We start from the raw sequence: 72,089 nt of genomic DNA on the forward strand, positions 1-72,089 counted from the left end.
ATTTGCACTTTTTTACGCTGACAATGCATGAAGTGGTAATGAAGACTGTGTTGTGATGACTTTAGTAATAAAATGTTTTACACTTTTTCTTATAATCAAATTTGTTGATGAAAGCTGCTTGTGAAGATGGAAAATTTTGCTGTTTTGGTGTATAATCCAAAATTTATGTGAAAGATGTAAGTCTCACGTCTAATCATGAGTCATTTAGCTACAAGTGTTGTTGCTGAGTACTGCAAGGTGTGGTGTATGCATTTTACATACAAATGTATAGATATGAAAAATTTGCTACTCGGTGATTAACGGGTAAATGAAATGTTTTGGTGTGTTGATTTTGAGTTCTTTTTTTTTCATATCAAAAATTTGTTAAAACAATTTTGCATCATTTACTTTTTTTTCATTCTTGCATTTATATCAGTTTTATTTTTTTGTTTGCTTTAGTAAATGCGTCCACAAGTATCCATGTGCATACTTCTACAAAAAAAACAAAAAATATGAGTAAAAAATTTATTTTAGCCAATTTTGTCTTCTACTATGAAATTTGTCTGTGTCCTATGTGTGCATTACACATTTTATAAAAAAATGTTGTTGTACACATTCTAAGCATTCTTGCGTCTTATATACACCATAGTTGTGGTGTATGCAATGAAGAATGTAGAATACTTATGAAAGAGATATAAATCCATGATGATAACATTTGCGCTTTATTTACAAGTGCTAGTGAATTTGTCTTTGTATGTAGGTATGTGCATTCTTTTTTTTTTTACAAAGGTGCGTTCAAGCGTTTTTAAGTGCAAAAATGATATGAATTTTGTGTAGTGCATTTATGTTCATATATATACATATATGTTTGTATGTATTCAAAAACATGATCAAGCCATATACCACAGTTGATCCACCACTCACCAATGCGTCAAGTATGCAAGAAGTACAAAAAGAAGAAGAAGAAGTAGAAGAGGTTGCTTAAAATGCGCAGGCATTACGATATTTACAGGCTGCCTTTTAAAAATGATCCTTGTTTACTGCTTCTGTTTAATAAACCAAAACACCGAAAGTTTTCTCACAACACCCAGTCAAAACCAACGCTCCCCTTTCACCAGCATAGCGCGTTCATAACAGCACCGGCGGCGCTTAAATGCAATTTCGTGCCATTAGCAACTTTTAGCCTTTTGTTATTTTATTTAAAATTTCTTTTTTATTTGTTGTACGATCAAGCCAAATTATTGTTGTTTTGAAGTGTGCAGTGTATATATAGATATTTGCATGTATGATATTGTGGTGCTAAAAGTGCGTGCAATTATGTGCGTGCAACAATTTGTGCTTTCATTTTTATATCTTCATTTTTTGATTGATTTATGTATATAATATTTCTTGTCGTTTATTTATATATGTAGGCATATTTTTTTGTTTTTAATATTTTAAATTAAGTGCATGAGAAGGAGAAGTGCTTAAATTTGAGCTGGCATTTTTACTGCTTATCGCCATACACATTGACTACATCTATAAATAGAATAAATAAATAAAATATATAATTGTAGTATGTATGTAGGCATGTTTAGATCTAATAACAACATATAAATATATGAATAATCTAATAATAATAATATACCACAAAAGAGATTTAGGAAGGTGTTTTCCTTCGACGTAAGTTGGTGCGAAAAAGAGTTGCTCATACGCACGGGTGCTCTAAACTAAGCGAGCAAAATCGAGAGCTCTGATAACACTGGATCACAAATTCCAACTTTTTTGCTGCACCAGAGACGCCATTATGAAATTTCTATGTAAAATCACCCCCTGATTCCGAAAATCAAGGTTATTTTTAAATCTATGGAAATGTTTTTGAGTTATTTACGCATTACCGGTTTTCAAAAAAAAAATAAAAATTGGGTCCTCTTAATCATATATATCTCAAGAACACATTGAGCAATTCTGAAACGGTTTGAAGCTTTTAAAAGGTAATACAATTTGCTATAAACTGTGCATACTATGCTTTTTGCTAGACGATGCAGATTCAAATATAACGAACAATCATTACGGATTTTTTCAATTTTTTTTGTAATAATATAAAAAAATTTGTACTTTGCGAGGAAGGTCCCCGAAAACTTTTTATTTTTTTTTGCAGATTTTTTTTCTCTCTAAGCTCTGTTTTATTGCAAAAAAATAAGCTTTCATTCAACAAAATCGATGTACTAATACAATAGTTATAAGCATTCAAGTAAATATATCCATTTCATACTTAAGTACCCTGCTGGTACTTATGTGTTAGTATTTGTATATCAGTTAGTTAGCGAATACTAACACATATGTACCAGTAGGGTACTTAAGTATTAAATGGATATATTTACTTGAATGCTTATAACTTTTGTATTAGTCCATCGATTTTGTTGAACGAAAGCTTATTTTTTTGTAATAAAACAGAGCTTAGAAAGAAAATTTGGTAGGGGCATAGATTTTATGACGTTAACTATTTTCTGTGAAAATGGGCGAAATCGGTTGAAGCCACGCCCAGTATTTATACACAGTCGTCCGTCTGTCCTTCCGCATGGCCGTTAACATGATAACTTGAGCAAAAATCGACATGTCTTTACTGAACTTAGTTCACGAACTTATCTGAATGCCCTTTATCTTGGCATAAAAAATTACCGAAATCCGACTATGACCACGCCCACTTTTTCGATATCGAAAATTACGAAAAATGAAGAAAAAGCCATAATTCTATACCAAATATGAAAAAAGGGATGAAATATGGTAATTGGATTGGTTTATTGACGCGAAATATAACTTTGGAAAAAACTTTGTAAAATGGTTGTGACACCTACCATATTAAGTAGAAGAAAATGAAAAACTTCTGCAGGGCGAAATAAAAAACCCTTGAAATCTTGGCAGGTATTACATATATAAATAATATAGCGGTATCCAACAGATGATGTTCTGGGTCGCCCTGGTCCACATTTTGGTCGATATCTGGAAAACACCTTCACATATATAACTACCACCACTCCCTTTTAAAACCCTCATTAATACCTTTAATTTGATACCCATATCGTACAAACAAATTCTAGGGTCACTCCTGGTCCACCTTTATGGCGATATCTCGAAACGGCGTCCACCTATGGTACTAAGGATCACTCCCTTTTAAACAACACATTGACAACATTTTCTTACTACACACAAAAGCTGCTAAATTTAATTTTTTCATTCCATTCCATTCGTCTAACACCAACACGCTAATTTTGACAATCTGAACAAACGTATGTTGTTGGTTTAGGGATGAGCCAACCATATAGTTGAGCCATGAGTGCTACCAACTCAAAAGTGGTTAGCTGTCAAAAAATCTACTACAGAAAACGAAACGAACAGAACGGCTATACGGATCAGATATTGAACCAGATAATTATGAGGAGCACAACGTTGTTGTTGCATTTGCAAGTTAAATTTCTATCCATATCTGGTTCACGCGTCATTGGAACGTAACTATCGTTTTCCATTAAAATACGTGCAATTTACTCTTCATGCATAAGATTACGTGAAACGCATTTGTATGAATACCTGCTTATGTGATGGGGTTTTTAAGCACCTAACTTAAAGTGACTAATATAATCCTGCGAACATGGGGATTTTTTAATAATTTTTTCGTTTTAACTCAATGCAATTTTAGCATGATTGCTTGGTTTAAGCGGATATTTAAGTAACACAGTACTCACTATTTCAGGGTTATCGCTAAAATAAATTACTTCACACACACGATTTTTCTTGGAAAAATTCGCACTTATCTGTCAGTTTATTTACAAATTGATTTTTCGAATTTCGAAGCGTATTTTTTTTTTTCTATTTTGCCGAAAATTATACAAGTTTTGAAAAGGCACTAAACACACGCTGAATGGCAATATGAATTTGTAACTTTTGCTCTATACTTAAATGGCATTTTTAAAGTGAGCTTTGAACTAAACAGCGTTGTGAAAGAAGCTCTAATATTATATTAGCGGAAGTAACTCACTTATGACTCACTTTTGTTAGTACCTATATACATACATATATGTATGTAAATACATTTACTTGATGTTTTTTGTGTTTGTTATGCATATAACTCTTTACACTGTATTCTATTTATGTACTCACCTGTGTTGACGCAGATTGTCGCGTTGCTTGAAATATTTTCCGCAAACCTCGCAGGAATACGTTATCTCGGGTGATTTGTGGGTGCGTTCGTGTATCATCAAATTGTAGGGTTTTGTAAAACGCCGCTGGCAATATTTGCAAATAAACTCACACTTTGGACGCATCTTGCGGCGGAAATCCGACCGACAGTCATCGTTGTCGATTCTCATTACAGCGAACATTTTGTCGTTGCTTTCGGACTTACTGCTGCTGCTGCTGCTCTTTCTCAAAATTGTATATATGTAGTAGTGTTTGTATGACTTATATGTCAGTATATGTGTATTGATATTTGTTGTAGAAGGCGAGTCACACAATTCACTGCTTTAAACGTTTTATACAAAGTTTGTTTGTATGCCGCGTCGCAATTAAATTATTTTATACTTTTCGGCGTACGGGGGGGATGTAACAATCTCACTCGCAAATGTTTAAAACTCACTGGTGAACTCAACAATGCGCGCGATGTATGACGCTCGTTTTTGCAACAAAAAAAAATCAACTGATAGCGTTCGCCACGTATTTGAACTTGTTGAGTTATTATCGCGCACTCGCTTATTTACTGCTCTTGGCGTTGTAGCGTGCACAATACTAAAGCAAGCTCCAAATGTGCTCCTTTACAGCTGGAGCAATGGCGTTGATAGTAATTCTTTGTGTGTATTAGTGCTTGCTATGTGGCGTTGTTGTATTGGTGCAATAACGCGCGCTGCGATAACAGTGAATTGCTCTGTCAGTATGGTGAGCGTTTACTACTACCACCAAACGCAATACGCTATTTGAGGGTGGTGGCGGCGTTAGCTTTTGGTTGGATATCTAATCAACTTGTGTTTTTGTTTGTAAGTGTTGGTAGCAGCAAAATGATATCTAAATCGTTTCGCTTTGACACTTTTTTTTTTTTTTTTAATTTGATTACTATTAGGCCACAATGTATGCGTACTCAGTTTTTGATTGTTATTGTTGTTATATACTTAATTATTATCAACTTTTAGAGCAGATGTTAACAATATTTTTTCTTGCTACTTTGTTTATGATGAACACTGTCGTTAATATTTGTTGTTGCCTTGTTATTTGAGTTACACATATACTCACATATCTATGTACATGTGTATGTTTGTGTGTTTTTATATGATTTCTGTATCGCTGTTTAACAATTTGTCGATTTTCTTGATATTATCACGACACAGTGTGTGTAGGCGTTTTACTCGTTGTTGGTGGGTTGACTTTTTATGACAGAAATCTAAAAAGAAAGTAAGAAGAAAAAAAAACAATAAAATAAACGAACGTAATATTAAATTTAGAAAAGGTGGATATTAAACTGTGCTATAACATGAAAATGAAATAACAATGAAATTAGCAACGCCTTCTAGACGACTATAAAAGAGAAAAGCAGATATTTGATAGCCATGAGCAAATCAAAATGGGGAATGTGTCCAGCAATCACAGTAATAAATTTGGGTGTGTTCACAGTAGATTTGTACTGAGCTGCTACAAAGAAGAGGTCACTAATTCTAAGCTTAGTGAAAGTAGTAACAAACGGATTTCATATTTTAGCGCAGTTCCTAGTACTGGAGAACTGGTATCCAAAATAAATATGTCAATAAATAATTATTTTTCACTTAGAAAACTTAAGATTCCACTTTAGGTTAGGTTAGGTTAAGTTGAACTGACCGGTCCATGAGGATCTCACATAGACTGAATGCGAGTCCGTAGTGTTACCAGAAGTTTATTTTAACGAGCATACTGAAAACCCCTATCAAAACCCAGGACCTATGTTATAAAATAACTCCGTCCTCTTGGCAAATACTAGAAGCTTTCTAGGTCTTAAGCCACTCGCTGCTTCTAGATCTGCCAGCTGTATCACTCCTAATAGCTGGAGTGTCAGCCTGGCAAGCGCAGGACACGAGCACAAAACGTGCTCGATCGTTTTCTCCTCCAACCCGCACTTCCTATATCTGCTATAACTTGCTATCACTGATCAAGCCAAATTTAGAGACATGTGATGCCATAAGGCAGTGTCCAGTAGGGTGGTCACAAGAAATCAATTTTAGATTTTCCGCTGGGGCACCCCCCTAAAATATGACAATAGATTAGAAAATTATACATACAAAGTTTCAGGCCAATCCGATAATGTTAGCACGTACCTCATTGAGGTCAAAGTTAGGAAAAACAGCGATTTTTCAGAAAAAATTTTTTGTGTTGCGTCAGTACAAGTGAAGCCATTATGCCAGGAACTTGACTCGTACACCATTCGATAGCTACTTTTATTTGTATTGATTTTGATCTTAATAATATTTTTATTAAACGGTTATTTTTAGCAGTATTTAGCATTTATCAGATGAGTTCATTCTGGATATCCCTAATTTTTAATTTCCATGCAAACGTCTATGGACATTACAATATTCAATGGTATGCGAGTCAAGTTCCTGGCATAATGGTTTCACTTTTACTGACGAAACACTAAAAATTTTTATGAAAAAGCGCTGTTTTCCCTAACTTTGACCTCAATGAGGCACTTTTTAACATTATCGGATTGGCCTGAAACCTTGCAATAATCATAATCTGATATATTAGCATATTTTAGGAGGGTGCCACGATAGAGAGAAAAAAATTAAAATTCAACATATACCTTTTACCACCCTAGTGTCCAGTCAGAATACCCGTAATGAGTCCACTTTAAGTATTATAAAATACTTATTTTTATAAATTTATTTTTTTAATTTATTAGGACGTTGTGACAGCGCACTGCCCTCAAGTGCTTCAATGAAACCAGGTTAATCCTGTTCAAGTCGAGTCGCAGAGGAAGCCTGATTAGCTAAGGAAAATAAGTGTTATATTATAGTATACATTAAAATAAAGGGGTAATAAGAAAGATAGATAAAATAAGTAAAAATTTAATTGAATATGATAATGAATACAATTAGTGGCTATTAAGAGAAGAAATAACAGATTTTTTTAATGCTAAAAAGCGAGTCCGAAATTGTTTTGACAAAAACAGCGGAAGGGCTCATTTAACTCAAAATTTGTTCGGCAATGTTTAAGGCATGGCGGAACCATACAAGGTGGCAGCATTGTAGCATACCTACAAACATAAATAAAAGTCCCATATACTTTGTTTTTGTAAATTCGACGGACTAATGTCAAAATCGTACTGCGCCGGAAGTTGATGTATCAAATCATATTAAAAACAAGTAAGGAAGGTTAAGTTCGGGTGTAACCGAAAATTACATACTCAGTTGAGGGCTATGGTGACAACATAAGGGAAAATAACCATGTAGGAAAATGAACCGAGGGAAACCCTGGAATGTGTTTGTATGGCATGGGTATCAAATGAAATGCATTAAAGAGTATTTTATGAGGGAGTGGGCCATAGTTCTATAGGTGGACGCCATTTAGGGATATAGCCATAAAGGTGGATCAGGGTTGACCCTAGAATTTGTTTGTACAATATGGGTATCAAAAGAAAGGTGTTAATGAGTATTTTAAAAGGGAGTAATCCTTAGTTCCATAGGTGGGCGCCGTTTCGAGATATCGCCATAAAGGTGGACCAGGGGTGACCCTAGAATTTGTTTGTACAATATGGGTATCAAATGAATGGTGTTAATGGGTATTTTAAAAGGGAGTGGGCCTTAGTTCTATAGGTGGATGCCGTTTCGAAATATCGTCATAAAAGTGGACCAGGGGTGACTCTAAAATGTGTTTGTACGATATGGGTATCAAATTAAAGGTATTAATGATGGTTTTAAAAGGGAGTGGTGGTTGTTGTATAGGTGGTCGCCTTTTCGAGATATCGCCATAAAAGTGGACCAGCGGTGACTCTAGAATGTGTTTGTACGATATGGGTATCAAATTAAAGGTATTAATGACGGTTTTAAAAGAGAGTGGTGGTAGTTGTATATGTGAAGGCGTTTTCCAGATATCGACCAAAATGTGGACCAGGGTGACCCAGAACATTATCTGTGGGATACCGCTAATTTATTTATATATCTAATACCTACTAAGATTTTAAGGGTTTTTTATTTCGCCCTGCAGAATTTTTCATTTTCTTCTACATAATATGATAGGTGTCACAACCATTTTACAAAGTTTTTTCTAAAGTTATATTTCACGTCAATAAAACAATCCAATTACCTTACCATGTTTCATCCCTTTTTTCGTATTTGGTATAGAATTATGGCATTTTTTTCATTTTTCGTAATTTTCGATATCGAAAAAGTGGGCGTGGTCATAGTCGGATTTCGTTCATTTTTCATACCAAGATAAAGTGAGTTCAAGTAAGTACGTGAACTAAGTTCATTAAAGATATGTCGATTTTTGCTCAAGTTATCGTGTTAACGGCCATGCGCAAGGACAGACGAACGACTGTGTATAAAAACTGGGCGTGGCATCAACCGATTTCGTCCATTTTCACAGAAAACAGTTAGCGTCATAAAATCTATGCCGCCATCAAAAGGATTGGTTAATTTTTGTTCGACTTATGGCGTTAAAAGTATCCTAGACAAATTAAATGAAAAAGGGCGGAGCCACGCCCATTTTGAAATTTTCTTTTATTTTTCTATTTTGTTGCACCACATCATTACTGAAGTTGAATGTTGACATAATTTACTTATATACTGTAAAGATATTAAATTTTTTGTTAAAATTTTACTTTAAAAAAATTTTTTTTTAAAGTGGGCGTGGTCCTTCTCCGATTTTGCAAATTTTTATTAAGCGTACATATAGTAATAGGAGTAACGTTCCTGCCAAATTTCATCATGATATCTTCAACGACTGCCAAATTACAGCTTGCAAAACTTTTAAATAACCTTCTTTTAAAAGTGGACGGTGCCACGCCCATTGTCCAAAATTTTACTAATTTTCTATTCTGCGTCATAAGTTCAACTCATCTACCAAGTTTCGTCGCTTTATCTGTCTTTTGTAATGAATTATCGCACTTTTTCGGTTTTTCGAAATTTCGATATCGAAAAAGTAGGCGTGGTTATAGTCCGATATCGTTCATTTTAAATAGCGATCTGAGATGAGTGCTCAGAAACCTACATACCAAATTTCATCAAGATACCTCAAAATTTACTCAAGTTGTCGTGTTAACGGACGGACGAACGGACGGACGGACGGACATGGCTCAATCAAATTTTTTTTCGATCCTGATTATTTTGATATATGGAAGTCTATATCTATCTCGATTCCTTTATATATGTACAACCAACCGTTATCCAATCAAACTTAATATACTCTGTGAGCTCTGCTCAACTGAGTATAAAAAGTACAAATCAGCTGCCACCGTGCTGCCATGATGTACAGTTCCACCATGGTTTAAGGTAAAGAGGTTTAAAATGTCTTGAGGACAAGGAATGGACATTAAAGTTTACTTCGCTCAGCAGGAATGAGCTAGAGACCGAACCTTTTAGTAATTTAATCATATATACAATTCCAGGCATTACCCTATACTAGCAAGTGTAGGGAGATTAATTAGTTTCAGGCTATTAGTATAAGGTGGCAGAATTTACGTAGAATCCCAATGAAAATCTCTTAGGGGGGAAAGTAAGAATTATTTTTGTACTAATTCTAGATGATCAATATGAACATGGTAGCTCGATTTCCAAATTATTGCACCACATTCTAATATTGACCTGACTGATGTTGTAAAAAGTGCTTTTGTAACGTACGGATCGCTAAATACTTTAGACCATCGTTTTACAAACGCCAGAACACCTCTAGCCTTCGTGACAGTTGCAATAATATGAAGGTTGAAGTTAAGTTTGCTGTCCATATTAATACCAAAGTCTATAAAATTGTATTCTTGTTCAAGATTATAAATTTTATGAGTGTATGAAGCTGGTTGTAGTAATCTTTGATAAAAGCATCTTTTAAGATTAAGTGGCATATAAATAATGTCGCACCAATTGACAAATGTGTAGGTACAGATCTAATTGTATAAAAGATCTTTCTTCGTTTGACGCAGGCATGCTTAACCAACGAAACGATATCATTTCGTTACGATAATCAACGTTAATAAACGAAACGAAGTCATTTCGTTTCGTTTATTAACGTTAAGATCGTCAAATTAACGAAATGATTTCGTTTCGTTTTCTGCCATATCAAAACGAAATCAAATCGTTTATGTTGATTATTAATTTCAAACTATGCTGGCAAAGCTGATTGATTGCGGAGTCATTAAAGGTGAAAGCATTATCCAAGCTGATTGCAACTTTTCTCATGAATTTTGACAGTACGAACATTTCTCAGAGTATTTTTGACATTACCACCAACGAATTACACAAACAAATTACATAGAGTTTGTGTGTGTATGTGCGCTCGTTGTTGCCACCTTACGGCTTCACCATGGCTATAGCATTGCCAGCACAATTCAAACATAAAGTATCACGTTCTCGTTAACGTTTTTAACGTTAACGAAAGCTTTTCGTTTCGGTTAAAAACGAGATACAATTTATCTTGATAATTTCTTTATCGATAATATTTCGAAGTGTTTCAACGGAAACGGTGGAAATTTTTTGATAAACGATTAGCTTAACGTTAAGGTGCATCCCTGGTTTGACGCATGGGATACAAAAATATTTACATGATCAGCGTACATCAAAATCTTAGAAAACTTTTTTATTACTGTATAAATATCGTTTATAAACAGCACGAACAGAATCGGGTCAAGGTGGCTGCCCTGAGTAACTCCAGAAGTTACATCAATAACGTTGGACAAAGACTACTCTTTGAATTCTGTCCGGAAGATAAGACGATATCCACTGCGTGAGACCTTGAAAATCCAACATATCCGGCTTATGAATAAGTAGCGAGTGACATACTTTATGTCTCACTAATTAATTTTCATTTTGGAGGAGAAATTAAATGAAATGTTTCTCTTTGAGAATTGTTATTTTATTTTCTCTCACTAAGAACTTTTTTTTCATGGAGAAAATCAAATAGATTTTGTAAATTAATTCACCTAGCGATTAATTTGTCAAAGAATACCCTAGGAAACATTCTTTATCGATTATTTTTATTTTATGCTATTTATTATAAAAGAGATAATTTTAACAAAAAGAAGATTATATTTATAATAAAATAGTTTTACAAGCAATTTTTTGCTAACAATATTTTTTTTAGTGAACATGAATATTTATTTAAGCAGTTAAAAAAACTTTTAAACACGAATTAATGTTTTTTGTTTGGAGAGCTCCTTGAGTTAGAGGCAAATAACCAAATTGGTTCTACTAACCGTTTTGAATTAAAATTTCCATCTTCAGGGAGTGTACTGTATTTGGCGAAACATTAAAAAATCCAATTCGAACCTCGGTATATCTCACCAAATTTATAAGCATGCAGATCTATCTAGGCATTTTTTTCACTGATAAGTAACAAGTACAAAAAGTTACATTGAAGGATACCAATCCTTGACCTCTCTTGATAAAACTTTCCTTTTGAGAGAAATTTTTATAGAGAAGTAATAAAAGAATCCCAATAAAAGTTATATCGAGATTTTTTCTATTTGTATTTATTTATATTATTATTTATTTATATTTTATTCTGGAGCAACATAGAAAAGCTTATGCTTTGTCAGAGAGAATGGCAGCAAAATATTCTCCTCACTAATACAAACCTAATTGCTTACCGAATCGGTTGAGCGTTATATATGTAGGTCCTTTCTGGCAGGCGTTGCGGTTGTGACGCCGAAGAAAATCTATTTGCTTTCGCGGTTTCGGCTTCGGTTATGGTAAATCTAAAAGTAGTCGGCAAAGCCTTCTTATAAAACTACGACCAATTAACAACCATTACAAAAAAAAAATATAAAATATTTAAATTTAAAAAAATAAACAAACAGTGAAATGTTTGAACGTAGGAAACTCTCCTTTTATTCTTAGGTATTATTTAAGAATTCATGAGCTTAACACCGGCTTATAATAATTGAATATTCAATTATTATGTTTTTCTAAGAGAAACTGAAAAGAAAGAAGGAAACATTTATTGGCATATTGCGATGGTACCATTTCGAAAACCGCTACGTAATCATTGAAGCAATTTCGTAATGTTATCAGAGATTTCACCGAGATTCGAATCGTGAATTATTATATTGAAACATATAAGCTAAACTGTTGAGTTTTAGTAATATCTACAGTTATACCATTTGCTTCCAATGCAGGCGCAGCTTCCACTAAGCAGTTGGCGGATTTCATACAACAGCTGCCACCGTTACTCAGTCAGCCAAATTATAAATCTTAATATGAATAAAATTTAACTTACGCAAAAAAAAAAAACCTGAATAAATAATATACAATTCAATTTCAAGTTGTGCTACTTAAAATCAATAAACCGCAAGCATTAGATCAAATTTAGATTTATGTCTCTGATATGAAAATTAAGCTACGGCAAAAACTATTTCCAAAAGCTCAACACATGAGATGTTGCTTTTGCATGCTGGTTTTTGGTAGCGATGATTCAACATTGCAGATACTATCATAGTAAATTAACAATTAACGAAGTTAACAAGAAAAATATTTGGAGTAGATACTCAATGCTGAACTCTTAATGCGTCACATAGGGATATTACGTTTTGTAAAACGTTTCGACACTTCCATAGAAATAACCACAACTAATTTTGTAAACGAAAAAAATTATATCACTCATTGTCATTGTATGTAGGTATGTAAGTAACTTGTCTGGTCACTTGGAAAGATGTCAATGCCACGCAGAAATGAGTAAGGCATTTACTTCAAAAACTAAGATTCTTATGTTTAATTGCTTAATCCGCTTGCTGTGTGAAATTGGCAAGATGCGAATTGAATGCATTTGAAATTTTTTGATTTATTAAAGTACGTTCTCGAATTCTCTTTGAAGAATCAATGCTATTAATTCTCGAAAATCACTGTATCATTATGACTAAAAGGAAATTTTTTTATATATATGGGGTATTCCATCCCATGTCGACCAATTTTGAACCCGACCCCTTTAGAATTGGCTGAAAGTTTTTCTTCTTTTTCTAGCTTACGAAAGACGTTTTTCAGAAGTTTTTCAATTTTTTTCATCCAAATGAAAAAAAGTTATGAATTTTTAAAAAAACACCGTTTTTGTTTTCAAAATGCTATAACTTTTCCAAAAATTTACCGTTTGGGATCTTTTTTTTTCTAAATTTGTTTTTAAATGTACTTTTCGAAAAAAATGCAAACAATTTTAAATTTTTTTTTTTGTAATTTTTCAGTTTTTCGAGATTTTTCGAATTTCGCCCTTTTTTTCTCATAAAAAACTTCAATCAATTCTGCAATCATCCCCACTAATCCCGTATTGGGCCGAGAATTTTTTTTTTTTTTAATTGAAAAAAAAAACTTTAAAATTTTTTTTGTATTTTTTCCGAAAAGTACATTTAAAAACATATTTAAAAAAAAAAAACTGATCCCAAACGGTTAATTTTTGAAAAAGTTATAGCATTTTGAAAACAAAAACGGTGTCTTTTTAAAAATTCATAACTTTTTTTGAGTTGGATGAAAAAATTTGAAAAACTTCTGAAAAACCTCTTTCGTAAGCTAGAAAAAGAAGAAAAACTTTCAGCCAATTCGAAAGGGGTCGGGTTCAAAATTGGTCGAAATGGGATGGAATACCCCATATATATACTGAGTGAAATGGCGGCAAATTTCATGCAATGTCCATTTTATTGTTGAGATCAAATATTCCTACCAAAACTCTAGTGATATTTTGATTAAACTTCCAAGAAAATTGTTGGGATTGTAGTCTGTAGATCCTAATAACTGGCCTTGATGTCTGATGTTTTGTTCGCATTTTGCTTTTCTTGCTTATTATGACACAAATTTTTAGCAGGTCTGGAAGCTGCTCAATCATAGACTTTCACGTTTTTTGTTGTTTCGAATAAACGCTAATACAGCTTTGGTGCTTTGGTTCTTGACGCAGGTTATCAACAGGCACTGATCCTTTTCCAAAATTTGCCTAGACTATTATTTTCAAGACCCAAATACCAAATATCAGTGGTAATCGACTCTCAGGTGTAGCAGTTTAAAAAGACTATTCCCATTAAAAGTGACGTATTCGACATGTTTAGACCTCGATTTGTGATATCAATAAAACAAATGTTAGTTATCTAGCATAAATTCAAGATTTTAGTGATTTAAAAACTATTTCCAAAGGCATTAGACACTTATTCCTAGCTCTAAAACTCTATGACCATGCTATATAGGTATCGGTTAAATAGAGCGAGAGTTATAAAGATTGAAAAACGCATACACCAAATTCCATTGGTGTTTTAAAGATTTAGAGAAAATCGTACTCAAGAGAGGGTGACCGGCTCACTTATTTCAAAATTTCTTACACCTTGCTCTATATGACCAACAACTCTTCGAGTCAATCAGTTCTCACTTGATTGAGTAAAATAGCAAATATTTATTTGTACATTCAAACATTTCAATTTCTGATATTATTTTCATATTACGAAGTTTTGCGGAAAAAGTTCCTTTTCTATTACCTCCTAAATATGTTTGTAAATAAAAAATAGGGAAAAATTTATCTCAAATAGTTTAAGTATAGGTATTAAGTTTAATAATAACAATACCCAACGTTTTTACTCTCCAAAGCTCGCCAACCTACATAAAAGAAAAAGTTAATAAATGTATCAACTGTGTAAGGGCAAATGAGAAGCTGAAGCTTGGACTCGACGAAAGTCATGTAACTACCAGTAAGTTGTGTCCAGTTTATTTGAATAAGCTCGATGCAAAAAAGAAAAGAATAGGTTATTAGCAATTAGCAAATGTTAGTGGAATTTGCACAAACATACAAGGGCTTATGAACAAACTCGAGCATATAGAAATTCTAATTGGCAGCAGTGAAATGGATTTTCTTATTCTAACTGAAACACATATGACGTCTTGTGTCGAAGAAAACGAAATAAATTTACCGAGGTACAAAAGCGAAAGTTGTGTATCTAACTCCATGCATACCGGAGGAGTGACATTATATTATAAAAGCAATTGGAAAGTTACAAGGGTACTATAACACCCGATCCAATCAAAGATGTGGCTGTTAGCATGTAGATGCAAGCGTGGAAATATTGACTTGATTATTGTGGCTGTGTATAGATCACCCAGGAGCGCCGAAAAGGAATTCTGTGAAATTTTTCATGAAAAAATTGAAGAAATAATGGAGTGATCAGGCAATATAATGATAGCAGGAGATTTTAACATTGACTGGAATAAGCGAGGAACGTATAAAAGAAATATAGAAAGTTTTTTGAATGACAATGGTCTAAAGCAACATGTGAAAGAACATACCCGCGTAACCAGTTACTCGAATACTCTAATAGACTATATAATTGGTAACATTCAAGCAATAGACATGAGGGTAAATAGTCACCTAAAAATATCAGATCACGAGCTCATTGAGTTCAATATAAACTTTAAGAAAACTGAGCGTAGCACAAAATTTTAAGAAATAATATATTTTAAATATGACAAAGACAAATTTGCTTACGAGTTAGGCAGGCAAAACCTAACCTTGTCAAGTGATGATGTGCACAGTGGTGCTAAATTATTCGACAAAAGCTTCGAAAATACAATAAAGATGTTTATGAAGAAGAAAGTTATTCCATGCGGGAAAAAAATAAATGATTGGTACAACAACCATCTCCGGAGTCTAAGGAAGATGAACTATGATCTGTATCAAGAAACTAAAAGAACAGGTACAATCCAGAGCTGGATAAATTACAAAAGTGCAAGAAACAATTACAATAAGGAAGTTATTAAAGCAAAAAAGAACTACGTAAACAAAAGAATTGTAGAAGCGAAAGATCAAAAACTAATGTGGAATGATATCAAAAAATTAGTATTAAAACAGAACAAAAAGCAAATTGACTATGTGATATTTAACGATAAAAACTAATGTGATGAAACGACCTTGTCTAATGAGTTCAATAAATTATTTGTTGAAAGTGTACAGAACATAAGAGATTCGATTGACCATGTGCAATATGTAGATAAAACCACAAAAGCTCCGGCCATATTCAAATTTAGGAAAATAAGTTTAGAAGAATTGAAAAATATAAGCAAATCCTTAAAAAATAATAGAGATTATGTAAGAGTTAAACCCAAAATGATATTAGACAACTGGAATAAAGTTGGTGATTCCCTATTGAAAATAGTAAATGAGTCCCTCATGCAAGGAGTGTTTCCTGATATATGGAAAGAAACTATGATTAGTCCACTTGAAAAAATTAATAAGGCAGTAAACTGTGATAAGTTCGGACCCATAAACTCATTAAAGTCGTTAGAGAAAGTTCTTGAAAAAACTGTCAAAATACAGTTAGAAACCTATTTTGAATCCAATAAATTGTTTATGAAATACCAATCGGGGTTCAGAAAGAAATACTCGTGTGAAACAGCTGTAAACCATGTAGTAAGTGAGTGGAAACGATATGAAAATAAAAAAAGTATGGCCCTTTTTCTAGACTTTAAGAGAGCTTTTGAAACAATAGACAGAGATATACTATTGAAAAAGTTATATATGTACGGAGTTCAAAATAGTGAACTAAACTGGTTTAGGTCCTACCTAACAAATTGAACGCAGCGCACAGTAGTGAAAGGGTATGAATCCGACTACCTAAATGTGAACACAGGAGTCCTGCAAGGCTCAATTCTTGGTGCATTATTATTCACAATATATATAAACGATATAGGCAATGTGGTAAAATGCAGCGGAGTCATGTTATATGCCGATGACACATTAATATACAGCGTAGGTGAAACTCCGAGAAAATGTAAAAATAAATTAGCACAAGACATTACCGAAATAAGTACATGGCTAAAAATGAATAAACTTAATTAAATGAGCAAAAAACGAAACTAATGGAAATTAATATGAGCAGTGAAGAGAGTATCGAAATAAACGGGCAAATGATTGAGAAAGTAGATAACATTAACTACCTCGGTGTTTTCTCCTCACATGGAAAACGCGTGCAAAAAAATAGGAAAAAAACTTGGTTTCCTGAGAAGAATTAGAAAGAACTTATCTGTGCTAAATACAATAAAAATTTATAACACAATACTTAAACCACATTTTGAGTATTGTTCAACTATACTGCATTCGTGTTGTAATAACTCGCAAATTAATAGAATGCTAAAGCTACAGAATAGAGCTATGCGAATAATCTTAAAATGTCGTAGATATACATCCGTACAGCTGATGCTTGATACACTGAAATGGTTGAATGTGCGGCAGAGACTAGAGCTGAATACAATTATGTTTGTATACCAGACTACTATCGGAAAAATGCCAGACTACATAGCAGAGAAGGTCCTCTATGTTGGAGAATTGCAACCATATGTGCTGAGAAACGTTAAAGACATAAGATTATAGAAGTATAGCAAAACATCATCGCAAAATAATATATTTTATAAGGGGTTTAAAATATTCAATACATTAAGTGAAGATATCAAACAAGATCAAAATATTAAATCATTCAAGAGAAAATGTATAGATTTTGTAAGAAAATAGCATATCCAATTTTGTAAATAATATCAATGTAATTACTAGTAATCCTATTATTACTAAATTAATAAATCAATCAAACAAAACCTACATGAGGGACGCATCCGCACTGATTTGTAAACTTTGTTTGCCGAGCCGTTGAAAAGCAGGGATTTGTTAAGCATCGAGATCTAAAACTGCTTAAACTCATCAGCTAAGTAAAACACTAATTATGTAGGTTAAGTACTAATGACATATAAATACTTAGAAAGGAATAATAATCAGTTGAGTAGGATAAGTGAATTGCTAATTATTAAGAGAGGAAAGAATAGATTATTTAATGCCAAAAAGTGATTCCGAACTATCAATTATGCTTGAGTGACTGTATAATATTAACACAGACTACCGAAGGGCTCATTTAGTTCAAAATTGGTTCTACATTGTTTCAGGAGAAGGGCACTAAAATGTCTAGTTGGTCGAGAAGGAACATAAAAGTTAACTTCGCTTAGTTTAAAAGAACTAGAAACCAAGCCGTTCACTAATTTGATCATAAAAATTACTCCAAGTATCTCTCTGCGATTTGCAAGCGTAGGACGATTAACAAGTTTTAGTTGATTGGTATAAGGTGGTAGATTACACCAGAACTGGGGAACTTCGATTAGAATTAGAAATCATTACGATTAGAAAAATAGAATAATCTAATCATTAATAATTTTTTTTTGATTCTTTAATATTTTAGATTACTAATTGATTAGATTATAACTAATCAAAAAGTTAATGGCGATTAGCGACGATTAGCATATCTAATCAAAACTAATCAAAAAAGAATTCGATTGGATTTCTCGATTAGATTTGATTAAATTTGATTAGATCCACTATTTTGAAATATTTTTGTTGTTTTTTTTCATTTAATTCATAAAGTAACAAACTTAAAAGAACTTTTATTCAAAATTTCACTGTAAACATATATCTTATTAACAAGTAAGGACGGGGTTGTCTTCGGCTCATATGCCTGGTCATTTCGGTACATTTATTGGTGGGTCTATCTCCACTTTTTCTCATACTAGTTGTAGTATAAAAAATAAAGGCACGTTCTGAAAAAAAAAATGAGATTCTCCGCGCTTTAAATGTATGCTGATTTATATTACATATGTATCACAAAAAGTTTATATTCGACTTCATTACTACCAACTTTTCAAAAGAAAATTCAGACAATTAATTCCGTTTTAGGGTATTGACTATTCCAGCAAATGATCTAATCAATTCTAATCAAAACTAATCGAGAAATCTAATCGAATTTTTTTTTGATTAGTTTTGAATAGATATGCTAATCGTCACTAATCGCGATTTGATTTTTGATTATTTCAAATGTAATCAATAACTAATCGATAAGTATAGCCAACTAATCCTAATTAATCAATTATTCTGCAAAATAAAAGTTTCTAATCCGATTACAAATCATTAGGATTACTAATCATTATTCCCCAGCTATGATTACACAAGGATTCCCTTAAGGCAAAAAGTAAAAACAGTGAGTAGAACTATCACTGTAAAATTAATCTATTAAACATACGTCAATTAAATATTCAATGATTTTGACACCAAAATTTTGTCAACAGTCAGCAAATATTTATTTCAGTAGCACAAAAGTATTTAACATACCAAAAGTAATCAAATATATAATATCTAAATCTAGCATTATATAGTACATAAGTGACTAATTTTCTTGTATACAACATGTGCATACATATGTATATACATACATACTAAGTAAATCATTGAATCATTTTTACACTCAGCGTGCTTTGCACACAAATTATATAAGCTTAGATAACATAACGTTTGGTTGTACAGGTACAAGGAATCGAGATGGATATAGACTTCCATATATCAAAATCCATATAATTTGATTAAGCCATGTTCGTCTGTCCGTCCGCCCATCCGGACGATTAAAATAAGCTTTATCTTTGCAAAAAAGAGATTTTTATCAATTATATTTATTTTACCAAATGGAACTATAACAAGAAATAGAAAAAACTTAAATTTTTGAAAACGGGCATGGCACCGCCAGGCTAAGCAATTTGCTATGTTTCGGGAGCCATAACTGAAATTAACATATCGTATTAAAATTAGGTACACACATTTTCCTTACAGCAGGAAATATTTCTAACAAAAATGGGCGGTATCGATTAAAGACCACGGCCACTTTTATATAAAATAAGTTTAAAAGGATCGTAAACTAGAATAATAAGCTATACAAAATAAATGTAAGGCGCGATAACCTCCGAAGAGGTCTAAGGCCGAGCTTCTCTTCCAATTTGCGTCGTGCTCCTCTTGATTTTCCCTACAAATTGGCCGGACGGGACCTACATGTTTTATGCCGACTCCGAACGGCATCTGCAAGGCAGATGAGCTTTCACTGAGAGCTTTTCATGGCAGAAATACACTCGGAGCGCTTGCCAGGCACTGCCGAGGGGCGACCTCGCTTAGAAAAATTTTCTTCTAATTGAAAAACCTTATTTCTAAAATTTTGATGTTGCTTTGCCCGGGAGTTGAACCCAAGGCATACGGTGTGATAGGCGGAGCACGCTACCATCACACCGCCGAATAATAAGCTATATTTTAGCGAAAAATAGTTTTGTATCAATGATATTTCACTTACCAAGGTTTATTGTAAGGGCTAATTAGGAGCCATTTGTTTTTTTAAATGGGCGGTGCCACGTGTTATGTAGAAAAGTAAATTATCTGAAATTAACTGTAGAATTGAAGCACACGCTGAGTATATAATGTTCGGTTACATCCGAAATAAGACACCCTTACTTGTTTTACTATAAGAAAGAACACAAAATTGAAAAGAAATAACATCTACATAATATAAGCACTAAGATGAAAATCTACACTTGTACATAAATATTTCAATTTAATGAGAATGTAAAGCTTCCATGCTGACCTGCCGCTTTTTATTTTGTTTTTTTTTTTTTTGTTTTTTTGAAAGTCACATGAGTTCACACCTGCTGTGCATAAAACCACACTTAAAAGCGCTGATTCGTTAAGTTTATAACATTTTTGTTTTAACCGTTTAATGGAACTACCATATAATTATTAATTGTCTGCATTTATGCATAAAAAGTTGCTTAGCTTAAGAGTGTATGCAGATTTTGTGCATTTGTTTATGCACAAGTGCACACATACAACAATATATACAACAAACATGGTTATGTATGTGGAAATATATTTTTCATTTTTAGACGTGAGGGCGTTAAATTTAATTTTTTAAATGTCCTTCAACATAAAAGAGTTGTTGTGGCTCCTGCATTCCATTCCATTCCACTATTGTCGACGGTGTAGAGAGATTCGTTTTCAACGCTGTATATATGCGCAACTAAATGATGCTAACTCCCCCCCCGCCCCCCCCCCCCCCTCTACCACACATCGCCTTTATTGAAGTTTAAGTTAAGCTTATATTGGGTAAATGCTGTCTGTGATGTGGTGGCAGTAATATTAATATTAACGGTAACCCTAACCAACAGCAGCAGTCACCGCCATTGCCACTGCCGCTGCTACCAGAAATAGCATCAACACCGCGCTCCACAGTCTCACAGCGCTTCTTTCGCTCATAAATTGCAATCGAGCCAGCAGTAGTCAGACATTCTTTGTCTTTAGTTGATTTTATTTAGTCGCCACGCTGTTGGATATCCACTCGATGCGGCATTCGATGGCATTGTTTTTAAAAATGATATGATATGAAATGAAATACTAATATAAAAATATCCACTTATAAAGGTATAAGACATGTCATATAATAAAATTATGGAAATAAACGCATTTGGCGTAAAAAAAAAATCCATATGCCACAAAGCGAAATGTGTGTGGATTTTAAGATTTTAGCAGTTGAGCGCCAGTATAAGAAGTAAAAGGTATGAAATTTTAAAAACAAAAATGTGTCGCACAGTGGTTTAGAAAAGGAAAGATCAGTGGCAAAATAAAATATATATTTTCGGGGTCACGTTTTCTACCTTGCATGTACATTGGACTGTATCGGTCGCAACATGAAATCTTAATGTAGGACAGGACAGAACTGAACTATTTCGGCTGTTTTTAGTACATTTTCAAGCACATGTTTATATAAATTTGAAAAAAGCAAATGTGGTTAAAGCTACACCCGAAAAACTTTATAAATCTTTGAAGCAAAAAGTTTTGGGTTTTAACATAACGATTTTATCTGTAGAGAAACACAATCAAATTTGCAATGAAACCGCTTACCGTTTCAGACTAAATGAATAAAGCAGAAACAAAAAGGACGTGTGGCACTCGGGGACTGCCGCGGTAAAGCTATTGCATATTATCAACTTACGCAATTATAATATTTATGCAACATTTTGTTTTCTTTGATATTCATTCAAGTTAACCTTTTTAAGCGTGGTGACCGATAAGAAAACAAATTTTTTACTTTTATTGAATAAATGAGAAGTTAATATTTAACTTTCACTTTAACTTTAACTTCAACTTTAACTTTATCTTTAACTTTAACTTTAATTTTAACTTTAACTTTAACTTCAACTTTAACTTTAACTTTACCTTAACTTTAACTTTAACTTCAACTTTAACATTCACTTTAACTTTAACTTTAATTTTAACTTTAACTTTAACTTTAACTTCAACTTTAACCTTAACTTTAACTTTAACTTTAACTTTAACCTAAACTTTAACTTTAACTTTCACTTTAACTTTAACTTTATTTTTAACTTTAACTTTCGCTTTAACTTTAACATTCACTTAAACTTTAACTTTAATTTTATGATCCGGGGTGGGCGTGAGCTTAGCACCTGCTAACAAGCCCACCTAATATAAACGCACGCAAGTCATTTTCTGTCAAAAATGTCTCATGCACATACAACTTGTATGAGAGCAACTCAAATTGAATTTGCTGCGTGAAAACCTAACTCGATTTCCAATTTTTGTTCTGCATGACATTTAGATTTGACGTTTGCACACATGCTTTACATTGCCGCAATGCATGCTTATTTGGGTTAGGGCAAAAAAGGCCGGTTGTTTGCGTGCGCTAAAAAAACGCAGTGCGGTTTTATTAGGTTGGATTGTAAGCGACCATATATGTATACGATAAGCGATAGCACAATGGCTACTTCGTGAAAATCAACGACAGCTCTTTTAGTTTGATTTTGATGCTCGTACGGTAAGGAAGTGTTGCACGCGCGCTTAAAACAGAGTACCAAAGAGTGCGTGTGACACGCGTTCACCGTTCAAGCATTGAAATCAAACTAAATAAATAATTGATTTTGCTTTTGTGCTCGCTACGCATTCGTGTTTACTAACACATTCTCAATTTGGTAACCGTGTAAATGATAGAGGTCCAATTTTATGTATTTGGCCTGTTGCTAACACCGAACCTTTACGAAGCTTTTCGAACCTTTTCGAGCCTTTTCGGATCTTTTTTGACAAATATCCGTTACGGTTTTTTTTTTGATTTAGTCGCCAAGCCCGCGATAAAATCTATGCAATAGCTTAAAAAGAACACACACAAATATACAACTGTAGAGTAATCGCAAACTACGTTACAAGCTCCAATTTCAGCTAACTGTTATTGTTTCCCTATTTTAGTGCTCAAATATAAATTCAATATCAAATTTCTCCCAATATACTTATCATAGCTTGTGATAAGCAAAACAAAAAGCATGCGCAAAATATTGTGATATATTTCATCAAACAGCTTTTTGTATTGTCTGTATGAGGCTTTATATAAGAAAGCTCAATAAAGCGCTCACATGCGTGTAATGGTTTGATCATCTCTAATTTAGAAGACGGAAAAAACTTATGTTGCAAGACTTTCGCAACATAAGTTTCAAATTCAGGCGCGGTGCTTTGCAACTTTTTTCGACACTGTCTTATGTAAATGAAAAAGCAATGCAAATTAGTTTTACAAGTTCTGAGATATCTCGAGAAAGTTTCGGTGCACATAATTGTGTATATTCTGTAACTGATAGTATCGGAAAACTTAAGTATGTATATACCACACATGAAACTAATTGAGTGAGCAAGAGTTATGAAATTTTAGAAAACATTTCAGTAATGATCATAAAACTGGCTTTTTATTCTCAAAAAGCATGGAAAAAGTTTTTCTCCAACCTTTGACGAAAAAATTGTTATCCAACGTCATTAAAAATAAAATAAATAAATGTAAGGCGCGATAACTTCCGAAGAGATTTTAGGCCGAGCTTCTCTTCCAATTTACGTCATGCTCCATTTAATTTATCCTACAAATTGGCGGGACGAGACCTACTTCTTTTATGGCGATTCCGTACGGCATCTGCAAGGCAGATGAGTTTTCACTGAGAGCTTTTCATGGCAGAAATACACTCGGAGTACTTGCCATACATTGGCGAGGGGCAACCCCACTTAGAAAAATTTTCTTCTAATTGAAAAATCTACTTTCTAAAATTTTTGATGTTGCTTAGCCCGGGGCGTGAACCCAGGATCCTCGGTGTGGTAGGCGGAGCACGCTACCATCACACCACGGCGGCCGCCAACGTCATTATTAAATTACTTTCCAACCTTTGAGAAATCTATAGCTATTTAATATCACTGTTGAAAAATTTCAATTATTCTCCAACCATTGGGTAAATATTGTAGAGAACTCCCTATTCTAAAGTTGGCGAACTATTGAGATTTTAGAAGTATGTTAGAACATTAGCTGTAATATGACCCAAGCCCAAATTTTTATTGTAGAACATTTGTAGAATATTTGAGGAGTTTCAAACCAAACCGCAATAATTACAAAAGAAGAATTTCAAGAAAATTGAGAAAATTTTATCGAAAAATGTTAAGTCTTCGTACAAACCCAAATTTTTGGGAACATTAAGTAAGCTGGACTGATTATACTTATATATTTCACAAACTATCATGAAGATATTGAAAGAGAGGATATGATGAACTACAACAAAATCAGAAAACAATTCCTAGTGTAGTAGTTTGGTAGAAAGAAAATCATACTTTAAAGGGCTACCAATTTTCCGGGACCCACTCAACATAACTTCCAAAAAAGGGGCGGACTTTTGCAAAACTTTTTTTCGACGCATTATGGCTATGGCCCACAAAAACACCACTTTCTCCCCTTTCGTTTCCGGAAAATATCACAACATGCTTTGACTTGCATGGACTACGCCATGCCGCACACTTAAAGCAAACGGCATACCAATCAATCGCCATTCCCTCAGCGCAGTTATCAGTGCTTCCCTATATTTTTGTAAAGTTTATGAAGTTTTAGTTTAAGGATATATCTTTCAGCTTTTTAACTCATTTTTACCACTGTAAGAAGCCAAAGTGGTACAAAATAAAATTCACACAATATACCCAAAGGTGCAAGACAGTGACACTTGGTGCTGAAGGAGCGCGTCCAATGTGACTTCAACGAATTTATAAGCTTCGCACAGCTGGGCGTAAATCGCGTTGACTGCCTCTAGCTGTTGTAGCCGCTAACATTGCGCTTAAATAGTTGCTGCTGTTGCTGCCACGCTACCCACAACAAACATACATACATACATATCTATCATTGCGCCGCATTTTTTTTCCTCCCTGATACATATTGAATCGAAAAAAGTGACTATGTTTTTAGACCACAGCGGGGAGTACTTTCTGAAAAAAAAAAATCAGCAGCCACAAAAGAAACCAGCAAATGAAAATGGCGCATATAATACCTGACAAAAAACAAAAAAAACATACCCAAAAACAAAAAAAAAACTTACTTATAATAAAATTATGAGTAAATAAAAGAATCTAAAGCACGAAAATCACAACGCTCCCACATTATGCACGAAAACACCAGCAGAAACACCACAAACCACCAGCTCCAAATTCATGTCACAGTCGAGCGCCAGCAACAGACGCCAGTGTCAACACAATAGCCCAAGCATTAAAATTGTGATTTGAATATGTTGGGACGTTTGATTTTTACGCTTTTATTGTTGTGCGTTTTAGTGTGTGTGTGTGTGTGTGTGTATGTGTGTGTCCGGCATGCCCCAGGGCTGTACAAGCGAAGAAACCTTTTTCAAAACAAATATGACCTCTGGCGCTATTTCGTTTATTGTTATGTATTTTAATATTAATATCCACAAAATAAAATTGACTTTGACTTTTCTGCTTCTTTTCAATGCTTTGGGCTGCTGATCAAGGTCTGAGCTTAAACACATACATACATGCACACACACAATTGTCGGCACGCAGCACCCGCGCTAACTAGGTAATATAGTGATGCTTAAAGACTCCACAGTTGCCACACCATGTTTTCATTTGGGACCAAAATTCATCGAAAAAAGGACCAAAATTCATCGAAAAAAGGACCAAATCTCAAGAAAAAGGACCAAATTTTGTGTTTTATTTTATTGAGACACAATCAGTTCCGCAATTCACAAGAGTGACGAATTCGTTGTAAAATATAAAATTTTAGGATGATTCCATGGTTTCCTATACAAAATTTTACTAAAAATAACGAAACGAAGACTTTGCTTTAATCCAAACTGCACAAACAAAAATAAAGTATACTTTAATATATTAGATTTTCACATTTCTAGGATAAATCTATGTATTTTACCAACCAAACGTTTTGAATATAGTTTTGTTGACAAAGCTCTTAAATGAAAAAAAAAAAACTGTATAGCGCAGTTAGGTTTTAGTAAGAAACGGTTCGAAAAATTATTTTTTATTTTTTATTTCCAGTAATATCAAAAGTTTTATTCGAGAGTGATGAAACCTCGAAACGCCAGCGGTCCATGGATGAATCCAACCCCACGGCACCGAAAAGGGCCAAGGCGCAGGGAGGCTGGACGCGGTCTTTCGCCGAAATTGCCAAGGGTCGGCAGATCTTTGGCATTATAGACGAGAGCAGCGAAGATGGCAGGATCCCGAAAAAGCAGTGGAAGTGGATCGAGGCCGCGCTCGCCACGGTGGTCGTTAAGGTTCAGAAAAATAACCTGGTCCGCCATCTTACACCGCTGCAGGGTGCTTCCAGGGCAATGTCAAGCTAATTGCCTGTGACGACGCCAGGTCGGTAAACCTCAATAGGGCTGCCGTCGCGCTGATAGGGGTGGTATATCTGGACGCGCGCCTCAAGGTAGTGGAGGCGCGTGATATCCCCTCACGACCAAGGTCTAGAACCTGGGTTCCAGTGACGCCAACGGACCCAGCTGACATCCTGAAGCTACTCCCACTCTAAACCAACTGATTATAGGCCTATACGCTTATCTTCTATTCTGCTAAAAGCACTCGAAAGAATCCTAGAGGACTACATCAGGAGGAGGATTGAGCCATCGCTTCTTTCGCAAGCTCAATATGCCTATACTAAGGGTAGGTCAACTGACACGGCCTTGCACTCACTGGTATCCGTTATCGAAAATTCACTTGACCTCAAGGAATACACTCTGGTGACATTTCTAGATATAGCGGGTGCCTTCAACTACGTTCTCCCTGAGGCCATCAGCTCGGCGCTGGCCGATCTGGGGATTGTTGCATGCCTGGTGGAGTTTATATACAATCTGCTTACGCGTAGGCAGATTAAAACTGAACTAGGTGGATGCGTGATCCGCAGACCGGCGTCCTCTCTCCGCTACTTTGGGTGGTTACCGTCAACCAACTACTACGCCTCATGGAGGCAGAAGGTCACCAAGTGATTGCGTATGCAGATGACATCTGCGTCAGCATGCGGGGGAAATTTCCGCACACCCTTTGAAACCTAATGGAAGGGGCACTATCCAAAATTTCGCACTGGGCCACAGCCAGAAGTTTGGAAGTCAACCCGGATAAAACTGAGCTTGTCCTCTTCACGAGGAAGTACAAAGTACGAAATCTTACACCGCCAAGAATTGGCGGTACGTTCTTAGCATTTAGCGATCAAGTCAAGTATTTGGGAGTCATTCTGGATAGGAAGCTATTATGGAGTGGCCATATAGTGGAGCGATCCAAGAAGGCAGCAGCAGAGCTGTTCACCTGCAAGAGGGCAATTGGCACCTACTGGGGATTCTCCCCTAAGTTGACCTACTGTGCCCCCGATTCTTCTTTATGATGCCTTGGTCTGGTGGCCTGCACTAGCTAAAAGTACCTATCTTAAAATGCTTCCAAAGGTGCAACGGAGTTCGGAGCTCTGCATTACCGGGGCTCTCGGCTCTACTCCAGATTTCGTTACATACATACATGTGTACATAGATACATAGATAGATACAGGCCAAGCTAATAAAAGCGTATTAAAAGGCCTCCAGTATGCTCTTTCGTAGATGTGCCATGCATCCACTTCTATCATTAATAAAGTAATGCGTTTTTCGCATTATGTGCAAGGTTTCAAATCTATGGCCATATGGGGTGGTCATTAGTTCAACTGACCTTATGTCCGTTAACTTTATGTCACCCCACCATTACATTATTGCATAGTTATCGAGCCTTGATACGTATGCAAAGTTTCAATCAAACTTATGGCCATTCAAAGTGGTTATAAGGCCAATTGACCTTACGGCCGTTGACCTTATGTCACCACACCATCACATTAATGCATTGTCATCGAGCCTTGATACGTGTGCAAAGTTTCACTCAAACTTATGGCCATTCAAAGTGGTAATAGGGCCAATTGACCATATGGCCGTTGACCTTATGTCACCACACCATCACATTAATGCATTGCCAACGAGCCTTGATACGTATGCAAAGTTTCAATCAAAATTATGGCCATTCAAAGTGGTAATAAGGCCAATTGACCTTATAGCCTTTGACCTTATGTCACCACACCATCACATTAATGCATTGTCATCTGTCCTTGATATGTGTGCAAAGTTTCAAATTAATCAGACTTCTAGAAACCGGTGAAAATTAAGCTCAAAATTTCCGTTACATAGATACAGGCCAAGCTAATAAAAGCGTGTTAAAAATGAATCGGTTTTAATCGCAATTAGTTGTACATTCATAAAGTTATCACTCTCGAGAAGTATTTCTGCCCCACATCCAGTTAAAATATTTTAGGCCACTTAATTCTCAATAGTCCTGAAATTCTTTGAACTCACTAAGCTACTGGAAGCTGTGTGAGAATGATTTAAATATCGACGTGCAATTTTTACATAGAATTTGTTTGTAAAAATTTTTGAAGGGTGTTTATTTAACTCGACGGCCATTGTTATAGCTACATCAGTGGCAAACCCTGCCAAGTTTCTTAGCGGCACACGGGCGTTGGAAAATTTTTTTTTAGTACGACAAGTGAAAAAAAAGAAAAGTGTTTGATAACAGATCGATATATCTAGCCACTTCAACAAAACTCTGATATGTCCGTATGTGTTTGCCCTAAGATCCAGTACTTTTCTTTTTAATGCCTCAACTAAATTATCTCCGAGGTGTTCTGCTGTATTTTATTGGCTTTGCAATTTTTTTGGTAAGAGTTCTATAGAAGTAAATTGAAAATTATATGTGGTTTGGTCCAAATGGACCAAAAGTGGCAACCGTGAAAGACTCCTTCATTCGCATGTATTGAAACTTTTTATTTGTACATATGTATGTATGCATGTGTTGGTGTGATGGTCACAGCTTAAGTGCCTCCAACCATGCCATTCATTATTTTGTGTACACAATGTGGCGTCACATTGGCATTTTGTCGCCGTTAATCATGCAACTTATTACCGAACGGGCGCCCTCCTATTAAAGTCCACTTCTTGTTTTTATAGTTACATATTCATAAGCCATTCTTTTATGTAACATATTTACTAACATACAAACATATGTACATATGTGTAGATATGTGGAGCACTCATTTACAATGCCCATCCACTTATACAAGTATGCTCATATAATTTTATGCTTCTTTTCATTTCATTTCTTTAAAATTTTTATTGTTTATGGTTACTCCCTCTACTTGGGTTATTTGACTACTTTATATATATTTTTATACCTTTCATGAAAATGAAATGGTATATTAATTTCGTCACGAAACCGAAAATTGTAAGTCCTTAAAGGAAAATAGATAGACCCACCATTAAATATACCGAAATAATCAGGATGAAGAGCTGAGTTGATTTAGCCATGTCCGTCTGTCCGTCTGTCCGTCTGTCTGTTTGTATGCAAACTAGTCCCACAATTTTTGAGATATCTTGATAAAATTTGGTGAGCGGGTGCATTTGGATGTCCGATTAGACGTTTGTCGGAACCGGCCGGATCGGACCACTATAGCATATATCCTCCATACAACCGATTTTTCAGAAAAAGAGGATTTTTGTAATATCTTACTCAATTTAACAGACTGAAGCTTCAAACTTCACCATATAATTTCGTATATTGCACATATTGTTGCCTGAAAAAATTGATGAGATCGGTCCTATATATAGTATATATCCCCCACAACCGATTGTTCAGATAAGAAACTTTTCGTAATTTCTGCCCTATTTTAAGAGCTAGAGGCTTCAAATTTCAACAAATGCTCACGTATATAGCATATATTGTTGTCTGGAAAAATCATACAGATCGGTGGTATATATAGTATATATATGGTGGTATATATAGTATATATATATATATAGTATATATATTCGCAATTTTAGCCCCATTTTAACAGCTAGAAGCTTCAAATTTCACCGAATGCTTACGTATATGGCATATATTGTTGTCATAGAGATCGGTTGTATATATAGTATATATCTCATACAACCGATTGTTCAGATAAGAAACTTTTCGCAATTTCGACCCCATTTTAACAGCTAGAAGCTTCAAATTTCACCGATTGCTTACGTATATAGTATATATTGTTGTGTCAAAAAATCATAGAGATCGGTGGTATATATAATATATATATGATGGTATATATAGTATATATATAGTATATATATATTTTTTTTTGCGATTTCGGCCCCATTTTAATAGCTAGAAGCTTCAAATTTTACCAAATGCTTACGTGTATAGCATATATTGATGTCTGAAAAAATCAATGAGATCGGTGGTATATATAGTATATATCTCATACAACCGATTTTTCAGATAAGAAACTTTACGAAATTTCTGCCCCATTTTAACAGCTAGAAACTTCAAATTTCACCGATTGCTTACGTATATAGTATATATTGTTGTGTCAAAAAATCATAGAGATCGGTGATATATATAATATATATATGATGGTATATATAGTATATATATATAGTATATATATTTTTGTTTTGCGATTTCGGCCCCATTTTAACAGTTAGAAGCTTCAATTTTCACCAAATGCTTACGTGTATAGCATATATTGATGTCTGAAAAAATCATTGAGATCGGTGGTACATATATTATATACCACATATAAACTCTATTTTTGTGCCCCTTTTTTTACGGCTAGAAGCTTCAAAATTCATAAAATTTCATCAAATGGTTACGCTTACGTCATATATTGTTGAAATACGTGATTCTTAGTCATAGTTTTTACACACAGACCACAAAAAACCTGAAACTTTGCATCCTCACACAAGGTACCTACCTGTTTTTTATTTTATATTTATCTTAGAAATCGTTTAGGTATGTAGATCTTATCACTATATACATATTTCTTATTTTATACATCCGATTATTCGGAGATTACGAATGGGATAAGATTATTGTTCAGCCCCAGCACAGCCGAAGACAGTCCCGTCCTTACTTGTTTATTATAATTTCTTTTGATTTTATGACAGCAGCACCCAAGCAATTTAGTGGCTATTTTTACAAATTAAACTTAAGTGGCTGCACAGAAGGGTTTCTTATAGCTTTGTTTTTAATTTTTTTGGGTTTTGATTTTTAATTAATATTTAGGGTCCACATAAAATATAATATACGGATATTACAGGTGTATGCTAGACAAAGCATACAAGTGCAGAGTAAGAGTTAGAGCGTCCAAGTACACCAATTAGGTAGCCCAAATTGGGTATCATTAGAGCATATTATTTATTATATATAATTAGTTATTACAAAAAGAATCTTTACTATGTAAATTAAATTACTTTAATCTATTCAATTGTATACAAGACCTAAATGTTCATTAAGAGGGTGGGTCTTCGACTTAACTATTGCCACTGTGAAAGGCTGTTACCATAAATTTCGAAACGATAAATTTTTATAATTAACATTTTTTTTAATAAATACACATGACATTGAAAATATACTTGCTTCGAGACATTATCAAGCACAAAAAAACTGCATACTTAGAATTTACTACACCATGGACCAGTTAGAATACGAAAAGGACGAAATAGGAAAGAAAAAAATTGGGAAAAAAGCTACAAGTTCGGGGCCTATGTTGCGAAAGTCCCAGAACAAAATTTTCTTGAAAATGCAACGAAAACTTCTTTTCTTTTTTTTCTACAACTCTTTCTAATGTCCTTAAAGTCTCTGGGTGATTTTCTTACACTGAAAGAAAAAAAAACGATAACATGGACGGAGAGGAGATGAGATGGATATTGGATTTTTGGTCGTGTCCGTAATGCCGAAGGCGCGTATAAAGCACACAAAACTGCATTCTTAGAATTCACTAGACCATAGACTAGAAAACTCGAAGTAGGAAACAATTAAATTGGTAAAGGCTACTAAATTTGAGGTCTATGATGCGTGATTCCGTGAAAATACAGCCAAAATTCTTTTTTTTTAGTATCTACAATTTTTTCTAATTTATTAAAGCCTCTAGATAATTTTCTTACACTGAAAGAAAAAAAAAACGGTATCATGAGATGGCTCTTGGGGTGTTCGAGAGAAAAGTTCTCCAAAAGATTTATGGTCCTGTCCGTCATGATGACGGCGAGTATGAAAGGAGCTATAATGATGTGCTGTATGAGCTTTGCGCAGATATGACCATAGTGCAACGAATAACAACCTAAAGTCTTCGTTAGCTAGCTCATTTTATGCGAATGGACGAAGACGATCAGGCCAAAAAAATATTTCAGTCGACACCGCAGCTTGGAAGCAGATGTAGAGAGAAGAGGAAGACTTGACCTCACCTGGTGCCCCCAATTGACGTGGGTTATCGCGAAACAAGGATTTCTGGCGTGACTTGTTACGAAACGGTGATGATGATGATGAAAGGAAAAAATTGGTAAAATTAACCGAATTACGGATCAATTTAACGGATATTTTTGTCAATTCTTATCCATTGCAAACTTCAATTCTTATCCATTTCAACTTCGCAGAAATCACTGATTCTGAATTGACGGTTTTAACAGTCAAATCGACAACAAAAAAATTCATGAGATTTTGATGTGGCAGGCCTTGATCGCAGTATTCTCCGTGTGATAGGCGTACCATCGCACCGCAGTGGCCGCCTAGCTCTGATGTGCTAATTTACAGTTATTAATGTCACCCTAAAAACGCCAATGGAAATTGTTAAAATATAACAGTGGCTGTTAATATAATAGAGATTTCGCTTTTAACAGACAAATCAGTTAGTTTGTTTGAAAACCTGTAATTTTGACAGAATATTAATAACTTGAAACAAACAGTTTTTCTTCTGTTGAAATTACCATTATAGTTTGTGCTCTTGACAAAAAAAAAACTTCGTTGAATTAACTGTAACGTTATCTCTATTTAATTAGCGAGGCATTTTCATATTGCTTTATACAATTGTTTTTGTTATTGATATTACCCCTTACGCGAGAAATCTCTTCTCGATCAATGTCGAGAAATCGTAAGTCTAACTGATATAAGAGAAAAATTACAAAGTTTACAAACGACGATGGTTACTAGGAGATATTCCTGAATTTCACTTCTTCATCAGCTAGCTTCTCGGGAGCTGAGTTTTGAACTCGACATCTCTAACATAATACTTTATACTACTGTAAAGGCAGATGACTTTATACATAAGCCATAGAATGCCCCGCTGCTCGCTTTGGAATTGCTATCTTAGTATTGCTTTTTGGTTGCTATTCCTTTGTCCAATATTAGGTACATACCAATCCTAAGTGTGTGGAATACTTATAGGCGCGCTCTCAAGGACTTACTAACATTGAATTTTTAGCAGTGCTTTTATAAGCAGTACCATAATGTCTTCAATTTTACTGAATAAACACTGTCAATTTAAGAGCAACAAATGATTTATTGATTTTACTAGCTTCATTTCTTTCGGTGTAGTAAATTATATTATATGTACATCGACTACTGAGTAGAATATCAGCCTATCTCGTAGTAGTGCTTTCGTAAAGAAAATCTTGAATAAGGGTAATACAACACTCACCAGTCGATATCTTGATATGGGCATCGATTCCAAGTTGAACCGCCCCTCGGCAGTGAAATTGGCAAACACTCCGAGTGTATATCTGCCGTTAAAAGTTTCTCTGTGAAAACTCATCTGCCTTTGCAGATGCCATTCGGAGTCGGCGTAAAAACATTTTAGATCCCGTCCCGTAGGAAAAATTAAAAAGGAGAACGACGCGGGTTAGTGGGCTTAGCAAATATGCCTGTCGTAAGCCTGGCCTAGAAGGTTCAATGTGGTAATATTAAATCGTACCCGATATGATCGGGTTAATACTTTAATGTACGTACCGGATCTATGTACGGCAAATTACCATCAACATCGATAACAACTCCTATAAATCTTCGGTATTTAGCGCTACAACAACAACAACATAAATTGGAAGAAAAGCTCGTTCTAAATACTCTTCGGAGGTACATATATCACCACGGCGTTCATTCTAGCACTAAAACATTTGATAACAACAGCGGGTTAGGGGGTTAGAATATACCGGCGGTAGGTATGCCTGTCGTAAGAGGCGACTAAAACACCAAATAGATGCAAGGGGTTTAGCGCAACCCTTTCAAGGGGTTGCCAGCGCAATATATAGCCAATTGTCAATCTCACCTATCCGTGGCGCATCCTGTTTCATTAACAGCCGAGGTTCTAGCGACCCCTAACTCCTGATGGGATGGCCTAGTAGGTCGCATGTAGGCATAACAAATCGTTCTCGAGATGGTCGGGCTTGGTAACGAAACGTACCTGATCTGCATACGGCGAAGGACCATCAACAAGGATAACACTCCCCAACGCCTTCGTGGAGTATCCTTATCGCTACAACAACAACAACAGCCATATATTATTTTCTTATAAATCATAAATTCGTATTATAATTCTAGGTTGAAGTAGCAGAAACAGAAAACAATATTCAAATACTAGTTGACTTTCGCGATTACAAAATAAGTCGATTTTTGAGCCGATTTTCTCTGTTTTCAGCTAATCCTCTTTTCACGCACCGACTTTAAAACTTTACATGTCATCACAATAACAAGCGAAATTGTGAATTCCCATAATTAAAATAGACGTTGCGGTTTAACCCACAAATATTTACAAAACAAAAATGGATTAAGATTTTCTAAAAACGGATTTTCCTATACAAATTTTTTTTACAAGTCAAGTTTTGGATTTTAAACTGCAACAAAAAAAAGTTAAACATATGCGAGCGATTATAAATATAAAATCCTCACTTGGGTTGAAAGATCAAAAACAAGTGAAAATTTGAGAAAAAGAATGCGAAAGCAGATGACTTGTTTTGTATTAAATATTTATGCATATTTTGGCAAAATCCGATTAGTAAATGCGCATTTTAGTAAAGGTTGTTGCTGTTATTGCTGCCGCACAGTGCAACATTTCATATTTACGTACGTATAAATTTTAATTTATATGTAGGTATGTTGTTGCATGCCACACAAGTTGCCAATCGACCACATGTGGTAGCCCACTACTTGACGTAAGCGTCACAGCTTGACATCTTGGACAGGATTCAATTGCATTTGTATGTTTGTAGGTAAAATAATACAAAACGCTCAATGTGCTGCGTTAATCGCATTAATCCCAGTGCAAATAATTAGTATTTTGTACACATTGCACTGTTGGGTATCTGCAGAGGAGCTAAAAGAAATTGGCATTTCACCACATGCGAAAGTCATATGAAGAGCAGAGTGTGAGCAGCACTCGTACACCAAAATATTTTCATGTTTAGTTGTCATTGATTTGATGGTTTCTTGTACTTCATCAACAGCCTTAACCTAATACGCTTTACCTTGACTCTCAGTGTTGGCCCTGCTTTGCCTTTTATTTGAAGGCTGGAAAATCCATTAAAGAATGGCGCGCTCACGCTGCGTCACACTTTACAGGATGAGTGTGCGAGTGAGCGGGCGACAAAACAAGCGTTGGCATATTCGCACTTTCGCGTGCATTTTGCGGGGGGGAAAAAAAGTGTAATTGCAGTTGTCTGAAAACGCAAGAGAGAAGCAAATGCATAAAAATTATTATCTACAACAAAAAGTTGCTTAAGATTGGTAAGCGTTAATGTCGCGTGAAATTAGATTTACACTGAAATCGCAGCAAATCGCTTGGATCGTCTCATCCTCAATTTTCATACTCATCCTTGAGGTGTTGCTGCAAGCGCCGAAATGCACAGCTCCACGGCCAGCACACATTCGAAACGACTGTGAATTGGGCTGACTGTGAGTATTTAAGACATTTCGGATTTGTGCTGGTCGTTTCGCCTTCTTTTCGTACTTCTTTGATGCAGCAACTTAAAACTAATGCGTTGAGTTTGTTTACGTTTTCCAAGAATTCGAAAGAAAAAGTTACACTTTAACACCCTGTAGCCGATACAAATTGAGGCGGTACAATGACAACTGTTTGTTGGTGGTAAGAGATTTTTGTTGCAGCTTGTTTGTGTCACTTGCGCCTAAAAACCTAACCTAAGCACGGCAAACAGTAAAACACAAAGAAACAGGGATCGCAAATAATTGTTGCTGATTAAAAACAAAAAATTAAATACTGAAGGGGTAGTTTCACATACAGGACGTGCGCCCGTATGTGCTCTTTTGCAGAGACAGAATGGATAAATTTTTAATTTCTTTAGTTTTATAATAAAATTTTAAAACAATAATTATTTTTTGAGTTTTTTATTTCGCTTTGAAAGTAATTGTTATCTAATATATAAAATTCTTCTGTCACGGATTTAGAGGCTTAACTCCTCCGAAACGGCAGAATCGATTCTCATAAAATTTTGTGAGCATATTGGGTAGGTCTGAGAATCGGCCATCGTCTACCACTTTTTTCGCTACGTGCCTAGGGTCTTGAGATCAAAACGTGGACCCGGGTACCCGTAGAATGTGTTTATACAATATGGATATCAAATGAAAGCTGTTGATGAGTGCTATAGTACAGGATAATTTCTATGCAACTGGGATGCTAGGGTCTCGAGATATAGCCCAAAACGTGGACCCGGGTACCACTAGAATGTGTTTTTAAACAATATGGATATCAAATGAAAGCTGTTGATGAGTGCTATAGTACAGGATAATCTCCATACCCCTGGGTAACTAGGGTCTCGAGATATAGGCCAAAACGTGGACCCGGGTACCCCTAGAATGTGTTTATACAATATGGATTTCTGGAAAAGCTGTTGATGAGTGCTATAGAACAGGATAATTTTCATACCACTGGGAGGCTAGGGTCTCGAGATATAGGCCAAAACATGGACCCGGATCCACCTAGAATGTGTTTTTACATTATGGGTATCAAATTGGACTGGCAATAAGAGATGAAGAAGAAGGAGGAAAACTTGAGAGAAGAGAAAAGAGAGAAGGAGGCTGAGAAAGAGATAGAATGAGACGAAGATGGAGATGAAGCGAAAAAGACAGAGGGAGGAGTGAATAAAAAGATTAGGAAAAAGTGTAGAGGGGTAGGCCAGAGTTAGACGGAAAAAGCTTATTAAAATTTATATAGATAGGCCAAATTTAGGGCAGAAAAACGTCTGCCGGGTCTGCTAGTTTACATATGAAAATAATAGTTATTGAGCAAAAATAAAATTTAAAAAATAACTAATTTCTTTGGAACAATGTAGAAAACTCCCAAAATTTTCGAGCGAAATAAAAAATTTTATAATAAAACTAGCCCTAACTTTTGTCTAGATGCATTACTGTTAAGACGATTTTACCTCTTACTCTCCCTCCCCCTCTGTTCTCCTTTTATTTATCATTTTATTCACACCTTCCTTTGCCTTTCCCTCTCTCTGCGTCTCTTTCAGCCTCTCCGTCTTTTTCATCTCTTATTTTCTCTGTCTTTCCTTTTATCTTCCTCGCTCCATCTTTCCTCAACTCTCTTTCCTCGTCAAACTCAACCTCTTTCCCTTCCTTCGTTTTTCTTCTCTCTCTATCTTCGCCTAACTCGATCTCCGCCGCAGTTTCTTTCCCTTCCCTCGTTGTTCTTATCTATAGAACTTTTTGTTTTATTTTACGTACTTTTTCTTCTACTTCCCTTATTCCTAGCCCCAGTCCCAGTTTCACAAAAAACTAAACACTAAAAATTGTGTCGAAAAAAGGAGCGGACCACCCTTACTTACTCTATACCCTTACTTACTCATAGGAATCGCTCGAGCAATTTCGAAGGAAATCAACCACATACACTGCGAAACGAGAATTTAATATATAGGATTTATAACTGTTAACTTAGCTGAGACCACGATGCACATCCCAATCCGTTTGGGAGAAATTAAAAGGAGACAGGAGTGGTATATGATCTATCAAGCAGGAAAGGCGTGGACATAAGCGCGGTGATGAAAAATGTCTATGATCATGAGCAAAGCCTATGATATTAGACGCACAAAGTGGCTCATATCTCTGATGAGAGAAGGCTTCACGATGGGCATACTAACTGGACACTGCCTTCTGGCATCACATGCTTGTAAGTTAGGCCTCGTCAGTAACAGCAGATGTATGAAGTGCAAGCTGCAGGAAGAAACGGTTGAGCACGTACTGAGTTCGTGTCTTGTGCTCACCATAGCAAGGCTCCAGTTGTTAGGGGTGGCAGGGTTGCCAGATCCCGAGACAGCAATTAAGCTACACTGAAAGAAATGGTGCTAGTAAAATCAACAAATCTGTTCTGTTGGTTTTGACTTAACGGAGTTTCGGTGAAATTGATCGAATTACGGTTAATTCGACCGAGTTCTTTGTCAAGCGAACAAATTAGTTATGTCATTTCAACAGAAGAGCAGTTGTCGCTCTTAAGTTAACAGAATTCTGTAAAATTGACAGATTCCTAATCAATCTAACTGATTTTTTTGTTAAGACAACTGATCTCATTGGTCATTTCAACAGCCATCAAAAAAACAATACATGTGCAAATTTCAAAGAGAATTTTACGCTCACTATGCTCTCGACTTTGTACTTATGATGATGGTGCCACTTGTTAAAAAAAAAAAACACCAAATAAGAAAATCACCAAATCGAAAAAACACACAAAATGGGAAAACAACAAAAAACTAGTTTTTCAGTTATCAATACAAAACGAAAAAACATCTTTTGAATTTATTGTGCAAAAAATTATGAGATACCTGGACACCTATTTATCGGGTACAATTTTCTCCAAGCGAAATGCAAAATTGCGCCCTCTTGTTGCAAAAATTTTGTTTGAACGAACAGGATTTTTCCAAAGTTAGTAACATTTTGTTCAAGTTTTTACGAATTTTCACTCAAGCGAACGTATCTAATAAGATAATAAAAAACATCCTTTTTTAATGTTGATGTTTCTGACAACATAAAAGTTTGAGTTGTTTTGGAATCGTTTCAACTTAAAGTGTTACGAAAATTAAATTTGGCTAATTACATGTAAAGTTACTCCAGTGGTGAATTACCTTCCTGTGATTTGATTCTTTACTTTTCCATAACTTACAAGTTCTCTATTTAAAATGTCATGTCAAACATTTATACTTAAAGTTTTGTTCGAAACAATCAAGTGTGGCAACTACATGCGAGAGAAGAGATTGAGAATGAGCTGAGCTGCAACTGAAAGAATTGAGAATCAGTTTTGTGACTAATATTTTCATTTCTATTTGCAAAGCGAAGCTCAAAACTATAAATTAAATAAATTATAAAATATAAAATTTGGTGAAAGTGTGTTTAATAAAACAAAATAATAAAGTGTATAATGTTTAATGTGCACCCAATTGAAGTTCGGTTAGTAAGTGCCACCGTGGTGTGATGGTAGCATGCTCCGCCTATCACACCGAATGCCCTGGTTTCACACCCCGTGCAAAGCAACAACAAAATTTTAGAAATAAGGTTTTTTAATTAGAAGACAATTTTTCTAAGCGGAGTCGCCCCTCGGCAGTGTTTGGCGAGCACTCCGAGTGTATTTCTGCCGTGAAAAGCTCTCAGTGAAAAATCATCTGCCTCGCAGATGCCGTTCGGAGTCGGCATAAAACATGTAGGTCCCGTCCCGCCAATTTGTAGGAAAAATTAAAAAGGAGTACGACGCAAATTGGCAAAGAAGCTCGGCCTTAGATCTCTTCGGAGGTTGTCGCGCCTTGCATTAATTTTTTTTTTTTTTTTTTTTTTGTCGCAACAACTTTTTTTTGTTCATTTGACTACTAAAACGGTTAATTAAGAATCAACGATTTGTGCGCCGTTAATTCAGCATCTTGTTGCGATGGATAAAAATTTACAGAAATTTCAGTTGAATTGACCCGTATTTCGGTTGATTTTACTAGTATTTGACTTTCAGTGTAGGTCTTTGCCAAAGGGCCGTAGTTATGCTGTAACATAAATCGTGCTAACTGAATGGGACTCTTCCGTTTGGTCGTCAAACTAATTCTGGTAACACTATGCACACATTTAGTCTATGTAGGGTTTTTATTGACCGGCCAGTTCAACCTAACCTCTAACTGTTACGATCCCTGAAAAGAACAGATATGCAGTTGAATGCAATCACATATGATGGACAATAGTGTTGGATATTGAATGAAATGAGGGCGGACAGCAGTGGCATTGCTGCTATTAAATGTAAAAAATGACAAAAAACGAAACAAGGATTAAAACAAAGAGCTAACCGACAAACGTACGACATGCACTTATCGGCCTTCTGCGTTGGCTATTTCGTTACGTACCAAATCTGAATCGAATCTAATTGTGCTAATGGCTCAAAATTCCGATGAAAACACCTAAGCACAATTGTTTTTTTTTTTTCGTTGCTGCATGTCTGGGCCTGCGTATAATGCTTAAGGTAGTTACATATTTATATATTTATGCGGTTAACAATTAGAATTGCAGGATTAAAAACCGAAAATAATTGGTTTGAAAAAAAAAAAAAAATGATGTGTTACAAACACAAATCCTTGGCGTACAATACAGCGTTCGAAATTTGAAAGAAATAGTCAAGAAGAAGGAAAGAAAGAGGCTAAATTGAAAATACAATAGGTTTTAAAGGAGCAACAATAATTGTATTTTCGTAAGAATGTGTGAAGCAGTGCAGTTTTATCGGCATATACTCATGTCTGGAGTTATCACCAGATCATAATCAGCGTTGAGTATATTGTAAGTACATGGATAGATTGTAGCGTGTAGACCAATAATCTTTTTGTCACGTGAGCACTTTAAGTTATGATCAAATGAATATTTGCAGCTTGCTTTGACACTTTTTTCTTGTTTTTTGCTGAATGTAATGCATATAACTTAACTATAACTAGATTTGACAGAATGATTAGCGCTTAAAACCCAATAATTTGCTTAGCTCCTTATCTGAAAATATGTATATCTGGTATTCGAAACGTATAGCTAGTCGAAATTAGAAATATGAACAAGTAAGGAAGTCTAAGTTCGGGTGAAACCGAACATTACATACCCAGCTGTACATTTGAAATGCTGTTGTTGTTTGCTTTGTGTGCTTAATAGTGTTACAAGGCTGCGCAATAATACATATATTTATGGTTCTATTCTGAACTAATTTTTCTTCAAGTTATGACTCCCGAAACATAGAAAATTGCGGTGCCACGGGCATTTTTTAAAATTTGCAATATTTCCTATTTATTGTTAGAAATCCACTTGGGAAATGAAATACCATTGATATAAAGCTCTTTTTTGCAAAGATATAGCTTATTTTATTCGTCCATGACCCTTTAAAAATCTTTTATATAAAAGTGGGCGTGGTCCTTAACCAATTTCGTTATTTTTTCTTCAAAGCATTCCTTATAGTAAGAGCAACCTCTCTACCGAATTTTGTTACGATAGATTTAATGATTTTTGATTTATGATTAATAATATTTGTAAATCTGATTTTATCACAAGTGGGTGCCACTCCTATTTTAAAAAATTTTTTCAAATTTTTATCAAGAGTCTCAATATCAGTCCACACGTCATATTTCAACATTCTAGGTGTATTATTTACTAAACAATCAGGTTTTTAGTGTTTTCCAAAATGTTATATATATAAAAAGTGGGCGTGGTTGTCATCATTTTCATTACCAAACTATTCTGGGCCCAGATAAGCTTGTGTACCAAATTTGGTGAAGATATCTCAATATTTACTCAAGTTATGGTGTTAACCGACAGACGGACGGACGGACGGGCATGGCTCAATCGAATTTTTTTTCTATACTGATGATTTTGATATATGGAAGTCTATATCTACATATCTCGATTCCTTTATACCTGTACTACCAACCGTTATCCAATCAAATTTATAATACCCTGTGTACAAATAGAGCTGGGTATAATAATCATATTATCCGAGAGAGTACATTAGAATGCATTAAATTTGAAGCATATGGTATGAGTCGAAGTCGTATAGCGTCTCAACTACAGCACGAACAGACTACCTGATTCGGTATCTAAGCTTCGATGGAGATCTTAGCTACACAATAGAGATGAATGGTTGGCGCAAGTATGCCCAAATGACGGACGAGGCCACACACGTGCACACCGATAGTTCCAAAGTAGTGGAAGGAGTAGGGTGTGCGGTATACTGTGCTGATCCGGATAAATACAGATCCTACCAGCTGCCAGATCACTGTAGCGTTTTTCAGGTGGAAGTAAGAAGTAGCTGTAACCAAAGCAGTAGAAACACTGGAAGAAAATAGCTTAAGCTGCAGCCGCGTCCACTTTTATATTAACAGGCAAGCAGCAATTAGAGCAAAAATCTCGCATAGCATTGCATCTAAAAGTGTGTTAGAGCGTAAACAATCTCTGGGAAGAATTGGGATAGGGAGAAGCATACATCTATACTGCGTCTTCAAGCATATGGGAATAGATGAGAATGAAAAGGCGGATGAGCTAGCTAAAAAAGGCGCATCCCTCGTAGTTTGTTTCGCAGGCATCCCAATTAGATTGGCCAAGATTAAGAGGAGACGAGAGTTGCATATAATCGGCCAAGCGGGAAAGGCGTGGACCCAAACGCAGGCTGTAAAGCGTCGAAGATTATGTGTAGGGTTTGCAACCTCAGACTGAGAAAGTTACTCCTATCATGAAAAAGAGAGGATCGTAGACGGGTATTCGGACTTGACACTGCCTTCTGGTGGCACATGCCTTTAATTTAGCCTTGGTTAGTGATAACAGATGTAGGAAATGCGGGCTGGAGGAGGAAACGATCGAGCACGTTTTGTGCTCATGCCCCGCGCTTGCCAGACTAATACTTCAGCCATGAGGAATGATATAGCAAGTGGCATAGGTAATAGAAAGCGTTTAATATTTGCCAAGATGACGGAGTTGTTTTATAACATAGCTCCATGATTCAATTACTAGAGGTTTGTTCTTCAATGACGGCAGAGCTTTGACACTCCCAAATTGAAAAATCTGGACGGGTTGCTTTTACGAAGTAAGAAAAACGGGTAATAATTCAATCCCCTTTAGCGAAAATTGTATTAGAAAAATACCTTTAGTAGTATATTAGTAGTGATAATAAATTTGTAAATGCCAAAAGGTTTTGGAGGAAATAATTCATTTTCTACTAAGTATTTTAAGACTTAATAAAGAGCTATGTTGGTTTAGAATTTTATTTAAAAATACACTATATCAAAATTTGTTTCAAAAACTCCCTATATGAACATAAGTTCAATGCATTTTGACATAAGAGGGAGTTAATGAAAAACATTATGAGGCGTTCGTCAATATAATTCTAATATAGGGCGTTTTTGTGACAAATCATGAAATGTGAAGTTTTTGAAAAATATTTTGAGATAGGACGATATTGAAAAGGCAGCCGACATGGTCTGACAAAAAAAAAAATAAGAGAAAATGGCTTATTGTCTTAGAACTTTATATTCCGGTCTTAATTTTGACAGAAGAGTTCAGCTTTTATGAGGTCCTGCTACAAAGGGAGTATTCACCTTTTTATTCTGAAATTTCGGAAAGCTCCTTTACGTTAAGTATCCATGGAAGTGTTCCGGATAAACCGTTAATTTAGAATGTTCGGAACACGACCGTTTGATACTACCTCACGAGGTCCGAATATACATAATATTCAAAATATAAACCGATTTCCCATATTCTTAAATGGAGACGAATGTTCCGAACATACGGAATGAATAAGTTAACATGCTCAATGAGTATATTTCGTTATGGCATCTTCATTATTTACTAATGTCATTTTTTTTTTTTTTTTTTTTCATTTTTAAGTGAATCGATTTACTAGTCGAGTTTTTGACGTTGAACGATGAATTTTGAAGTGGTTTAGGTTTCGTATGTTCATAGGTTTACGAAAGTACACGATTCCTTGGTGTCCGTACTTTTCATAAAACCTATGTTCAGCTACACTAACAGATCATGGCATAGTTAAGAAATTCTTCATAAAATTAAAATAAACGTTCTAAGGAATTATGCAGTTCAGTACTTATCGGGTATTTCAAAACTGATTGCTTCCTATTTCTACTACTAATATTTTTCGAAAAATCGCAAAGAAACAACACAGTTAACGGATGTCAATTCGATTTGGGAGCAAAATGGCTGTAATTGTCAAAAAATTTGTCTGTCGAGCAAACCTCTTGTGATTCAATCATGACATAGCTCCTAGTTTTGATATTTCAAAATTTCATATTTCATTTTTGTCTTTAAACACACTTCTGCCAACACTGTGGACTTATTCAGTCGATGAGAGGTCCTCACGGACCGGCCAGTTCAATCTAACATAGCCATATCATAAGAGAGCCCTGGAAATTTCTCAGAATAATTGCATTGCAATAAAAGAGCGTATTACTATGGGGTTATAGTAATCTAACACCCCTCTCATTATGGTCCACCCCTGTTTAAACAGAAAGTTTCCGTGGACTCCCGTTAGAGGACGTTGATGTCGCACCTATTGAATGGGGCGTAGCACTGCTACAACAACAACAGCGTATTACTATAAATAAAATATGTAATAAACAAAAAAAAAAATTTTTTAATCAAACTTAAGTGAAATTTCTAAAAATGTGAGGCATAGCATAACCTGATTAAGGTTCAGTTGGTCTTACTTATGACTACCAATAGAAATTTGACGCGTGCAACGCTTTTATTTAATTGTCTGATCAACGCCCTAGATTGATGAGGAGTGTGATGACTAGTTCCTACGACCTACCTAATTATTTTCTAGCTTTTAGTATTATTATTACTTCATGTAAGTATTCTTTTCAATAAAACCGTTTAACTTAAAATTTTTTTTTAATTTTATTTTTTTTTTTTTTTTTTGAAGTTTTTAGTCTTTATTTAATTGCCTATTATTTCTCATTCTATTTAGTTCATTTAGTGACTCATTATTACAAGGACTCTTTCCTGTCAATTTTTTACAATCTAAGTCCTCAATACATAATCCTTCCAAAGACTTTACGCCACGTGTGCTTGTCCCTCCTCGAACTCCAAAATATTTTGATGTCACTTCTACCGGACTATATGTAATAATAGTTCCAAATACTTATGAGCAAAATCGGAACATAAATACGATTTTTTTAATATCTCGATCCTTGCGCCACCTAGTGGCAATTTTTCTACATATGTCTCTTTCTATTCTTGTATGTATTATGTGTTTCAAATATGAGCCAAATTGGACCACAAATACGATTTTTTGAAATATTTCGATCCATGCGCCACCTATCGGAGTTTTTTTTTTTCTTCTTATTATTGTACTGTCATCGGGTTCTGAACTATATTCCAAGTTTCAAGCTTGCAGTTTATCGGGGAATTAATGTTAATTACAAAATTCGTTCACAACGGTCATGCGGCCCGTGTTCGAACACTTACTTCGTGCACGGTCAACAATTTTAGTTTAGTTTTTTAACCTAGCAATGTTTACCGCTGATTTTAAACTATTTAATATTGCTTTTAAAACCACTGAATAGTTTTAAGGCATTTCTAGGATATCGTTGTTTTTTTTTAGTCCAAGCACTTGAAAAATAAAATTTTCGATAAAAAGCTTAAAATTAAAACCAAAATGTATGGGTAACTGTGTTTTTAAACTTTTTTAGTCTATATGATAAACTATGAGAGAATAAACCAAAATTTTAATATAATTCGGTTTAAATTTAGTCCAGAAGTTTTAAAAATGGAAATTTTCGGGACTAAAATTTAAACCAAAATGTTCCAATTCAAAACCAGTCATATGAGCTGGTTTCGTTTTAAACCTTACAAGGTCTGCATTTAAAACCAAAAACAGTTTGGTCATATATGCAGACCCAAAAGTTTAAGATTTAAGCTAAAATTTCAAACGTGTGGAGATTTCAAAAATTTGAAATAAATATTTTTTCAGCATGCCGTAAACACCACGAAATAAGCGCTTTCTTTTTCAATGATTTTGCTTTCCAGTTATATTTGCTGTGCAATATTACAATAATCTGTAAAAATGTCTTTTAATTTCTACCACACGGTCTATGAGCACGTTACCCTGTGTGCCGTCGGTACTTTATCACGCGAAATTGGACAATTTTTAGATATTTTTATTCATATTTCCTAAAACGAATATTTTTTGTATTTTAGGTTATCTACTGAATTATAAATAATGATATTTATTAAAAAACAAAAAAAAAAACTGACGTAACCAGCAAGAATAACGGGTCAATTTGCTTGAGAATGAAAACGGCGATCTAGTATCCAGAGATTGATATATTTACTGAGGGAAAACTTTTCTGCCCTTTAGACCGAATACAGCTATGAAGCTTCCAAACGTTACGCTAGGCTCGAGCGCCGAAGATATTATAGTAGACATTCTCCCGGCCGGCTATGACGAGATGCGAATAGAAATGCACAATCACAAAAGAACAAAGCCACAGGCCACGCGCTATTCAAATACCGAGAAGTTGGAAAATCGCCATGAATCAACGTCGATGTGGCATAGGATAGGACGGGTGCATGCCTAACGATTGTGATCAATATTTTGACTGATCCACCAGAAAGGAAATCCTGCAAACTACGGCAAGAATCTACAGATCCGCCTTATCTATATCGGCTATACGGTCACGGGCAAATCAACAAAAAGTAATTTAGCAAAGCTTTTTCTAAATGGAGTCGCTTCTCAGCAGATGTTTGGTAAATATTCCGGGTATATTTCTGCCATAAAAATCTTTTCAGCGCAAATGTATCTATCTGCCTTGCAGATGCCGTTAGAGGTCAGTATATTAGAACTAGCACGGCGCAAGTGAAAGAAATATTCTCCGAGGTACATATATCGAGGCAAGTATTACACATATTTTGCGCAACACTGAAATCCGCCGGCTACACTGAAGTGAAATAAAACTATAAGGTCTGCTTATCGACTCGAAATTGAAATAGATGCGTCACTGTTTTCAGCCAGAACTTGGATATAATAAAGAATCAGGTGAACCCCAACCGAAACCAGTTCGAAGCTCAGAATATATCCCTAGTAAGGCATGCCTAAACCGAAGGTTTGCAGGTTCCACGGGCAGTCGAGTGCCCGAAGGTGCTAGTACCGAAGCTTGCCGGACTAATTAAGGTATGCCCTTAATCGAAACACTCCACTAAAGCTCTATAAAGCATTTTGCGGTTACAACAACAAGCGCTTCATTTATTTTTCGAGATAGCAATAACAATGACATTGAGTACCGAAGAATGCTTTGATTTATTCATTCACATACTTAGTTGAATGATTCAAACCCCATCGGCGACGTACCTGGGCCATTTTATGCAAACGTATGAAAACGCTCCGGGTCAGAGAATATCATTATCGTAACCCAGTTATGGAACGTGAGGAAGAATAAAGCCAACACTCCATTTTAAGGACCAAGTGGAGAACCATCTAAGATCACTTATAATTTCCATAGATGCTAGTACACGAGAATAACTACAAGATTCATTTCTGAGTAGCACACAGCAGATACTTACATATCTAATCCGCCATCTAACAAATGTAACGGAACATCCCTATACATGTTGCTATCTACATTACTCTTTACTAAGAACGAGTAATACCAGTAGCCGCCATCTTGACGCGCAAATACACATTGGTGCGAATGAGTAAGCTCTAAATATATCCGCTATCTAAAGGAACATTGCTTCCAACATAAAAACAACAAACTTTTTCACCAATAACAATGCGTAAAACTGGTAGCAGCAACATAAACAACAACATACCGACAACAGAACAAAAAATCAACATCTAACCAACACCAACATACATATGCACTACACAGCCAACAGTTGCTGGAAGAGTAACGCAGTTAGAACAACATCTTCGGTTGTCAACGTCAACAACAACATGGCTACATAACTGGCTACTGTTTACACATAACAGAACGGTAGAAGAAGCATGCAATGAAGCTTACTTAACATAAATGGTGAAATACAGTTATGCGAATAAAATGAGGAGAAACCAGTGTTGCCACTTCGAATACCTATTTGGTGGTAAATTTGTAATAAAGATTACTAAAAATTATTGGTAGAATTTTAAAAGATTTGTTCCCAATCAAGTCGGATGATTTTCATTGTATTCTGTATGATTTTAAGGTGACATCACATAGTTCCAAGTGGAATAGCCACAAGTTCTTTATTTAATTTTTATTTTTCTGGATATTATGATATATTTTCATAACTGACTGGCGACATCATGTTCAGTGCATCTTTGTTTAATAAATTTATGTATTCCACTATAAAAAAGCTTATTTTTGAATTTTTTGTACTACAATAATGTATGTATTTAGAAATACTGTGTATGATTTAACTATGAAAGTTGTATTTGGCTGAAACATTTCTTTTTTTTATGGAAAAATTAAATTCAAAAATAAAGCAAATTCTACAAAATAATATCAATATTTATTTATTTATTCAAAAACTAAAATTATAATATGAAATTATAATATAGCTATAAAGCCATAGCAGCAAGGGCCTTAGGCTAAATATCAATATATTTTTTAACAATACACTAAATAATTGAAGTTTGCCCTACAATCTTATATTTTAGGGATATTCTCATTGCCCTAAAAATTCACAGAAAAAATTAAGCGAAATTACAAAAATTTAAATGCGTTTTCCCAAACTTTTTTTTAACAAAATTTGAGCGTAGCAGTCAGTAATACTCAGATAATTTTTTTTTTTGATTTATTTTTTTCTTTATGGAAAAAGTATCACGCTTTTTGGACGCTGCGCAAGGGTTGTAAATATATTTTGCTCTATTCTAAAAAGCAGGTAACGCCTTTACGTGGTATTTCGTTTTTTTATGAAAACTGTTATGCGCTGCATAAAATGAAGTGTAACTTTATACTCGTAAATTTACAAATTTTAAGCGAAGAAAATTGAAATGGCAACAATAATTGCTAATGAATTTTCGTTATTACTGACAAGCGCGCTTGTAAGAATCAGCTGGTGCTGTAACTTTATTAAGGTTTTACCATTTATTAAGGTTACATTTTTTTCAGAAAAAATGCTATAATTAAAAAAATTTTAAATTACGTGTTTACGTACTTTTTATGAATTTATTTAAACAATTATCTTTGACATATTGACAACTTTTAATTTTTTAAAAACTATCTATGACATTAAAATAAGAGACCGTTAGATTGTGTTCATAATTAAAATTTCAAAATTTTGGGTTTTGTGAAAAAAGCTCCAAAGGCTAAAATTTATAATAAAAAATTTGCTACGAAAAAGTGTGTTCCCCTTAAAAAATGACATTAATTATGGTTGGTGTCCCGAAATTAAAGGATCCTAATGGGTATCAAGCCTTTAAAATCTTCTTAGGCTGCAGATTGACATTATCGTAGTTGCGATTATTTTACCTCATATGCAGCGACGTAGTCCCAAGTAAAAAAATTAGACAGTAGTGTACCCCAAATATAAACCTGCGGGCTATGTTATGGCACTTAATTTAAAACATAAAAAGCTTAACTTGAAGATAATTTCGGGTGACTTAGGCCCGGCTTTTACTATAGTTAATTTTAAACTACAGTTAAAATTGACTGAAGTTTAACCTTCCCACTTTGGTCGATAACATACAATTTTGCTGCTCATCTTTGCTTATGCCGTCGAAGTGGCAGGGTTCAACTCTAGTAAACTTTAACTAGATTTTAAACTGGCACTGAAAAACAGGGCCTTAAATGAAGGAACTATTCAATATATTGACAAATAAAATTGTGGTAGATTTTTAGATTAGGTAGAAAACAAATTTAACCAAAAATGTGTCAGAACTACCACAATTGCCGTAAAGTGGCTACACTAACCCAAGCACAAAAAAGCGTCGCACATACGCCTTTACACAATTGAGTACAACAAAAACAAAAATGGTAAAATAAACAACAATGGAGGCGTAACACAGAAGTCGTGTTGCTGTTGACGGGCGTACATTTGTCTCACCACCCGATTGTACTGCATTGTGCGTTTGAAACAGTAGCACTTTAGTGTAGCGCATGTGCAAAGAGAGGCGATGTAATGGATGCTAGAAAAATGGTGGTGATAACGTTGAGAACTTTTCACAATGAAATTTTTATTGTACCAACATAATTTGCACTAAGTTTCGAGCACAACTCAACTTGCACATATTAACATTTTTATGTATGTAAACGCGCAATCACTTACCTCGCTATATATCCATATGTAAAGCCAACGCCAAGTTTGTTAATTCAATTTTCGTTACGTAAGGCACAGCAACAAAAAACACGTGTCTAAAATATGATTTTTTTTTCTTCTTTCTTTCTTAAAACAAAACTGATTCAACTTAAAGCTGTAAACTAGTTAACACTTTGGTAGATATGTATACACAGAATATGTTTAGGATAGTACGTTTTTTACATCAAATATATATAATTACGCTTAGTATGCGTAAATTTTTATTATATGTACGTGAGCAACGATGCAATTTAACTAACTGCCAGATGAAAAATAAACGGTTGCTTACTACTCTGCTACAGTTTATGGTCTGTAGAGTAGGCACATCGGTAAGGCACGAAGATGACTGTTTCAATGAGATACATACAAATATAAATACAAATGTACATAACTACTACACATACCTGCTTGCATACAATTTGATGCAGAATTAACGTTGCTGCTTTTACTGACACTACGCTCTATGTATGTAAATATATGTATATACAGAGTGTCTTACATTACTTGGGTATGAAACAGAATACAATGAGATGCGCTGCGCGCTGTATGTTGTGTTCTGTTGTGCTGCGTTATATTACTCTGATGCGTCGCTGCTTAAAATGCGCCACAAACTACCGAATTGAGTGAGAGTCGGTTAAAAATGTGTGTGAATGTGTGCATATGTAGGTGTGTACGCTTTGCGTATCTTGCGAGCGTAACAAATTGAGCGATCTACTTGAGCGTAACTGCGAGTGCAAATTTACATAATCGACAAGTAGACCAATCAACTTCCTAGCTACAAACAGAAGCCAAGCTTGAAGATTGTTCTAGTGAAACCTTTTCAGCAAGTTTCATATGTACGCACATACTATTAAAAACTTTTTCATTGGAGTATAATTTAGCCTAATAAAACGACTGCATTCCTAACTGTGTGCGAGTGTATGTATGTATGTCTACTAAATCGCTACTGGCAGTCCGAACACTGAATCACCAATCAAGTACCTACTATAACAAGTCACCGATGACTAACTAAGCCCCGAATCACAAAAGTCCAGTTTAAAATTGGTAAAAGTGGCTACTTCGTGCGTGTACGTTCGGTTTGAAAGGAGGTGCTTAAGACCGGTAGCCGAAAGAGGTAAGCATGCTACTGGCTTACGTATTGCAGCAATAACGAATGTGGAGCACAGTGTCTTAAGTTGTGACGAAATATTATGTCGTCGTTAATAGTACAAAACGCGTATTAAGGGCCCATTACTCATACTTAGCATAGACTTGACTTGAGAACTGTCACTTACAGTTCTGTTACATGAACATTGCATCTCACTGATTACTCAAAACTTGGCAACACTTAACTTGATTTAGAAGTCTGTTGAATTTTGATTTTCTATGTAAGTTCTAAGTGACGTTTACATTTTGATATGCCATTTGTTTGTTTCTATTTCATTTTGACATTTTGTCATACATTTTGACATTTATTTAAAAATAAATTTCAAAGCTGATTATGATGCCAGATTGTATGCGCTATGTGGAGTATAATCGTGGCTAAGTTGCCAAGTTTACCCCAAGTCAAGTCAAGCCTGTGCTAAGTATCAGTAATGGGCCCTTTAGACTTAAACGTATACCATGTACCTAGTAACTTTACACAAATTTTGGTGGAAGATTCAAGTCAATGTTAACAAGACTGTCGTTTTAGTAAGTTACATAGTTTATAAGTTAAAGATTATTAAAAATTGAGCGTGCTACAAGTATGATCTAAAATAATTTATATTTAAAAATGTTCCAGGTTAAAGACTAAAACGTCGGATATAATGTAGTCGTGAGACTAATAGCAGTATTTTTCTTATGTAAACTTTAAAATTTGTATGCCCTATGAATACTAATTTTGCTCATAAAAAATGTCTTTGTCGGGTAGATAAACCTTAAAGTTTACTTAAGCAAATAACTTTCGAATGAATAAGTTTATGGAAATTTTACAGAATTCCATTTTTAAACACCCTTTCAATTTTGGTTAGATAAGATTAAGTAAATAAATAAATGTAAAGCGCGATAACCCCCGAAGAGATTTGAGGTAGAGCTTCTCTAACAAGGGACCTTCCATATATTTCACATATATAAGGTTTAAATAGGGGTTCCATTTTTACGGACCTTTTATTTTTTGTGCGACGTTTTTAGGGATATGTTCATAAGTTTTTCATTTATTCACTCTTGAAATAGATCCAGGTTTTATTGCCGGCCATTCATATATGCTAAATGAAGTTTAAAAAAGAATCACGCAAAATATTGCATGTTTTGAATAATTAAACATCGATATATGGACCTAAACGCTTTTTCCTCAACCTTTTTGAACCTCATAATATGCTTCTTTCTTTCATACTCAAATATACCGTTTTAAAATTCATGAGGCGCTTTGCACAGTTATATTATGGGTTATCAAAAAGGGGTAATCTAATTTTCATATTTATTAAGTCCCTTTTCACAATTATAATTTTGGCGCCTTTTCTCGCTTTAACTTTGTCTGTTTCCGGCTTTCGGTCCGATTTTTACTTTATTGCTTTAGTCAATATAGGTAAGTATTTCGATTACTCGGTGTGCATACTGCAGCTGCACTGTACAGACGTGAAATTAAATTTTGCCCTGAAGACGGTTACTGTTGAATAACCGAAATATTTTGGTTGAAAACAAAACCTTGCGTTTTTATTATAAAAATTGGACCTGAATCCGGAAAAACAGAAAACGTTTTTGAAAGAGCATACAATGAGTTGGAAGTAGTATAAAGTAAATAAAAAGTGGTAAAAGTGAAATTTTTAAAAACTTTTAAAGTATTGTGAATTAAATACTTGCACCCAACACTATTAAACATTTTTTTAGTGGTTTTCCTCTTTTAATTATTTCCATTAATTGTGAATTAATAATGAATTGTGAAAAACCGTGTAACAAAAAAACTTTTTTAAGATTTTATAATTATAAAAAATCTTCATGAAAATTTCAAAACTTGTACATGAAGTGTTCAAAATTTAGGTATGCAGTTTTGTAGGTACATGATGCAATTACAAGGTGGCTGACGTTGGCAGCTTCTCTTTCTAATACGCCATCTTGAACTCCCACTCTAAAATTCAATTTGACTCTTTGCGAAACCACCTTTTCATTCAGAGGAAAAATCGTAGTAAAATCCACACAAATAAATTTTCCTGGAAAATTATGCAACGGCATCACTATTTCCTCTAATTCTATTTTGTGTTGACTTTTATATGATTCGAAGTTGTGACAATTTTCATAAAATAATTTTGTTTATCTAACAAAATTATAGAAATTAAAATAACTAAAAGAACAAAAAAAGATGTTAAATGTATTAATAGATTGTCGCTGCTATTTTATATTCATATGAAGGTATTCCATGCCGGTCATGCAGATTGGGAATAAAAAACGAAATTCCCAATGGTAAATCGTAAAACTTGTCTCAAAATCCAATTTCTCTGTAACGGTTTAGGCTAGTGTTCTCAAACGAAAGAAGACCTTGATGTGTTAATTTTTTGTCGATATGAGAAAAATCGGATATTGATAAAAAATTTCAAAACAGGATATTGATAAACGTTCTCAAGAAATTATTCTGCTTTTTGCCGTTTTTTAAATATTGAAGATAGACCAGAAGCTTATTTTCCTTTAAAATCAATTACACAATAGATTTTGGAGTACTGAACTAGATTTTGTAAAAAACAAAGTATAGGTTACAACAGAAATTTTCACTTTAAAGTTCGCCAAAATGTATGCGATTGATAGGTTTTCATTGTATTTTATATGAGCTAACATTAAACTCGTTACAAATTAACCAGAAAATCTACGTCATCTTCGCACATAAAAATGCGCCTAAAACGTTGGTACATATATCTATACTTTGTTGGCACTTTTCACGAAAATTATTGTTTGAACATATATTATATTTTTTCACATATTCAATAAAATATGACACTATGGCAGCATTACCATCAAAGAAGTTCAATTTTCACATTCATTCTGCAACAGATGTCGCAGTGTTATGAATATCAATTGGCAAGAACCAGAATAGAAGTAGGATTAATGAAGACAAACAAATGGTTATAGCAGCGGCGCCTAAACGTTGCCGATGAAGGAATTTAGCAGTTCGCGGAATGGATCTATACAACGAGCTTTGGCAGTTGTCTAAATTTTTTTCTTTCTTCTATTCTAATTTAATAATTTTTTCAATTAAGAAAAAATTTATCATAACAATAATAATGATAAAATAATTATTGTTAAGCCTTGAGCTCGATTTAAACCCGCGATCTTACAAATGAGTAGGCCGATCTAACAACAAAAATTGTATTCGAGTTCAGCATCTCACAACTTATTAAAAATGTGATTTGAAATTTAAAAATGTTCTTTTGTTTTTATTCTATAAATTATGCCAATTTAACTCAGAGGCTTAATGAAATAGTTAGTCAAGTTTTCTACATTAAAGCCATAATCGAACTCAATCTTCCATACAAAATACAAATTCTAATTTATCTCATTATTGCTTTATTAAATGCCTGTCTGTTTTGCTTGGTGTTTCGAATTTTATTGTCAATGTAACAAATGACAATCAAAAATAAATTATATTCAATAATTTACGAAAAATAGAAAAACACGAAAAAATTCAAAATTTAATTTTCGCTGTATTTGCTGCAAAAGATAAAATATGAATTTTATTTTGATTGTATTTATAGTTAAGAAGAAAACGGCTGCTTTCCATTTTAACTATTTTTTTTAAAACGAAATATTTTTTTGGGGCTGCTGACAGATGTTCGCTTAATGAAGCAAAAGGTCCTACATGAAAAGGCAAACTAAATTATTTCATTAAATAAAATAGTGATTCGTTTAAGTTTCTGTGTGAATACGATATACATAATACCTTGTTTTCAAACAAGTTTTTCAATAGTGATTTTTGAAACATTTAATTGCCTTTTGCCTTTTTTCATATTGGAAACTGTCGATAAGCAGTATGTGAAAATTCTTCATATTTAATAAGTAATTTGAAACGATATAAAAATTCGGTCATATAAATTGTACCATATACCTACCAATATCTTAAACTTACTTTATGTGAAAATTTTGCTGAGAAGCGATAGATACCCCATTTTTTACAAATTCGAGCTCAGCAATTCAAAATATATAAATGGTTTGATTTTTAAGAAAAAATAAACGTCTAGTTTTGCTTTTATAAGAAAAAAAAAAACTTTAAAAAATGCAAAATCATTTTTTGCAGAAACATTTTTCAATATTTTCATTTGACATTTTTTCTATATAGGTACTGTTTTTCTTACATCCCTAAAGAATTGGCCTTTCAAGTATTATTTCTTTGATAAATCTAGCCTTGATCGTTGCGGAGAAATTTGATTTTGAGGCAACTTTTTCCAGTTTCCCATAGTGCGGCGGTGGCTTTTTTGACCACAATATTTTTTACACAAAACCACTGTCCGAAAACTTTGCTTTCGACTTTATTACATCACCACAGTTAGCTGTGAACAATTGGTTTGCTATACGTGGTAGCCACTAACAACTCTAGTCGGCTACTACACGAGCACGTACAACACAGCAACTCACACATATATATGAATTAGCTCTCTTTATCAAAGCACCTCAATAGCATGCACAACAAAACAGTAGCAGTAAAATGTATTAGTAACGACAGCAGCTACCATTGGTTAGTCGTTACGCATTGCATTCGGCGTACCAATCGGAAGTGGGCGCAAGTACGCGTAGGAGCATATCCCAACTAACCATTAATCGCTACTGTGCTGAGTTAACGTATGGAGTTAAATAAAAAGGAAAATATGTAATAGAGTTTGTATGAAAAACTTACCACAAATTTATGAATTGATTTTTGATGCCAATTGATGATGTCAGCAGGTATGTACATCAAAATATCTACAATCTTGTATGGACCGCAAAATTGCCGTCGGTTGTGAGTTTTTTTTATATGTATATTTTTTTCGATTTAAACTAGTCGATAACGTACTCTTATTTTTTTATTAAAAAATGTTCTTCCAATAACTTCCTGCTGTTTAATTCTTTGTTTCGATAAATTTAAAATATTTATGTTTGTACATAAAAATTCTCGATCTATAGTTATTTAAACGACGCAGTCACTTATAATCAAACCGTTTCGTTTTTATTACCGTAAACGGAAATAAAAATGTAGTTTCAACCGATTTGAATAAAAAACGGCGTCGCGCTTTTGTCAAGTTACTTAAGTATTTCAACTTTATGATGGTGTTATTGCGTGCGTGTTAAGCGTCGCGATCACGTTTAAGCGTATTCAGGTAAACGAATGCTTTAATATTATTTAATAAAATATATTTCACTTCCGAACGCTTCCGTGCGCTACAGTGAACTGCAAAGTTACGATCGCAACTTCAGCTTGATAGCTAACAGCTGCTTGTATTGAACGCGAAGCAGCTTCTGCTTCTGCTTTCTGCTTCTGCCTTGCCATTGCTTTGGTTTTTTATTACAAACATATCTATTATTACCTCCCCCCTCCTTAAACCACTTGCTCTTGATTGTTGCTTTTGTTCGCACAACGCTGATCGGGACGATCGTGTTGCCCAGCAGTGCTTAGAAACATAAATATGTAAGTATGTAACATTGATCGTGCTATTACTGATCATCATCATGGCGATGATTATGGTGGTGGTGACGATGTTGATATTGGCGTTTGGTATTTCGGTTGTGGTGCTGTTGGCATTGCCTACTGGCTGCTGCTTCAACTACATGCGCCCGTCTTACGCCTTTCCTACGGCGTAAGCATTTTTTCTTCGCCTCTTTTGTTGTTGTACGTGGTTCATTGGTTAGCTACCATTATTTTAGTTGTTATTGTTGTACTTGCTGTTTCAATCTTTGCTTCGTTGTGGTAAAGTCAGCACCGCTTTAAAGGAAATAAAACAAAAAAGAACAACCGACACAGGCGACAACAAAAGCCTTATACATACAAATACAGAAAACAATGTAAAAATACTGAAAAGACAACCGTGGCATAGAAAATATCAAATTTTACAAAGCAAAAAATATAAACTAAAAGGGAAACCAACACCAGCAGCAACAATACCTACAACAGTCAAAAGTAATTACCAAATATTACTCTTAGCACTTGGCCGACTCACAACGCAAGTGAGTGAACGAGATGCACAGTTACTTTGGTGTTGTTTGCCGCTTGCACCAACGCTTAATTACATGAATAGCTTGCGGGTTGTGTAGGGCAGGTAGACACAACGGCTACCACACCAGCAGGAACTATTAGCTGATTCAGACAAAAAAAAAAATGACTCTGTTTCTAGCTCAATGACTCAAATACTTGAATCACTCAAAGAGCGCTCTAAAAATGCATAAAATCATTCGCATATACACACCAACAACACTCATTGATGGAAAGCATGCCAAAAATTGGAGTATGCATTATTTGCAAATGCGCAAGCGCAGCAGTTTGCTGAGCGCGACCCACCACAGTTGATCCGCGAGTTAGAACTGAAAAAACTGAGTATGTAACTGAAAAATGCTCAAATCAAAATCAGTTCTGAGTTTTTTACTCACAATGCAGCCAGACATATTTAACTATTAATACCGGTAGTTGATTTGTTAGGACCTGCAACACAAATACAAATACATACATACAACCACACCTTGTATGCGTCTTTTTTGCGTTTTCTTTTTCTTTTAATGTAGTTCCAGGTTTTTTTGGGGACTTCATCGTTATGAGCAAAGGGGCGTTTCCCTTTTTACCTTGCACTCGTATTACAGTGGCTAAGCGCCGTCCGAGTTGTGGTAATTACGGCCAAATAGCGCGCTACCGTGAATACTGTGCGGCAAGGGGATACAAAGTACGAACAAGAAATTTTTCGAAAACCTCCAATCGCAGAAGCCAGTAATATATATGACTGTCGACGCCATTAGTGACGCAAACAGCAACAGCGGCAGTAGTGGCAGCAGCAACCAGCAAAGTTAGCAATGAGTGAATTGTTTTGGTTGTGGCTAAGTTCGCAATTAAGGAAAAGAGGGATGTACTGTGTGTATATTTGCGATGGACTTTTTAATTAAGCAGCTGTTATTGCTAGCAATACATAAAGCAAGTGAAAGTTTGGCAAAATGTGTGGCCATCACGCTGACGAAGGCTTATATATGTACCTATGTATCTGCAAGTGGCGACAAGCATGTGTATATAATTTGGTTGTATGTATGTGAGTACATACATTTTATGTACCTATGATGAATGAACGAACCTTTGCGAATGGTAAAAGATGGAGTTGTGGTATTGACAGGGTTACCAGGTGCAACATTCTTTAATTGTCTATCAAAAGTTAAACTGTGCAATGAAATAAGCTTTCAAAATAAATTTTTTTTATCATTTAACCTTCCACAATAATTTACCTTAAAACTGTGCAACATCAACCCTTAACGGCTGAAAATACGTTTTGGCGATATTTAGATTTCCCATGCAAGAAAATCTCAAACAAACTTTACATTTTGGATATTTCACAAACATAAATCAGCTCAAACCTAGTTTCTACAGGTTTGATGCTATAACATAATACTACGCATATCATTTAATACAATGAACGAATTTTGTAATTAAAATTTAAGTAACTTCCCGATAAGCTACAAGCGTGAAACTTGAAATATAGTTCAGAAACCGATAACAATACAATAATAAGAAAAAACTCCGATAGGTGGCGCATGGATCGAAATATTAAAAAAATCGTATTTGTGGTCCGATTTGGATCATATTTGGAACATATAATACATACAAGAATAGAAAGCGACCTATGCAAAAAATCGCCACTAGGTAGCGCAAGCATCGAGACATTAAAAAAATCGTATTTGTGGCCCGATTTGGTTCATATTTGGAACACATAACTAATACCTACATACATGAAAGAAGCGGTCTGTAAAAAAATCACCGCTAGGTGGCGCAAGGATCGAGATATTAAAAAAATCGTATTTTTGGTCCGATTTGGTCCATATCTGGAACACATAATACATACCTGAATTGAAAGCGACCTATGATGTCCGATTTGGCTCATATTTGGAACGAATATTACATACATTCCGGCAGCAGTGACATCGAAATATTTTGGAGTTCGAGGAGGGACAAGCATACGTGACGCAGAGTCGAGTAAAGTCTTTGGGAAGATTATATATTGAGGGCTTAAATTGTTACAAATTGTCTGGAAAGAGTCCTTGTAATAATGAGACACTAAATGAACTAAATAGAATGAGAAATAATAGGCAATTAAATAAAGACTAAAAACTTGAAAATAAAATAATTAAAAAAAAAAATTTATTAAATGTTTTTATTGAAAACAATACCTACATGAAGTAATAATAATAATTAAAGCTAGAAAGTAATTAGGTAGGTCCTAGGTACTAGTCATCACACTCCTCATCAATCTAGTGCGTTGATCAGACAATTAAATAAAAGCGTTGCACGCGTCAAATTTCTATTGATAGTCATAAGTAAGACCAACTGAACCTTAATCAGCATACTACGCCTCACATTTTTAGAAATTTTACGCGCCCAACGCTTTTATTTAATTGTATAATCAATGCACTAAATTGATGAGGAGTGTGATGACTAGTACCTATGACCTACCTAATTATTTTCTAGCTTTTAGTATTATTATTACTTCATGTAAATATTGTTTTCAATAAAACCATTTAACTAAAATTTTTTTTTTATTATTTTATTGTTCCTATGTTGAAATTTTGGGAATTTACAGATTCGACTTTCTGTAGTATAACTTTCAGATTAGTATAACTCTCATTCCATTTTATTTTGGAACTTTGTAGAAGTGAAATATTCAAAGTATGCTACATTAATAATACATAATAAGCAAAAATAATGGGCATGTATGATCTCACGCATGAAGATTTTGACATGCTATTTATTTTGTACATAGTATTAACAGTACCCAAAAATCGTGGCACAGAAATGATCAGTTTTTTGAGGTCTATATATCATTGGAAGCCTTATTCACTTATTTTAAATAATATTGTTTGTAGATAATCTTAAACCAAAGTTTGTAGAAACAATTTTAAGCCGAGCTTTTCAAAACTGCGCAGTTATTCGAATTTTTAAAATATACCTCAAAACTGGATCTATTTTGGCAAAACATTTGTATGGCTCGCATTAGTTACCCTCGCATTACGTATCCTGTAGGGAAGCCAGTAATTAGTGTTGTAAATTTCTGGTTCAGAACTAGACCTAAAAAACTAAATAAGTACTATTTCGATTGTAACCTGATTTTCTCTAGTCCAAAAATCGACAGTGGCGGTATTGATATTTTATATTTAAGTATGTTTGTTTAATGGTGTGTTCAGTTTATACTTATATTTAAGATTTCATGAGCTTAACAACGGCTTATAATAATTAAATTTCAATTATTATGTTTTCTAAGAGAAACTGAAAAGAAAGAAACATTTACTGGCATATTGCGATGGAACCATTTCGAAAACCGCCAACGTAATCATCATCAGTTTCTCTTAGAAAACATAATAATTGAAATTCAATTATTATAAGCCGTTTTTAAGCACATGAACTCTTAAATATTTTATATTTAAGATATACTTGTTAAATATTCTATTTAGGAGCTTTGAATATGAGTTTACCTTCTTTCCAGGTAAGCAAATTTGCAGGAAAGGGGTTCCACAAAGGGAATTGTATCACCATAGATTCAACAGAACACATTTAGACAATGGCAATCAACTAATATTGGAGTAAATTCGTATAAAACAAGCCTAAGTCCTAAAGAGGGCAATTTTGGGGAATCCGAAATATGTATTGCTTGTACACACATGCACTTATGAAAATGCTTTTATAAGGAAATTCTTTTTATCGCGTGGCCGGTGTTAGACCGTTCCAGGGATATTCTGTTAAAGAGCAGCCGAAGGCAGGCAATGCAGAAAGGTACAAGCTAAAACGTTTGGAATTTTCGCCTGGACACGTACTATCTTAAAAAAAAGCTTATATTTACAATGTGCATATATATGGGTGGTTTGCAATTATCGAAAAAAGGATTAAAATCGTGTAAGGACCAACGTGTAGAATTTCGGTGTGATTCGGAACCAACGAAATAGCACCAACAAAAGAAAAATATCTCAGCCCAGATTTTTTCACTAGTTGGAAACTATCAAAAAGGTACCAATAAACCAACTAGTTCTGAATTGGAAATTTCTATTTAGTTCGGAACTACAGAAAAGCTAATGCAGCGGTAACAACTTCCACCGCCTAGCGATATCATGTTAAATTTTCCAGCTGTAAAGGCTTGGTTTCCTCGGAAAGCGGTGCTGCTTTATTACGACCGCTAAAGAACGCCCGGTATACTCACCGTTTTCAGCGGCACCGCTTTGTTGGAAACAACAAACACTTACGGCAGACGAACCACACAATTTTATTTACATTTTTCTTTTCTTTTTAGTTTTTCCTCTTATTTTTTTAACTGCACATACAAAAATAAAACATGTTAAAAAAAATTTAAATTTAAAAATGTTGTTTATTTTATAAATATTTGACAAAATGTTCACCGCTTTGACAATAGCGGTGGCAAAAAACGGCAATGAACGAGTTTCTACCGTCATGACGGCCGTAATATTTTATGCCCTGCCGCTATATTACGTTACGGTGAAATTCACCGTCTTCTTAGTTAACACATAATTACTTTTACACTGCAACAATTTTGACAACATACTCTACCGCTATGTAACGGCCGCTAAATAGCGGCACCGCTTTTGAGGAAACCAAGCCTTAAGCATGTAAAAGATACAGAGGACGAAATAGTCGGGACTTAAAAAAGTGTAAAACTGACTACGGAATACTTAGAAATGAAGCACAGTCTACGCTCTTAGTGTCATTCTAAAATAAGTCGCATTAGCTCAAAACTTTCATTACCCCCCCAATTTATCAATTTTGGTAAACTTTTCAGCAAATGGCAGCCCATATCGCTGCTGCTCGTATGGATGTGCGGATGTATGGATATAGGTGAGCGTTTGTTTGCATGGACACTTAACAGTTGTATGTTTTTGACTGCTCCAACTGCTGGCGGTGACCAGTAGCAATGGCGTTTCATAGTACTTTCTCCGTCTCTTTCATGTGCTGAGCACTTTTTAGTGTTGAGTGCTATGATGATCTTTGAGCCGTAAGTAAAGTTTAATGCTACTGCTTTTACTGCCAGGATTTGTTGTATCAAAACAAGTGTCTATCTGGTATTTACATACATGCATATTCAAAGCTCCACTCCTACTCATACATACATACATATTAGTAGTTTCAGATACCTTCAGTTTTTTTATCTTACCTATGCATGTATATACGATCTAGCTTTTTTACCACCATCTCCACCTACGCAAGCATATTTGTTGGCTACCAATTCGCCGACACCCAAGTGAATCTATGTATGTATGTATGTATATAACCACATTTATAGCCAATCTCATGAAGACAGTTGTTGCTCTACATTTTCGAGAAGGCGGCTCTGCATATTTCTTTCAACCAATCAGCAATCAGCAATCACCATCACTGCTGTTATCCTAAATTTGGAGCAAAAGAGGAGAACGCGTTGCAAAATTAAAAAGAAACGAAGCAATAAAACAAAATAAACCCAAAGGTGAGCACATTGTTGTATACCTAGCATAAGCAGAAAATCTTCTACACGTGCGTGTTATCAATGAAATTGAAAAATCGCACGTAAAGCAGTTGCAAGTGATTTTCGGTATTTTTAATTTTTTGTATCAAGATTCTATCATAATAGCCTATAAGCCCCCTCACATAAGCGTTTAACTCAATCTTATGCATTATGAGTAGATTGCACGCATTTTAATGGAGAACGGTAGATTGAGCGTCACTGGCGCCATCTGACATGAAAAAGTTGCCGTCGTCGAACTTTTGTTGCAAGAATAGCATAAGAAGAAGAATTTGACATTTGCTTTGGCTAAGGGCGCTAGCACACTTTGGAAGTGAAATTATATTTCCCACTCATTTGTAACTTTTCTAACATTTTTCGCAATTAAAAACTGCAATATAACAAATGAATACGACACATAATATGTAAGCAAGTATTTGTGTTGTATAGGGAGAATGTTTATAACAGTGCTTGGCGAAATTTTGTATGTGAATGAACAAGGCGTAATAAACTTCAATTGCCAAGTCTGAATTTCCTTCATATTAATAAACGCAACATCTTGATCGATTGTGGTGATATTACTGGAATGCATAAGCTTGTGATAAACGCATCTATACGAAAAGCTGCGGCCTTAACTGACACATCTATATGAAAAGCTTTTATTGTATATCGACCATAAGGTGTAGGTAACGCGGTTTTGTTGAAGTTCGATATAAGGTTTTGCATTTTTATCGCTAACTTGAAGTACAAACATTGTACATGGGGCGTTCCATGCCAGCTCATGCTACAAAATTACTTATGCAAAATCCATCGGTATCACTTGGTCATTGATAAGTATTTTATGCTTCCGCGTTTCGCCATGGTTGCTAATTTTTCCAAATTTTTCAGATACCAAACATTTGGACCGCACTAAATTAGGTAACTATGTACATAGGATATATATATATATTGAGCCGGGTCGATTTGCGGGGAGGCAAACAAATTGCCCATTGCTCTGTGAAAATCATATTCTAGGGATCAAATTAAGAAACTTTGCCGAAGGAACCATACCTCTAAAACGAATTCTGATGTCCCCCCTTTGGGTCGTAGGGGCAAATCTTGAAAAATCCCACTTTGAAATGCCTATGTTTTTTCTTTTTGGAGTTAATTTTTCTCTTTAGAAAATTATTTAGTCAGAACATATGTAAATGAAAAAATTAATTTAACTTAGTAATAGAAAAGAAATTAAAAAAACTTATTAGAAATTAGCGTTTTTCAACCCCCTTTTAAAACCAAGGCATCACTGTGATGCATTTTCATGTTGTAAACATAGTTGTGTGGGTTTTTTATTTAACCGTTTTAAAAAATGAAGGTATCACTGTGACACAATTGCAGATAGTAAAATTGCTTGTGTTGTTTTTTTTAAGTCACCACAAGACACTGCAGGTAGAATTGAAATTGCCCCTACCCAAAAGTTCGACCCAAAGGGGGGAAATCAGAATTCGTTTTAGAGGTATGATTCCTTCGGCAAAGTTTCTATTTTGATCCCTAGAATACGAACCCCTCCCATGGGCTTACAACGACTGAATTTTTTTCATAAAAAGTGCTACAAGAAAGAGTGCAATTGTTGACTGATATCCAATAAATATGATAAATGTTTCTCTTTACTCCCGTTTCTATTAATTTTTATCGCAAAACTAGTGCTGAGAATAATGGATGCTTACTATGAGCTTCCATATGTTCAAACCCCCCACCATAGAAAATTCCTGCGCACGCTCCTGGTAGGAACTATTATATACCGACAGCGCCGGCATGGACGGCGTTCTTACTTTAAAAAGCTTGATTTTTCTATCACCAAAAATAATATTTAGGAAAGGTTTTTTTATATATATATTTAAGGAAATCAACGTTTTCGTAATTTCGGAAAGAAACAGGGTTTTTGTCTCAAAGTCTCGAGGATCGTTCAAAAAAAATCAAAAGTAGCTCATTGCGGAGGGTCTAAGGGACTGGTACTGCTGCGTCTGCAGAAAAAAAGTTTAAGTACTTATAATGGACACACTTTTGGCTGTAGGTGTATGTTCCGCCGTAGTAGCGTAGTTTCACCGAAGCAGATTTTCTGGGCTGACTCTTAAAACTCGTTGTCGACACGATTTCTTTAAATCTTTTTTGGCTCCTTGCTGGTCACGAACAAAGGCGACTTACGGTTACTATTAATGGTATTTTAATACTCATGACTCTGGTGGCACAGTTTTAACGATTCGATCCTACGCTAGCCTATTGGTGATCACGACAAAGGGCTCCTCTAGTTTTTTCGGCTATTTTAAGAGCTATAATTCCCGATGTGCGAACAGTAGCAGTCCTGACAACCAGTTGCTACCACGCCTCTTGGCTCTCACACCACATGCCAGCACAGAAGCTATAGGAATGCGATTTCGAACTCATAGCTTCGTCGACGTCACTTTCCTATAAGCTCTAGGTGTAGCTCCGAAAACTTTCCGATGGATATTTTTGCCACGCTGTGCTGCCGAGCTTCATCAGAAAAACATCTTGAAACGTTAGGGAGTAACTGTTCAGACAAAGATGCCGCTCTCGAAATCATAAGCAGTCCAAATGGTTATCATTGCGTAACACTACGTTAGGGCAGTAGCATACCAGGTCATTTGTTCGACTGTCTTGGGAAAGCTTTTGCTTCACCACTTTGAAGGACAAAGGCCCATCTGGTAAATATATGTACCTACGTATTCACATATGTAACAGGAGCCGTAACGTGTAGGTTATATTTAAACTTGGTTGGTAGGCTATAATCAATGATTCACTCCAAGGGACTAGGCGGGATAAAGATTTGAATATACGGCCAAGTGATTTTTCAAACCCTTCTCATACGTACATATATCTTCAACTTAACTGAAGTATGAAGTGAGAACCAGGAGTGTTTAAACCCATGCGCGGCTCCAGGGGGGGGGGGGGGGGAGAACTTGTTTTTGTATTGACTGTAATGAAGTATATTATACTAATCTTATCACGCAACGGATTTTTACTAATTTTTATTTTTTCTTGCTTTTTTACGTTATCCTAATATATAAAAAACACGTGTCACAAGTTTGAGGCCAATGGACTCCTAAACTACTGAACCGAGTTTGAATTTGTTTTGCACCCCGTGTGTAGTTTGACCTAGTTTGAAATATAGGATAGGTTATATCTCAGTTTATGGTCGCAATATTATTTTATTGCAATTTTTTTTATTTGTTTATACGTAATATTAAAATGTTACGTATACGCAGTGGCACTCATATTTTCAGGTGGTGCGGATATACTTCCGTGTAATTGCTTGATGTTTAATTAAACAACCTGCTTATCAATAAAAATGTGTGTTAGTTGGTCGACGGTGTTTGAAGAGATGCGTCTGCCGATTTTGTTCAAACTTTCACACAAGTTTCGTAAACCTCACGCGGTGGTTACTACATGTACAGGCTCTCGAGATATAGGCCAAAAACGTGGGCCAGTGAATGCTTAGACAGTGTTTATACAATATGGATATCAAATGAAAGCTGTTGATGAGTGCTTTGGTACGTACTAATATGTATATTATCCAGAGACGGACTGGGACTGCGATTAGGACTAGGACTGAGACTGAGACTCGGATTAGGACTGAACTGAGACCCGGAGTGGGACTGGGGACTGGGGACTAGAATAAAATACATACCACCCTCTGGGACAGGCAATAAGGGATGCAGAAGAATGAGAAGGAATTGAGAGAACAGAAAAGAGAGAAGGGGAAGGAGAAGGAGATTGAGAAAAAGAGAGAATGAGACGAAGATGGAGATAGATGAAGCGAAAAAAGACGGAGGGAGGGATTGAATAAAAAGATTAGGAAAAAGTGAAGAGGGCGGGGAGGGCAGAGTCAGACGGAAAAAGCTTATTAAAATGTATGCAGATAGGCCAAATTTAGGGTAGGACGACGTCCTGCCGGGTCTTTTAGTTATTATATATTTTTAAAGAAAAGCCCCCCCCCCACCCCCCCCCCCTAGAACGTAAAAAAGCAAGAAAAATTAAAAATTAGTAAAAAATCTGTTTTGTGATAAGAAAATACTATGTAGATTAGTATTATATACTTCATTACAGTCAATACAAAAAAAGCCCCCCCCCCCCTGGAACCGCGCATGTCAAACCCCTGGAACCTCCTAAAGGATTTTGCATCACTAATTTCGCTTATTATTTTAACCCATCGAAATATAGAATTTCGGCACTTTTTTCGGGTAACTTGCTTTTTTAACAACGTGAGGACAATTTGAAAACAGGTTCAACTTGGGTCATTTTTTTGAATTCATTGTTCCTTATTAATATTTTGAAAAAATAACGCAAAGTGAGGATTTAAATTTTTTATATAACTTTTCTTTTAGTGTTTTGTTTTAATAACTTTGGGAATTTGGTGATGCAAAATCCGTGTTAAGCTGGCATTGAAAGCTCTTTTTTTAATTAACTTTTGAACGGTTAGAAAGAGTTAAATTTCGCAATTGGATTCTTATAACTGGCAGTGATACGCATCCGTTTCAGTGTGAACCCAAAGAATACTAGAACTACAACATTTATGTTTGTTTTTAAACCTTTGGGTTTTTATTTCATCCCAAATTTTATCCCAAATATATTAAAAATTGGGTTTATCCTCTGAAAGTTTATAATACAGAACAAAAAAGTTTAAAAACGCCGTACGGGTAAAAATTTTTGATTTTACTTTTAAACTTTTCATCGAAAGTAATATTTTTCTACTGTCTGGACTAAAATTTAAACCAAGATATCTTAAAAATAACTTATAACTATTAAGTGGGTTTAAAAGTAGTATAAACAAGTAATGAAGGCTAAATTCGGGTGTAACCGAACATTACATACTCAGTTGAGAGCTTTGGAGGTAAAATAAAGGAAAATCACCAAGTAGGAAAATAAACCTAGGGTAACCCTGGAATGTGTTTGCATGACATGCAGGGCATTTTTTAAGGATTTTTCACTAGGTGGCCAAAAGAAAAATATCTCCTCGACATGACTGACCATACCGGTCAGCTTTTGAATATTGCCATTTTTGGTCAAAAAAAAAAAAACATGCTGTGGCAACCGTGGTTGTGACTCACTCATACCAAAACATTTGCAATAAAACAAGTAATCCCAGGATTACCATTTTTATGGGTAAATACCGGGAAAATACCCGGAATATTCCTTTTTTGTATCTTTTTTTGCGTATTTAAAAATCGTTTGAATCGAGGCTGCTTGGAATTACAATTCAGCAATTAAATTTATACGCCATTTGAAATTAAAAAAATTTCGTTTTTATTTTAAACAAACAACCCAGCAAACACTCGGAGTCAACAATTAGTCTGAAAGGAGTCCCAAACTTTGGATCGTTTGCACTCGTTATGAACTCATTTAGGAACCTGAAGCGAATGCTATATGCTTATATTTTGCCTCTAACATAAGTCTTATACAGACCTTCTTCCGATATCATATATGAGCCTTATTGGCGTCATATACTGCTAATTTTGAGCCTTTTAATGACACTACTTCAGGGCTTTTAGAAGAATTTTTGACATATATCCGAAGCGGAAAACATAGGGGAGAATGTGATAAAACTCACATGAGGATAAGATAGAAATGAAATAAGTATTAGTTGAGTTAATTATTTATTTAGAATAAATTGTCGCAGAAAAATTTCAGAGTTTTTTTCCGGAGCTGCCTAGTTTACTAATTCTAATATTTTTCGTTTGTTTATAATTTCATCAAATCGGAGTCATAAAAGACTCTAAGGTGATAGCATTTTTGAAGCTTTTGAACCATATTAAACTCCAGAACTGTAAGAGAATATTTATAAGGGACACATATTTACCCAAACAAACAGGCTCACGGCGCTCATAATTTAAGAATCCGAAACGAATCCAAAATAAGTGGGCAATATAGGAATCAGAAAAGCGTCGAAACGCGTAGGAGGGTAAAAGAAAATTTAATTTTTGCCTTTTATTTTACGGCCTAAAAGCTCCTAATCTTGCATGCAAAAATTATCATTTATCAACTATTTATGTTCGTCACAGCGAGTTTGGAACAAATTTTGAAACTTTGTTACGATCACTGTTCACTTTAATACAAAATGAATTACATTTGTACATTATTTTTACCCTTCCTATTCTTTTATTGTATAATAGGCCGGGTCGATTTATGGGGAGGCAAAAAAATCGCCCATTGATCTGTAAAAATCATATTCTAGGGATCAAAATAAGAAACTTTGCCGAAGGAACCATACCTCTAAAACGAATTCTGATGCCCCCCCCCCCCTTTGGGTCGAACTTGCAAATTTTGAAAAATCCCACTTTGAAATGCCTATGTTTTTTTTTCTTTTTGGAGTTTATTTTTCTCTTTAGAAATTTATTTAGTCAGAACATATGTAAATGAAAAAATGAATTTAACTTAGTAATAGAAAAGAAATTAAAAAATTATTAGAAATTAGCGTTTTTACAACCCCCTTTTAAAAGAAAGGCATCAATGTGATGCATTTGCATGTCGTAAACACAGTTGTGTGGGTTTTTTATTCAACCATTTTAAAAAATGAAGGTATCACTGTGATACAATTGCAGATCGTAAAATTACTTGTGTTGTTGTTTTTAAGCCACTACAAGACACAGCAGGTAGAATTAAAATTGCCCCTACCCAAAAGTTCGACCCAAAGGGGGGGGACATCAGAATTCGTTTTAGAGGTATGGTTCCTTCGTCAAAGTTCCTTATTTTGTTCCCTAGAATACGATTTTCACAGAGCAATGAGCGATTTTTAAATCGACCCGCCCTATTGTATAAGCATCTTTTTTAGGCTCAAATGATTTACGTTAATAGGCTCATATAGGACGATCATTGCAAGAAGGAAATACATTGGTTTCAGCCTCCCAAATGAGCACATACCGGCTGTAAAGGCTTCAATTTAGATATTTTTCCGACTCTTTTTCGACTCAAAATGTTTACTGGGTAAACTTAAATATTTGCAACGGCATGCATTATTGGCTAAATATTTTTGAAAAACGCTGGATTACAGATTAAAACTAATTCAACCGATAGCATAATGGATAACTACCCACCAATATAGGACAAATTGGATACATTTTGGAATGAATTTGTGTGTTGGTTTGCCATATTTTCCAAGATTATTTTTACCCTTAAAAATAAATAAATAAATGTAAGGCGCGATAACCTCCGAAGAGATCTAAGGCCGAGCTTCTCTTCCAATTTGCGTCGTGCTCCTCTTGATTTTCCCTACAAATTGGCCGGACGGGACCTACATGATTTTATGCCGACTCCGAACGGCATCTGCAAGGCAGATGAGTTTTCACTGAGAGCTTTTCATGGCAGAAATACACCCGGAGCGCTTGCCAAACACTGCCGAGGGGCGACCCCGCTTAGAGAAATTTTCTTCTAATTGAAAAACCTTATTTCTAAAATGTTTGATGTTGCTTTGCCCGGGGTTTGAACCCAGGGCATCCGGTGTGGTAGGCGGAGCACGCTACCATCACACCACGGTGGCCGTCGTGGGTATTTATTTTGGGTAAATATTTGGGACTTACCCATTTTTACCATGTATAACCAATTTACCGTGTATTTACCATTTGGGTATTTACCCCTTTCCCATCTCTAACTATCATTCATTCGTTGATACATTTCTTCGATTAGTACCAAAAACTTCATTAGAATTAGCAAGTTATATATTTTTTGACATTTTGGGGAAATCATGTATGTTCAGAAAATTTCTAACATTATTTCAGTTAGGTGTTGTTCACGTATTTTCGAAATTTAGTTGTGGCCAGATTATGATTACTACGTGGCCACGGCGGACTACTACGTGGCCATTTGGCCACGTTCGTATTACTTAAAAAATGCCCTGATGACATGGGTATCAAATGGAAGGTATTAGAGAGTATTTTAAAAGGAAGTGGGCCATAGTTCTATAGGTGGACACCATTTCAGGATATCGCCATAAAGGTAAACCAGGGCTGACTCTAGAATGCATTGTACGATATAGGTATCAAATGAAAGGTATTAATGAGGGGTTTAAAAGGGAGTGACCCTTAGTTGTATATGTGAAGGTGTTTTCGAGATATCGACCAAATGTAGACCAGGGTGACCCAGAACATCATCTGTCGGGTACCGCTAATTTATTTATATATGTAATACCACGAACAGTATTCCTGCCAAGATTCCAAGGGCTTTCGATTTCGCCCTGCAGAATTTTTTCATTTTCTTCTACATAAATATGGTAGGTGCCACACCCAATTTACAAGGTTTCTTTCTAAAGATATTTTGCGTCAATAAACGAATGCAATTGCCATATTTAACCCCTTTTTCGTATTTGGTATAGAATTATGGCATTTTTCATAATTTTCGATATCGAAAAAGTGGGCGTGGTTATGAACGGATTTCGGCCATTTTTTTATACCAAGATAAAGTGAGTTCAAGCAAGTACGTGAACTAAGTTTAGTAAAGATATATCCATTTGTGGTCAAGTTATCGTGTTAAAGGCCGAGCGGAAGGACAGATGGCCGACTGTGTATAAAAACTGGGCGTGGCTTCAACCGATTTCGCCCAATTTCAAAGAAAACTGTTATCGTCATAGAATCTATGCTCCTACCAAATTTCACAAGGATTGGTAAATTTTTGTTCGACTTATGGCATTAAAAGTATCCTAGACAAATTAAATGAAAAAGGGCGGAGCCACGCCAATTTTTAAATTTTGTTTTATTTTTGTATTTTGTTGCACTGGAGTTGAATCTTGACATAATTTACTTATATACTGTAAAGAGAGTCAATTTTTTGTTAAAATTTGACTTAAACAAATTTTTTTTTAAGTGGGCGTGTTCGTCATCCGATTTTGCTAATTTTTATTAAGCGCACACATAGTAATAGGAGTAACGTTCCTGCCAAATTTCATCATGATATCTTCAACGACTGCGAAATTACCTTCTTTTTAAAAGTGGGCAGTGCCACGCCCATTGTCCAAAATTTTACTAATTTTCAATTCTGCGTCATAAGGTCAACCCA

General features: G+C 34.9%; 1 protein-coding gene across 2 annotated transcripts; it reads right to left on the minus strand.

Moving 5' to 3' along the window:
• Window positions 1–781: 781 nt before the first annotated feature.
• drm (drumstick) lies at window positions 782–56,900 on the minus strand. 2 transcript variants are annotated; one of them, XM_067767773.1, is made up of 3 exons: window positions 56,246–56,900; window positions 4,117–5,386; window positions 782–1,497 (listed from the first exon to the last, which is right to left on the minus strand). In XM_067767773.1, exons 2-3 carry the CDS (start codon window positions 4,335–4,337, stop codon window positions 1,473–1,475), a joined length of 246 nt encoding a protein of 81 aa, XP_067623874.1. In that variant the 5' UTR covers window positions 4,338–5,386; window positions 56,246–56,900; the 3' UTR covers window positions 782–1,472. The 2 variants fall into 2 exon arrangements, with proteins under 2 accessions (XP_067623874.1, XP_067623873.1); XM_067767772.1 differs by lacking the exon at window positions 56,246–56,900 and adding an exon at window positions 50,380–50,660.
• Between the last annotated feature and the right edge of the window lie 15,189 nt (window positions 56,901–72,089).

Source organism: Eurosta solidaginis, chromosome 2, assembly GCF_040869045.1.
Source record: "Eurosta solidaginis isolate ZX-2024a chromosome 2, ASM4086904v1, whole genome shotgun sequence".
NCBI lineage: Eukaryota > Metazoa > Arthropoda > Insecta > Diptera > Tephritidae > Eurosta > Eurosta solidaginis.

Excerpts from the sequence above, each read along its gene's own strand:
- drm (XM_067767773.1), bottom strand. The coding sequence starts at position 4,337 with ATGTTCGCTGTAATGAGAATCGACAACGATGACTGTCGGTCGGATTTC. Across the intron at positions 1,498-4,116 it reads GACAATCTGCGTCAACACAG|ATGTAGTCAATGTGTATGGC; the intron begins GTGAGTACATAA and ends TTCTATTTATAG.